Source organism: Malus sylvestris, chromosome 15, assembly GCF_916048215.2.
Source record: "Malus sylvestris chromosome 15, drMalSylv7.2, whole genome shotgun sequence".
Taxonomy (NCBI): Eukaryota; Viridiplantae; Streptophyta; class Magnoliopsida; order Rosales; family Rosaceae; genus Malus; species Malus sylvestris.
In genome coordinates this window covers 49,572,871-49,633,796 of record NC_062274.1, presented here as the reverse complement: position 1 = coordinate 49,633,796, position 60,926 = coordinate 49,572,871, and the positions used below count along the sequence as shown (strand labels likewise).

Sequence of the window (60,926 nt, the reverse complement as noted above, 5' to 3'; positions counted from 1 at the left end):
GGACCTTCATACCACTGTTTCTTTCCTTGCGATTTTGACACTTTGTATTCTTTCCTTGTTAAATAAAAATTTTGAGAATAATTAATAAAATTTAGTGGTTCAATGGTAAATGATGGATTATAAGGTTCCCTTCAAATTAAAAACTGAAGGTCTCGGGTTTGGGTTCGAAACCCGCTACTAGTGTGGAAGCCAGACTTGAGACTAGAATAAAGCTGAAATATCTCTGTGAGTCTTTTCGACTCCTAAAAAAAGACATCTTATGAAATAAGATGACAAACTAGAAATTTGACCAGCAGGTCCTCAATAATAAACTAATTAAGCAAGGAAAATGATTGTTCACACAAGCTAGAAAATTTCTACTTGTTCACATTAAGAAATATCTGTGCAGTTTGTATCCAACTTAAAAAGTGTTGTTCATTCACATTATGCATATACTAAAATTCAAAACAAAAAACACTATTTATTAACAGTGAAAGGGCGGAATTGCCCTTGGTTTTTTGTTTTTGTCCTCTTTGCACAGAAAAAGAACGACTTTGCCCTCGCTGGGCACGAGTTCTTCATCGCTGTCCTTTCCTGTTCGAGTATTGACTAAAGCAGAGTGAGAGGGACAGGCTTTGTCGGAGTGTCATTTTCCTATATATACTCTGTCTGGAGGCACCCACATCTTTCTCCTTGCCAATATCCCTTCCCCATTTTATTTTATTTTATTTTATTTTCTACTACTAATTATTATATATTTGGCAAAATACCAAACCCCTCTCTCTCTCTCTCTCTCTCTCTCTCTCTTCTGATGAGGATCTATTTCTTGAGCACGAGAGCAAAAGAATAGTCTTCCTTTTTTCATTCAGCCTTTCTGTCACTGTCAGTAAAATTTTCAACCAATGGCTTCAAAGGGATAGAGTTCAGATTTTTATTTTAATTTTTAATTTTTTTAACATCCATATGGACACATATTGATACGTGACGTCCAATCATTATTCATGTAGGTGTCACGTCACATGTTAACAGCTGAATTAGCCGCAATATGTATGAAAGTGTTCCAAAATTATGACTTTAAGTACCACTATGGGATGAAAAAAACTATATATACCAAATGTTGAAAACCAAAAAACTTCATAGTAGTGAGATTAACCCTTCTTTTTGGTTGAATTTTGAACTAGTTTATTTGTATACGACTTTGCTGAATATCAAAATACAGCACTACAAATAATTTGAATATATTTATCAGAGCTTTTATTTAAAGGGATCTTCGTTTTTTTTTTTTAAATAAGGATTAGTTGTGGGACTTACTTTACATCAAACTTCAATCATCCAAACTGTTTATTTTTAAGTCTTCATTTATAGATAATCCTTATAAAAAAATCAATTCAATCTGAAACCATTTACCCATTTGATTGTCATGATGAAATTTCAATTTTTCTTATAACATAGTGTTTGTCAATTTCTTTGACCTTAATTAGATGTTTTAAACATTTTCGATTTCGCTAACAATTTGTAAGAATGATCTATGAAATGCAACTTGAAAATTAAATGGTTTGTGTCGTTAAAGTTCAATGAGAAATAAGCTCCACAACTTATTCCGATTGAAAATATAATTAGATAAATAAAGGGCCTGTATATATCTTTTGTTGTATCAGAGCCCTCATCTTACTTCCGCACGAGTCATCATGAACTGATCATACCGAAACCTCTTTAGATCTTTATCAAGATGCATGAATTTTTCTCTCAATCATATGCCATATTTGTATACATTGCATGATTAAACTTGTTGCCTTTGATTCTTTGAATAAAAGCTTTGTGCCCACTAAATTTTGCACTGGTCTCACAAAAAATTTGCTGGTAAAAAAAAAATGTAACAATATATTGGCCAATGACATCCCACACCTTTTGTTATTTTATTTCTTTTAATTAAATTAATATATTTTTTTAATTTTTTATTATTTAAATATTTGTTTTGGGTATAATATATATATATATATATATGTGTGTTGGAATGTGTAATGGGGTAATTATTATATTATTAAAATAATTAAAGTGTGGCTGACAAAAGTTGATCAAGCACATGGGTGCTTGCTTTCTAAAGATAGAAGGCTGTCTCTCTTTCTTATTCTCTGTAATCTCTCTTTCTCTACAACCAAGTTATTAAATATCGATGATATCGGAAATATCGGTAGTCCAAAAACACGAAAATTTGGATGGAAATATCGGGATATTATCGATATCGATAAAAATTGAATAAAAACCACGGAAATTGTAAGAAAAACTTGGAAATTTTTATTGAAACTTTGCAGGATGTTTATTTAGTCAATTATCTTTTAGTTTATCACAAAAAATTGGAAGGAAATGCATTGCATGATAGATATAACTGATTTAAGTTAATTATATAGCGAGTTGGCAAACATAAAAAATAAATTGGTGAATGTAGAAAAAAAATTATCTATGAAGTGCAACGTAGAAAATAAATTGGGAGAAGGGAGTTGGAACCTACATACCTTTATTTTTTAGTGGGAGTTGGCACCTTCATACCCTTTTTTTTTGGTAGGAGTTGGGACCTTCATACCACTGTTTCTTTCCTTGCGATTTTGACACTTCGTATTCTTTCCTTGTTAAATAAAAATTTTGAGAATAATTAATAAAATTTAGTGATCCAATAGTAAATGATGGATTATAAGGTTCCCTTCAAATTAAAAACTGAAGGTCTCGGGTTCGAAACCCGCTACTAGTATGGAAGCCAGACTTGAGACTAGAATAAAGCTGAAATATCTCTGTGAGTCTTCTCGACTCCTAAAAAAAGACATCTTATGGAATAAGATGACAAACTAGAAATTTGACCAGCAGGTCCTCAATAATAAACTAATTAAGCAAGGAAAATGATTGTTCACACAAGCTAGAAAAATTCTACTTGTTCGCATTAAGAAATATCTGTGCAGTTTGTATCCAACTTAAAAAGTGTCGTTCATTCACATTATACAGTCAAAGGGCGGAATTGCTCTTGGTTTTCTGTTTTTGTCCTCCTTTGCACGGCAAAAGAACGACTTTGCCCTCGCTGGGCACGAGTCCTTCATTGCTGTCCTTTCCTGTTCGAGTATTGACTAAAGCAGAGTCTTTGTCGGAGTGTCATTTTCCTATATATACTCTCGAGGCAACCGTATCTTCTTTTTCCTTCCCAATATCCCTTATTCATTTTATTTTAAGGAAAATTAATTAAAAGAATTTGAAAACTTTGAGTTTTAAGAAAAAAAGATAAAATAAAGGATAAAGTGAATAACACCAAATTTAACTTTTTAATATAAAAATATGATTTTTTGTTAAAATTAACAATATCATGAGCTTTTCGTTAAAACTCGTTTTATTTTATTTTATTTTCTTCTACTAATTATTATATATTTGGCAAAATACCAAACCCCTCTCTCTCTCTCTGTCTCTTCTGATGAGGATCTGTTGAGCACGAGAAACTGTTTCTTGAGCAAAAGACTAGTCTTCCTTTTTTCATTCAGCCTGTCTGTCACTGTCAGTAAAATTTTCAACCAATGGCTTCGAAGATCATGAATGAATATATGATTGATTGTCATTAAAAAGAATATAATAATTTTCATCATCGTCGATCAGCAGAAGCGCCACAAGCGAATGTCACTTTCCTCATATAAGTCATACATCATAGCTGGATGTGGATCCAAGGTCAATCATCTGTTTTACTTTTTCTTCGGTGCCGTTTTCAATTTGGTTTGTTTTTTTGGAAACTAGGAATAACATCACCAGGGCAAAGATGCCACAACAGTACAAAAAGCCTACACTGAGGCAAGCAACAACTGACCAACAAAAAACCAAGCAGCGAAGGGGGTAAGGAGTGAAGATGCTAGAACCGAGTTCGAACATCACCCCCTCTACTACTATAAAAGTCTAAGGTGGACAAGGTAATCCATCCTTATTTAAAACAAAAACCAACCAAGATGGAGGTCTATTAACCCATATGACATTGCACATCTTCGTATTGCTGCGAGACGCCAACCTGTCCGCCACCAAATTGGCTGATCTTGGAACTAGGGCTGGGTTCAAAAAATCAAAAACCGAAAAAAATCGAGAACCGAACCGGATCGAGACTGAAAAAAACCAAACAAAAAAAAAATCGAACCAAAACTGTCAAAACCGAACCGAACTGAATTTGGTTGTTTCGGTTCAGTTTTTAAGGTTCGAAAACCAAACTGAATCGAACCGAACCAAATTAATTAAATTAATATATTTTTTAATTTTTTATTATTTAAATATTTGTTTTGGGTATAATATATATATATATATATATATATATATATATATATATGTGTGTGTGTGTGTTGGAATTAGGGGTGGTTCGGTATGGGATCCCATACCGAAACCCTTGTCCCGATTCCCAAACCGAAATTTTCGGGAATCCCGAAATAGTTTCGGGATGTCGGGACAAATCGGGAATCCCGAAATGATTTTGGGCTTTTAAACTAAAATTTGACATATTATGCTTTTAGGCCCAATCTGCCAATTTGTTTTTACTAATCTGCCAATCAAATGGCAATGCTTGTTTCTACTAATCTCTACTTAATACTAACACTTAGTTTTCATTTCCATACAGAGAGTGATGGATCAACTACAAAATAGTGAAAGAAAACTAAGAAGCTCAAAACTGTACACAAAAACCAAAATCAAGCAAAACGAAGAAGCTCAAAACTAAACATTGCAAAGTAACCTGTTAATCATGCCCGAAAAATTTGATCACAGAAACTGAGCAAGCATGCCAAGAATCAAAGCAAACCCCACAAGAGTCAAGAAATGATAATTGATCCATTCGAAAAGTACCCAGACAAGTTCTGTGCACAAATTTGACATAGTTTCATAGTATATATATAACCAATCTGCCCACTGCCCATATGTGCAGTGGTGAAAAACTTTATCAACTAAATAGAATGATGTGTTGAAAACTCTGTTAAAATCTCATGGCCATAATTTTTTTTCCCTTAAAGAACTTGACTTTTAAAATATCAAATTTTTTAGACTTTTATTTGGTCCAAAAACACTGGCAATGTGATAGCGAGGACCGCAATCACAAGCACTTTACGGCCGACTGCCGAGCGGCGTATTAAAAAACTAAGCAGTTCTTTAGTTAATGGCAAGGAGATTTAACAGTTGGTCTATCCACGCACAACAGAACAACATTAATTTCCAAACGCTACAACATCATTGATCTTCATCCAGCTAAAATCCCGATTACCCATGAGTTCAAAGTTCAACCAAACAGTCTTAAATCCCAAACATTAATTCAAACAGAACGACATCTACATCCAAACAATCTTAAATTTACGAGTAAGAAACACGAAAGTTACAAACTTTTTTACCTGAGATGGAGGAAGAAGAAGAAGGAAGAGGATGCCTGAGGCGGACCGTGGGTTGTGGAAGGAAAGGCCGAGGAAGAAATGAAGTAGTGAACTCTGCAATTCATCAGGTGTGGTGGTGGGCCGGTGGCTGGCCGGAATTAGTCACAGAGAGAGAGATGAGATAAAGGCTCGTCGGCTAGATGAGGGAGAGATCAGAGACGAGAGATTAGGGCTCGGCTGTTCGATTCGATAGAAACAATGGAACGAAAGTGAAGTTTGTGAAATGGTATTCTGACCTAAAAACATATGGACGGCAAAGATTAAATCCAAAAGAATGAACGGTTGAAATAATTCTCTTATAATTAAAATATATATTTATAATATTTATTTTCGGTTCGGTATGGGAATACCGAAAATTTGAGATGTAAAACCAAATCCCATACCGAAAATTTCGGTTTGGTTCGGGATTACATACCGAAAATTTCGGGATTTTTGGTTTGGGATCGGGATTTTTTCGGTTTGGTTTGGGATTTTTGGGATTTTTTTTCCAGCCCTAGTTGGAATGTGTAATGGGGTAATTATTATATTATTAAAATAATTAAAGTGTGGCTGACAAAAGTTGATCAAGCACATGGGTGCTTGCTTTCTAAAGATAGAAAGCCGTCTCTCTTTCTTATTCTCTGTAATCTCTCTTTCTCTACAACCAAGTTATTAAATATCGATGATATCGGAAATATCGGTAGTCCAAAAATACGAAAATTTCGATGGAAATATCGGGATATTATCGATATCGATAAAAATTGAATAAAAACCACGGAAATTGTAAGAAAAACTTGGAAATTTTTATTGAAACTTTGCAAGATGTTTATTTAGTCAATTATCTATTAGTTTATCACAAAAAATTGGAAGGAAATGCATTGCATGATAGATATAACTGATTTAAGTTGATTATATAGCGAGTTGGCAAACATAGAAAATAAATTGGTGAATGTAGAAAAAAAATTATCTATGAAGTGCAACGTAGAAAAAAAATTGGGAGAAGGGAGTTGGAACCTACATACCTTTATTTTTTAGTGGGAGTTGGCACCTTCATACCCTTTTTGTTTTTTGTAGGAGTTGGGACCTTCATACCACTGTTTCTTTCCTTGCCATTTTGACACTTTGTATTCTTTCCTTGTTAAATAAAAATTTTGAGAATAATTAAATGATGGATTGTAAGGTTCCCTTCAAATTAAAAACTGAAGATCTCGGGTTCGAAATCCGTTGCTAATGTGGAAGCCAGACTTGTGACTAGAATGAAGCTGAAGTATCTCTGTGAGTCTTCTCGACTCCCCAAAAAAGACATCTTACGGAACAAGATGACAAACTAGAGATTTGACTAGTAGGTCCTCAATAATAAACTAATTAAGCAAGGAAAATGATTGTTCACACAAGCTAGAAAATTTCTACTTGTTCACATTAAGAAATATCTGTGCAGTTTGTATCCAACTTAAAATACCAATATTAAATTAAACATGGTAAATACCAAAAATATATATGATAATATTTGGGAATTTCTTATATATTCATTACTCTCCAAAGTGGAGTATATATAGGAGTTACAATTGGTATTACATATGTACTTCACCAATGTGGGACAATAAACTACTATTGACACTTTAACTAATGTATAACTCGCAACACTCCCCCTCAAGTTGGTGCAAAGATGTCACGCATGCCCAACTTGTCAAGTGAGTTGGAAAACACACTATTAGACACAACCTTAGTAAGAGCATCAGCAAGTTGATCTTCAGATCTCACAAACGGAAACATGATAATTCCAACATCCAATTTCTCTTTAATGAAATGTCGATCAATCTCCACATGTTTTGTTCGATCATATTGCACTGGATTATGAGCAATCTCAATAGCAGCCTTGTTATCACAATGAAGTTTCATAGCACCCTTGTGTTTAAACCCAAGATCTCTCAACAATTTTTCCAACCACAACAACTCACATACACCATGAGACATACCACGAAACCCAGCTTCTGCACTTGACCTAGCACCATCTTGTACCAACCTGTTAGAAGAATCATCACTGGACGAACCATCATCAGGCAACTCGTTAGACATATCAGCAACAGGCAACCGCTCATCAGAAGGTAATTCATCAGACATACTATCAACAGCAAGCAACTGATCATCATCTGTAGCCGACTGATTAGTATCACGCAACATAATAGGTTCTATTCCCAACTCTGTCTGTAACACATCATCCATATTATCTCTTCGAATCTACACTTCACTCCTCGTCTCCCCCTGAAGTGGAGAGTCGGAAGAGGGCTTCACAAAATACGAAACTTCCTCATGGAAGGTGACATCCATGGTAATATAAGTTTTTTGAGTCGGATGATGATAACACTTATAGCCTTTTTGATTGTTAGCATACCCAATAGAGACACACCGGATAACACATGCATCAAGTTTACTCCACTGATGAGAGTAGACATGCACATACGCAATACACCCAAACACTTTCGGATGAAGCTTTGAGACAGAAACAAGAGAAACATGTTGTTTTAGCACATCAAACGGTGTTTGAAAATCAAGAACCCTACTTGGAACACGATTGATCAAATACACAGCAGCCAAAATAGCATGAGCCCACAAATGATTAGGAACACATTTATCCAACATCAAGGAGCGAGCAACCTTCATTATTTGACGATTCTTCCGTTCGGACACACCATTTTGTTGGGGTGTAAACGAAGTAGTCGTCTAGTGAATAATACCATGATCACGGAAGAAACATGCCAAAGTGTGATTCACATATTCTCCTCCGTTATCAAACCTGAAGACCTTAACTTTGGTTTGAAACTGAGTAGACACCATTGTACAAAATTCTTGAAGAAGTAACGGAGCATCACTCCTATTTTTCATCAAGAACACCCAAGTTACCCGAGTACAATCATCAATAAAAGCAACAAACCAACGGAATCCATTAGAAGTAACTTTCGCAGGACCCCACACATTAGAATGTATCAAATCAAATGGCAAAGTAGCTTTAGAATCACTTACAGGAAAGGAAGCACGATGACTCTTAGCCATGACACATGTTTCACACTTGAACTCTGAATCACTACAAGTGCGAAACAAAGAAGGAAATAGATGCTTCATATAACTGAATGATGGATGTCTCAATCGTCGATGCCACAACCAAATTTGATGTCTGTCATCGACTTTAGCACTTAAAACTTGATGATTATTTGAACCGGAAACAACAATATCCTCCATAGTCAAGATGTACAAACCCTCTATCCTTTTACCATAACCAATTATCTTCTGAGTTTGAATGTCTTGAAAATAACAATACTTAGGGTAGAAGTGAGCATAATAATATAAAGTATCAAGAAGTTTTCCTACCGATAAAAGATTGCACTTAACATCAGAAACAAGTAAAGCACGGACCAGTGATAAGGTTGGAGTCAGAGAGATAGTGCCTTCACCCTTCACATGGGAAAGTGCTCCATTTGCACTAGTAATATACGGATCACGAACATAGTCACATAACTCATCAAACACTCTAGGGTGGGTCACTAGTCACATGATCAGTGGCCCCAGTATCAATTATCCATTTATTTGTTCCACCAAGATGCATAACAACACTATGATTATATTGAGCCATTGAACAAAATCACGAACAATAAAGGCATAAAAGATACGCAGCGGAATGAAAACAATTTACCAGAATACTGTAGCAATCACTATTCACGACAATGTAGCAACAGACTATTTACGGTACTATAGCAATCACTGTTCACGGCACTGTAGAAGACACTGTTCACGCACTGCCCGACACTATTTTTATTTATTTTTTCACACCGAGGAAATCACGAAAAAATGTGGGCACAAAATTAAAGCACACAGGTCACCAAGAGCGAACTGCTCTGATACTATATTAAACTAAACATGGTAAATACCAATATTAAACTAAACATGGTAAATACCAAACATATATATGATAATATTTGGGAATTTCTTATATATTCATTACTATCCAAAATGGAGTATAAATAGGAGTTACAATTGGTATTACATATGTACTTCACCAATGTGGGACAATAAACTACTATTTACACTTTAACTAATGTATAACTCGCAACACGTTCACATTATACATATACTAAAATTCAAAACAAAAAACACTATTCATTAATAGTCAAAGGGCGGAATTGCTCTTGGTTTTCTATTTTTGTCGTCCTTTGCACGGCAAAAGAACGACTTTGCCCTCGCTGGGCACGAGTCTTTCATCACTGTCCTTTCCTGTTCGAGTATTGACTAAAGCAGAGTGAGAGGGACAGGCTTTGTTGGAGTGTCATTTTCCTATATATACTCTCGAGGCAACCGCATATTCTTTCTCCTTCCCAATATCCCTTCCCCATTTTATTTTTAAAAAAAATTAATGAAAAAGATTTAAAAACTTTGAATTTTAATAATAAGGACAAAATAAATGATAAAGTGAATAATATCAAGTTTAATTTTTTGATGTAAAAATATGATTTTTCGTGAAAGTGAACAGACTTTTATTTAAAACTCCCTTTATTTTATTTTATTTTCTTCTACTAATTATTATATATTTGGCAAAATACCAAACCCCTCTCTCTCTCTCTTCTTATGAGGATCTGTTGAGCACGAGAAACTGTTTCTTGAGCAAAAGAATAGTCTTCCTTTTTTCATTCAGCCTGTCTGTCACTGTCAGTAAAATTTTCAACCAATGGCTTCGAAGATCATGAATGAATATATGATTGATTGTCATTAAAAAGAATATAATAATTTTCATCATCGTCGATCAGCAGAAGCGCCACAAAGCGAATGTCACTTTCCTCATATAAGTCATACATCATAGCTGGATGTGGATCCAAGGTCAACCATCTGTTTTACTTTTTCTTCGGTGCCGTTTTCAATTTGGTTTGTTTTTTCGGGAGTTTTAACGAAAAGCTCACGGTACTGTTTACTTTAACGAAAAACCATATTTTTACACTAAAAGGTCAATCATGGTACTATTCACTTTACCATTTATTTTGTCATTATCGTTAAAACTAAAAGTTTTCAAGCAATTTTCATTAATTTTCCTTTGTTTTTTTGGAAATTAGGAATAACATCACCAGGGCAAAAATGCCATAACAGTACAGAAAGCCTACACTGAGGCAAGCAACAACTGACCAACAAAAAACCAAGCAGGGGGTAAGGAGTGCAGATGCTAGAACCAAGTTCGAGCATCACCCCCTCTACTACTATAAAAGTCTAAGGTGGACAAGGTAATCCATCCTTATTTAAAACAAAAACCAACCAAGATGGAGGTCTATTAACCCATATGACATTGCACATCTTCGTATTGTTGCGCGACACCAACTTGTCCACCACCAAATTGGCTAATCTTGGAACTAGGGCTGGGTTCAAAAAATCAAAAACCGAAAAAAATCGAGAACCGAACCGGATCGAGATAAAAAAAAACCAAACAAAAAAAAACTGAACTGAAACTGTCAAAACCGAATCGAACCGAAACTGTCAAAATCGAATCGAACCCAACCGAATTAATTAAAGTAATATATTTTTTTAATTTTTTATTATTTAAATATTTGTTTTGGATATAATATATATATGTGTGTAATTATTATATTATTAAAATAATTAAAGTGTGGCTGACAAAAGTTGATCAAACACATGGGTGCTTGCTTTCTAAAGACAAAAAGTTGTCTCTCTTTCTCTACAACCAAGAAGGCGTGTGCTGTGTTATCTCTCTTCCTCTACAAACGAGAAACCATATGCTGACAAAGGTTGTATCAAGCACATGGGTGCTTGCTTTACAGAATTTTGTCTCTCTCTCTCGTAGTATCTCACTATTTCTCTCTCTCCGCTTCTTATTTCTTAAATCTTGATTCTATTATTTTGAAGTCCAATTCTTCGAACTTTTGATCCTATTATTTTCAAGTTCGATTCTTTGAGCTTTTAATTCAACAATCTCCATCTTTGAGTTCTTTTTCATCCTCAAACCCACCATCAAATTCGAGTTTGTGATTCTATGATACAACTGCAGTTTTATTGGTGGCGGCAAATTGGATCAAATTATGTGTGGAGTTCGATGGAGGACGTCGACGTCTACTTCTTTTTTTGTTGTTGGGGCTTTGTTGGTCTTCACCTCTGGTGTTTGTTAGGTTGCTGATTCATGGTCATCGGAGCTGGCTTTGACGGCGGCAAGGGAACTATGCAGCTAGGGTTTTCAATTTTTTTTCTTTCTTTTTTCGGGCTCAATCCTTGGGTTGGGTTGTTGTGCTGGCCTTTTTTTTGTTTGAGTTTAGTTGTGGGCTTTTATGCATGTAAGTTTAAGGAACGTTTGACTTTTATCAAAAAATAAAACCGAAACTGAACCGAAAAAAACCAAAACCGAAAAAAACTGAACCGAAAAAAATAGACCGAACCAAACCAAACCAAAATTTCGGTTCAGTTTTGATTTTGGCAAAAAACCGAACCGTTTCGAACCGAACCCAGCCCTACTTGGAACTCAAGACCAGCGCCAGCCCTGGAAAGACTCTCGTAACCTCAGAACATTCGCCAAGGTAGGAAAGGCTTCCCATCTGCCATTGTCCAACGAACTTGATAAGGTAGAAACCGACTCCTTATAATCGGATTCCACGATCACCCATAGATGGCCTAAAGCAATATCTAGTTCACATCCTCGCAAAATAGCCATGGTTTTCGCCGATACAACATTAGGAGCCTGAATTGCATACCGAGCCACAGCCACAAACTGACCCTCCACATCACGTATCATAACCCCAACATAACCCTTCCTTGTCGACTTCTGCCAACTAGCATTTACATTCACATTCAGATAGGAAGAAAACGGGGAAGGGGGGACCAATGTGTCACATGAGCAACCTTGCATGATATATTCATCAATGGAAGAAGAGCCCGAGTAGCTTCAATGAAAACAACAAAATAATTTGAGATAGCAAGGAGAACCTGGGTTAGATTAAGTGCTTGTTGGTTGAACAGAAAGTTGCACCTCGCTTTCCAAATATACTAACAAGTAAATGCCATATGAGAAAGCACAAACCTTTGATCCTCCTTTGACCCAAACTGCTGCGATGCAATGGAATGAAGCCAAGCAGCCCAAGAAGTAACCCCATGTCTGTCCACTTTATAATTTAGCACCCCACCAAACCAGATAGTCTCCACCCAAGGGCATAATAACAGAAGGTGTTCAATAGACTCCTCAAGCCTGGAATGACAGGTTCTCGGGCTATCTACTTAAACTTAGGTTTAAAGCTTCATATGCAGATCCCTCTTTATTTGTCAAGTGTGATGAGTCTTCCATTATCGTTCTCCTCCTTTATGTTGATGATATTATCCTCACTGGAAGTGATGTTGTGAAAGTTCAAAATGTCATTACTCAGTTAATCCGTGAGTTTGAAATGACAGACATGGGTCTCTTGCACTTTTTCCTTGGTCTACAGATTGAGTATCAATCTCAGGGCATCTTTGTACATCAATCCAAATATGTCAAAAAATTGCTCCAAAAGATGAATATGCTGGATTGTAAGCCTTGTTCCACACCTTGTCATCCTAATCAGAAGCTTCTGAATCATGGTAGTGAACTTGTGTCGGATCCTAGTACCTACAGAAGCATTGTTGGGGCTCTATAGTACCTTACCTTTACACGACCCGATATCTCATTTTCTGTCAATCAGGTGTGTCAGTTTATGCATTCCCCATTAGCTACTCATTTTGCTGCTGTGAAACGTATTCTGAGATATCTTAAAGGTACTATGACAGCAGGCTTGAGTTTTAAGTCCAGATCCTCTCTGTTAAACGCTTACACATATGCCGATTGGGCAGGCGATCCCAATGATCGACGATCAACCACGGGGTTTGTTATTTTTCTGGGTGATACTCCCATTTCGTGGAGTTCTAAAAAGCAGTATACTGTGAGTCGATCGTCTATTGAAGCGAAATACAGAGCAATGGCCACAACCACTGCTGAAGTCATCTGGATCCAACAGTTTCTTCGAGATTTGCATGTTGTTTATTCCTCTGCTCCCGTCCTTCACTGTGATAATATTTCCACCATGGCTCTTGCCACTAATCCTGTTTTGAACTCCAAAGCCAAACATATTGAGATTGATTGTCACTTCGTTCGTGAATGTGTTCAACAAGGGACAATTGTTCTACAATTTGTTGCTTCTGCAGATCAATATGCAGATATGTTTACTAAAGGGTTGTGTTCACCTCAGTTCACTCGAAATTGCTCCAATCTCATGCTTGGCAGTATGCCACGTGAGCTTGAAGGGGGATGTTAGAGTTAATGATATGATGAGTGCTTAGGATTATGGCAAGTGTCTATGTATTATTGGTGGTGGTATTAGTAGAGAGATGTATAAATACCAAGAGTTGTAATTATTCTAAGTAGGTTGAATAAAAAGAATCATTCAGTTGTAAACAAATTTCCCTCTCTACTTTCTCTCTTTTGTTTCCTTAGCTTTTAAGGTTTTTCCATTGTTATCAGCTTGAGGGAGATGGGTTTGGTGATGCCGTGCTGCATAAAACTAGAAGAACCCGAAGGAAGTCGCGGGACGTGGCTTGAAGGAGATGCGTTTGGTGATGCGATGTTGCATAAAACCAGAAGAACCCGAAGGAAGTCATATGACGTAGCTTGAAGGAGATGGGTTTGGTGATGCCGTGTTGCATAAAACTAGAAGAACCCGAAGGAAGTCGCAGGACGTGGTTTGAAGGAGATGGGGTTTTGGTGATGTCGTGTTGCATAAAACCAGAAGAAACCCAAGGAAGTCGCGTCAATGAAGGAATGCGTGCCTAAAGAAATTTGGAAGTACGACTTGCATGAAGGAACAGTGCCAAACCACTGTGCCTAGTGATGGCTCCGAAGCTCTCTCATTTTTCGCGACAAACTGGAACCGGAGGACTGCCTTCTCACCTGGACTTTGACCATAGCCCGCTGCGACGTCGTCGATCATTAAACACTTCAACAACACCAATGAAGACATTTGCGAGCACCGCCGCCGTCTCCGCCAGCTACATCTTCGAGGACTCCCCTCGTATTCAGTTTCCCCAAGAGGCATTCGGTTCAACCCACTTCCAAGTTCTACACGTCTCCGACGTGAGGAGTTTTCATGGCTTGGCTACTTTTTATCGGAGATTTGTGCGGCAGCACCATCACCGCACCCATTACAGAATGTTTGAAGAAAGGCAAGTTCCGTTGGGGAGATAAACAAGAACAAAGCTTTGTTTTGATCAAAGAGAAGCTTTGTACTGCTTTGGTGTTAGCTCTTCCAAATTTTGAGAAAGTATTCGAAGTCTAATGTGATGCAAGTGGAGTGGGAGTGGGTGCTGTCCTTTCCCAAGAGAAGAGACCTATAGCTTTTTTCTCTGAAAAGCTAAGTGAAGCCCGTAAAAAATGGAGCACTTATGATCAGGAGTTTTATGCAATGATTCGAGCTTTAAAACAATGGGAACACTATCTCATTCAAAAAGAATTTGTGTTATTCACGGATCATTAAGCCTTGAAATTTATTAACAATCAGAAGCATGTTAATAAAATGCATATCAAATGGGTAACGTTCTTGCAAAAATTTCCATTCGTTATCAAGTACAAATCTGGAGCTCAAAACCGTGTTGCCGATGCCTTGAGTAGACGAGCATCATTGCTAATCACTCTTTCCCAAGAAGTTATGGGTTTCGAGTGCTTAAAGGAATTGTATGCAACCGATGATGATTTTCAGGAAATATAGAGGAAATCCATTAATCATGAACCTATGGTAGATTACTCTATCAACGAAGGTTTTCTGTTCAAAGGTAACCAATTATGTGTTCCTGTCTCTTCATTGCGGGAAAAGCTTATTCGAGATTTGCATGGAGGAGGATTAAGCAGTCATCTTGGTCGTGACAAGACGATAGCAAGTTTGGAAGAAAGGTACTTTTGGCCACAATTGAAATGGGATGTTGGAGCCATTGTGAGGAAGTGTTACACTTGTCAGGTTTCAAAGGGGCAAGTCCAAAATACGGGCCTTTACATGCCTTTACCCATTCCTAACAATATTTGGGAGGACATTGCTATGGATTTTGTACTCGGACTACCCCGAACGCAAAGATGAGTGGATTCAGTTTTTGTGGTGGTTGACAGGTTCTCCAAGATGGCTCATTTCATTGCTTGTAGAAAGACCGCTGATGCATCAAACATAGCCAAACTGTTTTTCAGGGAGGTTGTTCGATTGCATGGGGTACCTAAGTCCATCACTTCTGATCGAGACACCAAGTTCTTGAGTCATTTCTGGATTACATTATGGAGAATGTTTGGGACTACTTTGAATCGAAGTGCTACGGCACATCCCCAAACTGATGGACAAACAGAGGTCACAAATAGGACTCTTGGTAACATGGTTCGAAGCATTTGTGGAGAAAAAACAAAACAATGGGACTATGCCCTACCTCAGATGGAGTTTGTTTATGATAGTGATGTGCATCGTGCTACTGGTAAGTCACCATTTTCCATTGTTTACACTGCCACTCCTCATCACGTGGTGGATTTGGTGAAGCTACCTAGGGGACATGGACTTAGCATTGCTGCAGAAAATATGGCTAAAGATGTGGTGGCCATTCGTGATGAGGTCAAGCAACGGCTTGAACAAACCAATGTTAAGTATAAGGAAACAGTGGACAAACATCGGCAGGTTAAAGTGTTTAAGGAAGGAGATTCTGTCATGGTGTTCTTGAGAAGAGAACGATTCCCTGTTGGAACTTACAACAAGTTAAAGCCACGAAAGTATGGTCCATTCAAAGTTATCAAGCGAATTAATGACAATGCCTATGTTATTGATTTGCCGGAGTCTATGGGAATTTCCAATACTTTCAACGTTGCTGATTGGTATACCTTCAATGATAATGAAGTTCTTTATCTTGATCATAACTCGGGGTCAAGTTCTTCTGAAGTGGAGGAGACTGATGTAGAACAAATGGCGGAATGGATCGAGGAGGAGATGGAACGTCGGAAGACAAAAGGGCGCAATCATAAAAGGGGTGTTAATTTCCCATAAAAGTGGCTTGAGCCACTTTTTGCAAAAAACTTGTTAAAATAATTTTCCCACAAAAGTGGCTTGAGCCATCTTTTGCAGAAAGTTATCAAAACAGCAGCCTACTAATAAATTGAGTCTTTTGGGGTTTCAAGGGTTTTTTATTATATGTCAGTTATTTTCATTTTAATTCCCTAAGTCTTTTGAGTTTCCCAAAAGGTTGTAAAAGGCTTATTTAAGCCATGGCTTTGTAATCATTTAGAGACTTTTCAATCAATTAATCAAATTATCCTTTGGGATTTCTATCAACTGATGGACTCCATTAACTTTGTTCTAAAAGGGATTACGCTGGTAACCCTTTCATTGCTTCGTGCTACGTCAGAGAGAGAGAGAGAGAAAGAGAGAGAGAGAGTGGAAGAGAGAGAAGCTCCGAAACCGGGAGGAAGAAGCCGCGAGTAGGTTTTTTATTTTTAGTTGCTTCGGCGAACGAAGAGGTGGAAGAAGAGAAGAAGAAAGAGAGAAAGCATCTTACGGAACCCAAGGAGGTGAACCCCTTTGATTTTCTTTTGCTAAGCGGGAGGTGAATCGGTGTTGTAGTTGGTTGCGAGATAGTGACAGAGAAGTCGATGGAAAAGAAGAGTCCAGAAGAGGAAAAGAAGAGCAAGGAAGCAAGTGGAACACCCCAGATTTTTCAGCCTGCTTCCATTTCACCGATGACAAACACGTGTAAAACATGACGCAATTGAAATTAAACAGACCAAGTAGGGGCAATTTCATCAGATCACTGTTACTTTCACTGTTAATGAACATTGTTCCTCCCGTTTGAGTTTTAGTATATATGGAATATGAGATTATTATATTTTGGTTTATTTGTTTATTAAAAGATTAAATATTTTGTCAGACAAAATATGCCTTCTAGCATCAGTGTCCAAATTGCAATTTATGTTTTTAAAAGAGCCGGGCTCCCATTGACGAAGATGAGTTTTAACAAAACACTCTCGATACTATTCACTTTTAACAAAAAATCATATTTTTATCTTTAACTGTTACTATTTACTATATCTTTAAAAAGTGTTTTTCATTAAAAAAAAAGTTTTTTTGAACTTTTTGTTAGTTTTCCTTTGACAAAGTCCATGATAAATACCCCTTGCTTTGGATGAAAATTAATCATTTAATCCTAGGAGTTCCACAACAATTCTATAATGAACATTTATTTCCAGATTGACCTTCATAACAATACCACCAAAAGAGTCAACATTAAGTATACAAAAACAGAAAATAAAAAATAATAACTTTAACGAATAATAGAAAATACAAACAATGTTTCAACACTTATGTTCGTTGCTCACAAAATTTTGTCAGTGGGATTGTCATAGGTCTTCTCAAACAATCCCGAATATCTGAAAATGATTTAAAAAGAGAGATTAGAAATAGAACTTGATATACATACATTCCAACTATCTGAAAATGTATTAGAAAAAGAAACTGAGATAAAAAAAAAAAAAAAAGCCCAAATAAATACCTACCGGATTAGGTTTAGGCCACAGCATGATGTAAAGGAGGTGGGGAGGCAACAGGAAATCAGATCTCTACAGTCAACTTACATCCATCATTTTGACATCGAGCATCCATCTTCTTCCATGGAGGTGCGTCGGCTTAGCTCGAAAGGGAGAGAGAACGAGATCCAAGCAAAAATGGTTGCCAGTACCAGATCTGGTAGCCGGAGAAGTCGTTGAAATCAGATCATTAGATCTAGCCTTACTCGTGAGGACGAGAGGGAGAGAGCACTCTGAGATAGGAGGGGAACTGAGAATTATGGTTGGTTTCCAAAGATACAGATTCTCAATTGTTCTTGTTTTATACATAGACAGTGGCGAAACCAGAAATTATCAAATGGAGGGACGGAATTTAAAAGGATAAAAGATCCCAAAAAATTTAGACAACCAAATCCTTATAAAGAATGAACAATATTAATTTTGTTCAATACAAATTTAGAGAACCAAATCCTTTTTATATACTATTTACAAACCAATAGACATTATCGATGAACTTATAATTTGGAAACCCATTTGATAGAGAATTCAGTAGCAACAAAAAATAGCTAGGACATCAGCTTCCTCTTAAATATAACCTCTCTTACAAAAAACAAATGGACTATCAAAATATCAACAAGTTGTAGATGTCCCAATAACATAAGGCTCCAGTAAAAACCGAGTAAAGAAGTAAAAAATGACACCCAAGATGATAGATATAGGCAAAGCTGGCAAAGCTCGATGGTACACTGACCACAAAATAAGAGTGCACTCTGAGTCCCAAAATAATTGCAAGATAATAGGCACACATAGTCATAAGGTCATGCATTGCAGCTCTGCACACAAGAACATCGTAGAAAACGAAATCCCTTAGACCAAGTTTAATACCTTTGTACTGAACATTTTGCTACCTCCCCTTCATCTCTATTACCCTCACTTTCCTCGTTCGCCACCTCAACATCAACAATGGTATACTCAGAATTACCGTCATTTCATTCTCATTTTCATTCACATTGCCCCTGGGGACTAATTCGTCAGATAATTCTTTGAGGCATTAAAACAAACACATGGAGTGTGTATAAAGACAAACAAAAAGCAATACGAGAGGCAGATGGAGGAAGACTATCAAACACCTAGAGATAGGTGGAGGAAGACAATCAAACTCTGCCAACGGCCCACTCCTAGTTCCATTGTTCGAAAGCGAATCATCAGACGCCTAGGGTTTCAATATTAACCAATCAATCAGGAATTGGGAATCCCCAAGTGAACAAAAAAAAATCAAATCTTTCAACCCGAAATCGTACATGAAACACAAAATTCAAATACCCAAAAAACCCATTTGCTCAAAAACGAATTGAATTGGAAAAGAACGAACCTTTGAGTGTTTGGGGTTGGGAGGAGGGGAGGCGTATAGGGCACTGTTATGTGCTCTAATTTGTTCTAGAAATAGGAAAACGAGGTGAAGAGGTAACGGGCTAAAAGCTCAAACGATGTCGTCCCATTTACTTTTTTTAAAATCACCAAACGAGACGGTGTCGTTTTTGCTAAAGGATTTTAAAAAAAAATTTATAATACTTGCTGCGCAACAGTAGAAACCCAGAAAACCAGAGATTGGGCTGAGCAACCATCATTTTCGACGGGACTAGAGGGTTGGAACCACCGCTCCTAGGCTTGATTTCTGGCGATAGGAGGGGTGATCGCCCCTCCTTGCTCCTTTGTAGCTTCGCCACTGTGTAACATAGAGAAGCTACAACACACGTATTTCAAGACTACCAGAGCCCTTCATTTGATGTTTTTAGTATTATTTTTTAGAGAAAATGAGCCTTTTAAAAGAAAGTTTTAAACTTCAATCAAAAAATAAAAATTAGAAATTAAAAAAATAAAAACATATCCAAAAAAATGGACCAGGATCCTCTCCTGAGCTAAGAATGAGGATCATTCTGACCAAGGAGTGTGGGTCATTAGATGAAAATCCAACGACTATAATTATTATAACTTTAAAAAGATCTCCTATTTGTAACCGTTGGATTTTCATCCAATGGCTCACATTCATTAGTCAGGAGGATCCTCATCTTTAGCTCAGTCCTGATCCCAAAAAGAGAAAGCAAGAGAAGAGACAGAGAGAAGCAAGGAAACTTTTTACCAGGTTTAAGAGTGAATAAAACTCCCATCAAACAACTTACGAACCCAGTAAACAAATCTCTCGTGGACTCAGCCCTTCACATCCCAACAACTTTAAAACTCAGAGAGCGACAAAAACACAGAGGGCTACATGCATATTGTTGACGACATGCGGATGAGAGGCTGCTGATCTAGAGGACGACATGCTACCGCTTGAGGTGTTGGGAGAAAAACTGTAGAAGCTTTGAGGAGTAGAGGAATCCGGAAAGTGATATGAAAAGGAGTGGATGTGAAATATTGTTTATTACTTTACTTTTATGCTCCAGTCCATACTTTGATAATAAAAAAGAGTAAATTGTACAAATGGTCCCTCAACTTTAATCAAATTGGAGCAAAGGTCCCTCAACTAAAAATCCATTACCATTGGTCCCTCAACTTATCAAAATGTGTAGCTATAGTCCTTTTCATCAATTTTATCAAAATTTTGTCAAAATAAGCTATGTTGGAATGACCATTTATATAATTAGGGTCCCTTAACTCATCAAAGTGTATAATTATGGTTCTTTTCGTCAACTATGTCAAAAAATTTGTCAAAACGAGTTATATTGGAAGGACCATTGCTACAATTGGGTTAAAGTTAAAGGATCATTTCTCCACTTGAATTAAAGTTCAGGGACCAATGGTAATGGATTTTTAGTTGAGGGATCATAGCTGCACGTTTTGATAAGTTGAGGGACCAAAAGTAATGGATTTTTAGTTGAGGGACCATTGCTCCAATTTGATTAAAGTTGAGGGACCATTTGTACAATTTACTCAATAAAAAAAATTTGTGAAACACACGGCCACATGGGTCGGATTTAGAGAGAGCGTTTTACAAGGACTTGGTTTCATCAGTATGGAATCAATAATTATATAGACAGCATCTTTTGTATTCCAATTTTCTATGCAATATCAAATCGGTTTGACTATAAAAGTTGTCAGGGCAGCTCCATAATCCGGACCAGGATACTCTCCGGATCCATTTCATAAGGATCCTAGGGATCCTGTAATTCTATTCGTTTATCATATATCGTGCTGTCAGAAATGATCTAAAATTTAAAATTTAAAATTTAATTGTAAATAGTACCTAACGAAAAATAACCGCACGATATACGATGAACGGACAAGATTGCGGGAGCTCTAGGATTCCTAAAGAATGGATCCGGCGAGAATCCTGGTGCCCATAATCCATATATACACCAGTAAAAGTTAATAATTTCCATAAAAAAAGCTTTATTTTTTGTCAAATATCTGTTGGGCACCGTTAAAAAATGTAAAATGCACCAATGTTTTTTCACGGAGACAACTTTCTTCAAATACGCACGATTTGGGAATAGTGTCCGAAGAACGGTGTCCTATAGCCCTTTTTCTAGTAGTGATCCTAACTTCTTCCCACAATCCTCAATATCCCACCTGGACATTAGATCACAGTTCATATTGTCAAACCAAGCAACATGACCACCAACACAAGTCATTGTCCCATTGTGCAATTGTAAAATAAGTGATCAAAGTTTAAGCAATCGGTAAATTGACAAATCAAATAAACATTCCCTACTTAGATACAAAGTAACCATCAGCATAAAAGTGCATGTGTTGAAATGTCTCACATCGACTGTATCAATGAAAAAAGAAGAGTTTAAATAACATAATCTCACTCCAACTAAAATCGATGCATTTTGTGATAAAATTACACACTTGACGGATTGTGCGGGTGGTAATTACCAAGTTGGGAACAATATCAATGTTATTGAAGTTGGGCCCTCAGGCCGTCTCTCTGATAATTCAACATGGTATTAGAGCCAGGAAGCGGGCCCATACTGTACTGCCAAGTGATGTGTGGATCCCCTTCGCGCGATGATGGTGGGTCCATTGGCCCCACGTGTAGGGTGAGTCTTATTGGCTCCACGTGGTTGTCGATGTATGGATCTCCTACGTGTGACCCACTAATTGGGTCCCACATGAGGAGACGTGTTGAAATGTCTCACATCGATCGTATTAATGAGAAAAAAAGAGTTTAAATATCCTAACCTCATTCCAACTAAAACCGAGACATTTTGTGATAAAACTTTACACCTGACGGATTGTGCAGGTGATAATTACCAAGTTAGGGACAATATCAATTTTGTTGGAGTTGGGCCATCAGCCCATCTCTCTGATAATTCAACAGCATGGACATGAAAATAGGTTTCAATACTTTAAATTTTGAGATTTAGAGTGTTCAAGTCACACTTAAAGTCTGACTTGCCCCCACAATTACCAACTTTCAATGGACGCCATTTATATGTCTAGAAAAAAAAATAATAAAAAATAAAAAAATAAATATATATATATAATATATATATATATATAAACTCTCAATTTCTCGTCTCGATACATAAAATGTTAAACAAGAGACCTTGTCCCAATCCAATTCGCCCTCCGTAAACAAACCAAATCATATTGATTTATGTCATCTTATATTTGAGATATAGATGATAATACTTTGTATCCCTGTAGGACTTTTTGTAATCCAATATATTTATACGTTGTCAATGAATGAATATGAGATACGACTTCTACAATTAAATTTCTTTGTTATAGGTTTTCTACATAAAAGCATTAAACAAAACACATTAAGACATTACTATAAAACATGTAGTCGACATTCTACATAGATATTATCTATTCTAAAGTTGAGAAGGAATTTGATAGCTTAGCTACAGTCAAATCTTTGTCCCTCGATTTTGCTTTATTTACACCACTGCTATCTAATCTGAGACTGTGTTGGAGGGTAAATTTTAAAAGTTAGAAAGGTAATTTTGTCTCCCAACAGATTTCGAAATATTTACGGTTTTGCCAGTTTATTTATGTTTGTTTTGAAATGGTCCCTCGATTTTGTATTATTTACATTCCTGCCATTGCCAAAAAGCAAGGGCTGCAGAGACAAAGAGAGGGAGATAAGCGGGGCATGGCAGGGAGGGGAAGGGAGAGGAAGGAGTGAGGTTGCCATATAAGGGGTTAGGGTTGATTTTTCCTCCTCAAATCAAAGGTTGGTGTCAGGATTGAGGGATGGGTCGAAATTGCCACTAGAAGCCTAAATTAATGGGTTGCTGTCGATGATTGAGAGATTGAGAGGGAGAAAATTGAGGGAGGTTGTCACTGACCCATTGAGTGAGGGATTTTGTGAGGATTCCATTGACTTATTGACTAGCAACACAAGACAAGACATGCTTCCGGTAAACCGCCTCTGTCGTTTTCCTCCTCTCTCCTCCGTCTACTTCCTCTTCCCTTCGTCGTCTCCCTCCTCCTCTCTCTCTGGAATCGATCGATCTTCGAAGAGGATAAAAAGATCTGAAATGGTGTGCTTCTTCTACTGTGATTCTGTGTTTTTAATTTTTCTGGGTTTGGCTTTTTCTTTTATTCCACTGTCTATTTATTTACGAAAGTAATCATTTTTGTACATATTTTTTTATTTTACTTTTTGTTATATTTCATTGCAATATCAAATAAAGTTGGTATTTTAAAATCTCACTGCAATTTTTTTGTTATATTGTTGGTGGGTATCTTTAATTATGCCCCGAAGGAGGAAGGCAAAGAGAGGACAGACCTGGGTTTTGGGACATAAAAGGGTTCTTCAGATTTCTGTAAAGGTACTTTCCGTGCCTTTTTGCTGTTACAGGAGCAAGTTGTTTAGTTAAAATCCTACGAAGATTAGGCCATCTTCAACCAGAGGATCGAAAATAGCCTGAAAACCCTCTCCAACTGAGAACTAGGCCAGAGGGCTTGTGGATCTCACAGAATCTAAAAGGGACAGGCTGGTTGGAATTTTTTTTAATGTTGTCGGTTATAACCAACAGAAATAAAAGAAATAACGTCAGTTATAACCGACACAAATAACATAAATTTTTTTGAATATAACGGCTAGCTGACGTCAGCTAGCCGTTATTTTTATTTTTTATTTTTTACAGTTTTTATTTTTATAACTCCGCCTATGTCTTACATGGCCGGTCCCAAGCCCGGATAAAGGAGGAGGGGGAGGGCGTCAGGTAGTCGACAGCCGGCACTCCATGATCACGTCGAATCCTTATGAAAATGAATCCAGAACAAAATCACGCTAAAGCTAGGGCGTCACCCGTAAGTGGCGCGCTGTGTGGCCCGAGCACAGTGATAAGTGAGCAAGGGTCGCTGTATCTCCATCGGCACCCGGATGCAGTGTTAAATGAGCAAGGGGGCCATAGAAACTTCTTTTCGAACGACTCCACTCAAAGTTGTTTGGGAGCATATGCTCCTATCAACTTTACCCGGGACACACAAAAGAAGTACTTTGATCCTATTAGACGGGGGAGGGTGAAGAAGCTAGGACAGAAGGGTAGAGTTCAAGAGAGCAAAATGCGTTTAGGAACGTGGAATATAGGAACCTTAACGGGAAAATCTATGGAAGTAGTGGAAGTTATGGTGAGGAGAAGGATAAATATTATGTGCCTACAAGAAACTAAGTGGGTTGGTAGTAAGGCAAAGGATCTAGAAAACTCAGGGTTTAAACTTTGGTATTCGGGCACAAATAGAACGAGAAACGGTGTTGGCATCATCGTGGACAAGACCTTGGTACAAGATGTTGTAGATGTCAAGAGGGTAGGAGATAGAATCATGGCAATCAAGATTGTAATAGGACAAGAACTTATCAATGTGATTAGTGCGTACGCACCTCAAGTAGGGTTGGATACGAGTTCGAAGGAGAAATTTTGGGAAGATCTTGGAGACTTGGTGCAAGGAATTGCTCAAACAGAGAAGTTATTTATAGGAGGAGATTTAAATGGACACGTGGGCAGGGAGACAGGCAACTATGGAGGTTTTCATGGTGGCCATGGTTTTGGGGAGAGAAACGAGGATGGGGAAGCTATCTTGGATTTTGCAATGGCATATGATCTCTTCTTAGCCAACACCTTCTTTAAGAAGAGAGAAGAACATGTGATCACCTACAAGAGTGGGTCGTCAAAAACACAAATAGATTTTCTTCTAATGAGGAAAGGGGATCGTATAACTTGTAAGGATTGCAAAGTTATACCAGGAGAGAGCGTGGCTAATCAACATCGCTTGTTGGTGATGGATGTACATATCAAAAGAGTAAGACAAAAGAACAAGACTTGGAAGTGCCCAAGAATTAGATGGTGGAATCTAAAAGAAGAAAAACAAGTCATTTTCAAAGAGAAGGTAATCACCCAATGTGTGTGGGATAGAGAGGGGGAAGCTAGCCAAATGTGGGATTCCATGGCTAGTTGTATCCGAAAAGTAGCAAAAGAGGTATTAGGAGAGTCCAAGGGCTTTGCCCCACACCAAAAGGAATCTTGGTGGTGGAATGAGGAGGTACAAACAAAGGTGAAGGCTAAGAAGGAATGTTGTAAAGCCTTATACAAGGAGAGGACCGATGAAAATGGTGAAAGGTATAGAAAAGCGAAGCAAGAGGCGAAGAAAGCTGTCAGAGAAGCTAAGTTAGCGGCTTACGACGATATGTATAAACGACTAGATACCAAAGAAGGAGAGTTGGATATCTATAAACTATCTAGAGCAAGGGAAAAGAAGACAAGGGACCTAAACCAAGTGAGGTGCATCAAGGATGAGGATGGAAAGGTTCTTGCTACAGAGAACGCGGTTAAAGACAGATGGAGAGGTTATTTTCATAATCTTTTCAATGAAGGACATGAAATGAGTGCTTCTTTAGGGGAGTTGAGTAACTCAGAAGAGTGTAGAAACTACTCTTTTTATCGTCGAATCCGGAAGGAAGAAGTGGTTGTAGCTTTGAAGAAGATGAAGCATAAAAAAGCAATAGGCCCAGACGATATACCAATCGAAGTGTGGAAACTTTTGGGAGAGACAGGTATAACATGGCTCACTGACCTTTTCAATAGGATTTTGAAAACGAAGAAGATGCCAAATGAGTGGCGAACGAGCACTTTGGTGCCTATCTACAAGAATAAGGGCGACGTACAAAATTGCATGAACTATAGGGGTATTAAGCTAATGAGTCATACAATGAAGCTCTGGGAGAGAGTCATTGAGCATAGATTGAGGCAAGAGACACGGGTTTCGGACAACCAATTCGGGTTCATGCCAGGGCGCTCAACCATGGAGGCAATCTATCTCTTACGAAGATTGATGGAAAGATATAGAGATGGGAAAAAGGATTTACACATGGTCTTTATAGATTTGGAAAAAGCGTATGATAGGGTCCCAAGAGACATTCTTTGGAGGATTTTAGAGAAGGAAGGAGTACGAGTAGCATATATCCAAGCTATAAAGGATATGTATGAAGGAGCAAAGACTGCCGTAAGAACTCATGAAGGACAAACCGAAAGCTTTCCCATAACTGTAGGATTACATCAAGGCTCATCCTTAAGTCCTTACCTTTTTGCGTTGGTAATGGATGAGTTAACAAGACATATTCAAGATGATATTCCTTGGTGTATGCTTTTCGCAGACGATATAGTGTTGATAGATGAAACTCAGGAAGGGGTAAATGCAAAGCTTAACCTTTGGAGAGAAGTGTTGGAATCTAAAGGTCTTCGCCTAAGCCGATCAAAGACAGAATATATGGAGTGCAAGTTCAGTGCAAATGGAGGCCAAAACGAGTTAGGGGTGAGGATCGGAGATCAAGAAATACCAAAGAGCGACCGTTTTCGTTACCTAGTATCTATCTTGCAAAAGAACAGAGAATTAGATGGAGATCTCAACCATAGAATACAAGCTGGATGGATGAAGTGGAAGAGTGCATCCGGCGTGTTATGTGACCGCCGTATGCCACTGAAGCTCAAGGGAAAATTTTATAGGACGGCAATAAGGCCGGCGATGCTGTATGGCACAGAATGTTGGGCGGTGAAACATCAACACGTACACAAAATGGGTGTAGCGGAGATGAGGATGCTTCGTTGGATGTGTGGGCACACAAGAAAGGATAAGATTAGGAATGAGGATATCCGGGGTAAAGTAGGAGTAGCTGAAATTGAAGGAAAGATGAGAGAAAATCGGTTACGGTGGTTTGGACATGTGCAAAGAAGGCCTACTGACGCTCCGATTAGAAGATGCGACGATGGGACAGAGGTTCAGGGCCGAAGGGGTAGAGGAAGACCTAGGAAAACTTTGGAAGAGACTCTAAGAAAAGACTTAGAGTACTTGGATCTAACGAAGGACATGACACAGGATCGAGCACAATGGCGTTCTAAGATTCATATAGCCGATCCCACTCAGTGACTTGGATTTTCCAAGTCTCCAACCGAGAAGTTTTCCTCACTCGGAAAATTAAGGGAACACTACCCCAACCTACATGCTCCACTCAGAAAGCTTCAACATACAAGCTTCAACAAAAGAAAATTCAAAGAACTTAGCGAAGAAGGCTTTGGTGTATTTAACACAATACGTTGAAATGAAGGAAAGCTTATTTATTGATATCCCCGATAAGCTACAAATATGTACATATACATGAGTCAAAATAAACACACAAGAGGGAGCCTTCACAAAGGTTGCTTAGGAGAAGTCTCAGCAGTCGGTAGAGCCCCAGAAAGAGAAGGCACCGGAGGGGGATCATTTGGAGCCTCAGTACTGGACAGAACCCTAGAAGGAGGAGGCATCAGAGGTTGATCATTTGGAGCTTCATTACGCGGTACAGCCCCAGAAGACGAAGGCAATAAATGCCTTTGGAACAAACCTACAAATCTCTGATGATCAAGTAAAACCTGACCATCAGTTTCCTTCATCTGGTCAAGCTTCCTCTTCATGTTTGTAGCATAGTCATGTGCGAGCCGGTGCAACTGTTTATTCTCATGCTTGAGCCCTCTAATCTCCTGTTTGAGACTCATCACTTCAGCCGCCAATGATTCAACTTGGCGGGTTCGAGCAAATAGGCGTTGGGCCATATTAGACACAGAACCTGCACACTGAACACTGAGAGCCAGCGAATCCTTAACAGCTAACTCATCAGACCGTTTGGAAAGTAGTCTGTTATCTTTGGGAGTGAGAAGGTTCCTGGCCACCACCGCAGCGGTCATATCATTCTTCATCACGGAATCCCCAACGGTAAGAGGACCAGTAGGGGAGACGAAGGATGGGCGCCATATGTTGTCTGGAGAAGGCGGGGCTGCCTCTTCAACAAGGTTCAAGTCAAAACGACGGTCGGAGGGGCCAGACATTTTCAAAGGTGTTGAAGAGAGAAGAGGTCGGACAAATCAAGATCTTAGAAGTGCAAGAATGAAGCTTCTACTGGTGGAGATTCAAGTGTGCTTTGGAACTTAATGCCAGCCCTTATAAAAATCTGCACTCGACGGAGCTTCAGAAATCGAAGAGGCGCCTGCTCAGAAATCGAAGAGGCGTTTGCTTTCTCAAAAGCTGGGCTGCTTAGAGATCACGAGGGTTGATCTCAGAAATCTAAGAGGCGTTTGCTTTCTCAAAAGTTGGGCTGCTCAAAGACCACGAAGGCTGGTCTCAGAAATTGAAGAGGCGCTCGCTTTCTCAAAAGCTGGGCTCCCCAGAGACCACGAGGGCCGATCTCAGAAATCGAAGAGGCACCTACTTTTCCAGCCTTGTCAGCACCTGTCACACGCACACTCAGCTTTGCGGAAATTATGGGCATTCTGTCGAAGACTTCTGGGGAAGTAGAAAACACATGAATCTTACTGTTCAATCACCCACTTCCCACACGCAACAATAGCTCATGGGTACCACAGAAAACTTTGCCAAAGTTCTCTGCCAAAGTTGAGCACGTGAAGCTTGCAGCTCCCACTACATCGCTCTGACCAAGAAGGGTAAAAGAATAGCAAAGAAACAGCACTAACAAAGTTTAGACCCATAAATTTTGAAGGTCTAGCTACCATATTATTACCCACAAGGGTAAAGGAACAGTACCACTGCTGGATAATTGGACAGTCCCTGTGTGTCAACCTCTGTGCTTCGTGGCAAGGTAGACTAGCAAACATGCCCAACCTTTACTCACATTCGAGAAAACACTCCCAATAAGATTGCTTGCTCCAAAATCGAAGAGGCACTGTCCTCCGAATCTCGAGAGCCAGACTCCCAACATGACTACTTTCTTAAAAATCGAAGAGAGGGTAAAGGAACAGTACCATTGCTGGATAATTGGAAAGTCCCTGTGTGTCAACCTCTGTGCTTCGTGGCAAGGTAGACTAGCAAACATGCCCAACCTTTACTCACATTCGAGAAAACACTCCCAACAAGATTGCTTGCTCCAAAATCGAAGAGGCACCGCCCTCCGAATCTCGAGAGCCAGACTCCCAACATGATTACTTTCTCAAAAATCGAAGAGACACTGCTCCCCGAATCTTCGAGAGCCAGACCCCCAGCGTGACTGCTTTCTCAAAAATCGATGAGGCATCGTTCTTCGAATCAATCGAAGAGGCGCTCGCTTTCTCAAAAGCTGGGCTGCTCAGAGACCACGAGGGCCGATCTCAGAAATCGAAGAGGCACCTACTTTTCTAGCCTTGTCAGCACCTGTCACACGCACACTCAGCTTTGCAGAAATTATGGGCATTCTGTCGAAGACTTCTGGTGAAGTAGAAAGCACATGAATCTTACTGTTCAATCACCCACTTCCCACACGCAACAATAGCTCATGGGTACCACAGATAACTTTGCCAAAGTTCTCTGCCAAAGTTGAGCACGTGAAGCTTACAGCTCACACTACATCGCTCTGACCAAGAAAGGTAAAAGAATAGCAAAGAAACAACACTAACAAAGTTTAGACACATAAATTTTGAAGGTCTAGCTACCATATTATTACCCACAAGGGTAAAGGAACAGTACCACTGCTGGATAATTGGAAACTCCCTGTGTGTCAACCTCTGTGCTTCGTGGCAAGGTAGACTAGCAAACATGCCCAACCTTTACTCACATTCGAGAAAACACTCCCAACAAGATTGCTTGCTCCAAAATCGAAGAGGCACCGTCCTCCGAATCTCGAGAGCCAGACTCCCAACATGACTACTTTCTCAAAATCGAAGAGAGGGTAAAGGAACAGTACCATTACTGGATAATTGGAAAGTCCCTGTGTATCAACCGAAGAGACACTGCTCTCCGAATCTCGAGAGCCAGACCCCCAGCATGATTGCTTTCTCAAAAATCGAAGAGGCATCGTTCTCCGAATCTCGAGAGCCAGATACCACAGACCACTTTTTCAAAGTGCTCTGACAGAGTTAAAACATGTGAAACTGACAGCTCCCACTACCGTGCTATGACCAAGCAGGGTAAAGGAATAGCATTACTACTTGTTAGGGAGACTCCTATATATGTCAACCTCCATCCCCAACGGACAGGCAGACCTGCAAAAATGCTCAACCCTTCATCATATCTGAGAGGGCACTCCCAACGAAGCCTTTCGAAATATTCAGCTTTCTTTCCCCCCGATAATACCTCTGCAAACAAGCTATACTAGAGCAAGAATATCTCATATCATCAGGGTTAAAAGCAAGAGTATCCCATATCATGCTTTTTCCCTGTCTTTTTCTTTGGCCTTGTTTTTACCTGCAAGACAAGGAGAAAGAGAGCAATCAGTCAGCACTTGGAATCAAGCTTCCAGCCAAGAACTGACTGCCTGGAACCCCTTACCTGATTACTTACCTGGCATTGCTCTCGAGTACTCATCTTCAACATCTTATGTTTCCAGGGAAGATTCCGCATCTGCTTGAGGAACAGATAGGGCAAGTGCGAAGGATACAAGGAAGCATGTGGAGACAAGCGTAACAGCACACGTGCCGATACATCCATTACTCTGTCAAAAGCAAAAGTATCCCATATCAGCAGGGTGGAACGTACTCTAGATTTGATGGACTTGTTTTGACCCTCAAATTCTTCAGTCGGCCTTATACTCTGGAGGAAACCAGAAAACCCTCCAGCTCAGTTCAAGAATAAGCCTGTGGAAAGTTACTTCTTCAAAAGCAAAAGTATCTTATATCATCTCTTCTCATTTTTCATCTCTTTATCCTTCATGCTGCTGCAAGATGGGGAGAAGGTGAACAATCAATCGGAGCTCTGATTGCTTACCTTGTCTGTCACCTCTTTCAGCAGACCCCCTAGCTCGGCGACTTGGGGGACTCCTACTACATGGTTTGTATCGCGCTTGACCAAGCCTGAAACTACAAGTAAGCTTCAAGTGAAATTGATACATTACCTTGTGCATCTCCACCAGTTAAAGATACCACCCATGGATGGAGGAAGAGTACTTCCAGAGAAGATGCCACATCTACCTATGAGACAGATAAGGCAAGTCAAGACGACTCCACACTCCGATACTTAGAAGTTTCGTGATTACGAGATCATTCTCCCACAATATTTCTTAATGTCATTTGTACTAAATCATTCACTTGTACTCACTAAAGGAGAGCTTGAACCTATGTACTTGTGTAAACCCTTCACAATTAATGAGAACTCTTCTATTCCGTGGACGTAGCCAATATGGGTGAACCACGTACATCTTGTGTTTGCTTTCCTATCTCTATCCATTTATATACTTATCCACACTAATGACCGGAGCAATCTAGCGAAGATCACAAAAAGCGACCGTTTTCGCTACCTAGGATCTATCTTGCAAGAGAACGGAGAATTAGATGGAGATCTCAACCATAGAATACGAGCTGGATGGATGAAGTGTTAGAATGCATCCGGCGTGTTGTGTGACCGTCGTAGGCCACTGAAGCTCAAGGGAAAATTTTATAGGACGGCAATAAGGCCAGCGATGTTGTATGGCACAGAATGTTGGGCAGTGAAGCATCAACACGTACACAAAATGGGTGTAGCGGAGATGAGGATGCTTCGTGGGATGTGTGGGCACACGAGAAAGGATAAGATTGGGAATGAGGATATCCGAGGTAAAGTAGGAGTAGCCGAAATTGTAGGAAAGATGAGAGAAAATCGGCTCCGGTGATTTGGACATGTGCAAAGAAGGCCGAATGACGCTCCGGTTCGAAGATGTGACTACGGGACAGAGGTTCAGGGCCGAAGGGGTAGAGGAAGACCTAGGAAAACTTTGGAAGAGACTCTAAGAAAAGACTTAGAGTACTTGGATCTAACGGAGGACATGACACAAAACCGAGCGCAATGGCGTTCTAGGATTCATATAGCCGACCCCACTTAGTGGGAAAAGGCTTTGTTGTTGTTGTTGTTGTTGTACAGTTTTTATTTTTATATTTTTACAATTTTTTTTTAAATTGTATTCTTTTCCTATAACTTCCTAAGTCATTATACAATATTAAATTAAATTAAATAACATGAAACAACATTAAATAACATTAAATTTAAGTTGGATTTGAATTTAAGTTGTAATTTTTTAATAATAAATTATGTTTAGTCCTATAGCCCTTTGAGAAGACGGTTTTTTGTGACAGGTTAAAACAAGCCTTATGATCATTTGGCATTCGGTTGGAGATGGAAGCAAATATGATCTTTTACTATTTATTAAAATATTAATTTCTTGGAGGGTTAGATGGTTAAAACGAGTCATTTGACTACCCCTCGGTTGGAGATGGCCTTAGGTACAACATTCCAGCTGTCTCATTATTGATAGTCTGAATTTCTGCGATCTCTAAGATATATTTGGGATAATTTTAGCTGCACTGCACTATAGAAGTATATGGGTTAAAGATTTTTTTTCTGATTTAAGCATTTAGCTCCTGGATTGCATTAAATCAGTATTTAAAGAAATTTTTTGTATGAGAATGCATTGATAGAAAATTTTTTGCCCAAAAATTAACTCACGGAGCTTCTTGTGAGTTAGTCTTAGCTTTTGATTTAATTTTTTTTTTAGAATTATTATCATTTTTTTATCTTTGCCGCTGTTTTGGATTTTTTTTTTATGATTTTTATGCGATGTTCATCTATGTAGGCACTCAAATTAGTGTTTTGGAGTGCATCTTGATTAGACCACCACAAAAGAGAAAACGGAAACCAAAATCAGAGCCATCAAAACAAACAAATGCTGGTATGTCCTAAAAAAGGTTGGTTTGTGTACTTTTGAAGATTATATGGAAGAAGAGAATATTGATCATGGTGTAGAATGTGATGGTAATGTGCTTGAAAAAGATAAAATGTTGCACGACAAGATCTCAGAACTCATTGACGAAAATATGCAGCACCAGGCTTAGTTGATAAGGAGAAACAAGGAGAATAGTGAAACAATTGAGCGGCTTTTGTCCCAGGTGCATAAGCTAACAGATGAGAACAAAATTTTGAGGATTAATCTGGGAATCCATAAGGATACTACTGATCATACAATTGCAATCCATAAGGATGCTATTGATCATACAATTACAAGGCAAAACAAGCCTCAGTTTTCAAGGTCTAAGTCCATGGGGCCATCTTTCCCTGGAAGGCTCACTGGATGCATTGGAACTTGATCTTAATTAGCTACTTTTCAACTTTATTAGGTACTGTTATAAGTTTTCAAATGTATATGTTTATATGCTTTCATAATACATATGAAGATTCCGAGTAAATTATAACATATTTCAATTTTTAATTTTATGAGTATTGTTTGTTCCATACTTGACTAATCCTGAAACTACTAAGCACCGGTCAACGTTATACCGTCAATGACTCAAAAGAGTTTCCCTCCAACCATGAGGCCAATCACAGTGCGACATGTGTTGACATCAGAAGCCAATCACAACATGACACGTGTCAATGTCAGAACAAAGATAGAAACTCTCTTCTATAAAAGGAGATCATTCTCCTACAATATTTCCTAATGTCATTTGTACTAAATCATTCACTAGTACTCACAAAAGGAGAGCTTGAACCTATGTACTTGTGTAAACCCTTCACAATTAATGAAAACTCCTCTACTCCGTGGACGTAGCCAATCTGGGTGAACCACGTACATCTTGTGTTTGCTTCCCTGTCTCTATCCATTTCCATACTTATCCACACTAGTGACCGGAACAATCTAGCGAAGGTCACAAACTTAACACTTTATGTTGTACCAAAGTCCTCACTGATTTTGTGCATTAACAAGTATAGAAATGGAACTGAATGCCTTATTATTTTGATCTTGCAACTGAAGCCAAGTCTGGATAAAGAGAAAGATCTCATGGCAGGAATCATGGACTTGATGAAGGTGAGGTTAACAAAGTGTGCTTTAGCACCAAGATTGAAATCTGGGTGTTCTGAGTTTTGTTTTGTTGTGATTTTTCTATAATCTAGATGCTGAAATACTTGGAGTTGGAATTAATAAGAATCAATTGAACATGGATTTTTTATTAGATTGGTATAGCTGACATAGTTAAGAAGTAGTTTAAGATGCAGTGATTAGGGAATTTCTTTAACTGAACATATTTGTTTTCATGAGGTGGATAGAATCCTTTGTAATTTAATTAATTGGATTGAAATTTGGGGTTTGGATTCTTAAACTATGATGGTTAATGTGGCTTTTTGGTGAATATTTCAAGTGGGGAAAAATGGGTGGGTGTGGGATTTATATTGTTATTCTCAGTTGGTGTATAATTATTTGAGTGTGCAAGAAATGGATACCATACAAGAAATGCAACAATTGAAATTAGAAGGGATGAGGGCAGTTTGCAAAGGGTGGGTTCGGGGATGGTAAAATTTGCGTAGGTGGCGAGATTAATGGTGGTGGTTTTGTGGTGGCGTAGTTCTCCGTGAAAAATGGTGACGGTGGTCGCCTTGATATTTCTGTGCAGTGAGCATAGTATCGAGAGAGAGAGGTGAGGGAAATAGGGAGAGTGGTAGAGAGGGAGTGAGACATCAAGGTGGTGGCAAGGTTGTGCCTCGAGGGAGTGGACAAGTGAAATAAACTGAATGAAAATTTGGAGACGAAGTTCTGATCTGATATCTTCAGTTGGGGATTATTGTGATGTCTTTTGACAATTGAAATGTAAATGCATTATGTTGCTTATGATTGTTCATGTGCCCCTACTGAGAAATGTGTTAGGTATGATGGATGCTATAGATAGAAAAATGTTGGCTTAAAGTTGGATTTCAGGTAAATATGTGCTATCCCGGATGATGGAATTGCATAGCATCATAAGTTTCTATAGTTTCCTGAACAGATTTACTAAAAATGTTTTTCAAGGATATTCAACAAGAACTTTAATCTTCAGACTTTCTCATTGTTGCAGTCTCTAATGGTTTAGTTAATCCTATTAGCCTATTGTTAGATCAATTAAAAGAGTGTTTTAGCCTTCTGTTAGTGTTTTGTCTTATATACTTTCTCATTGTTAGATCAGTTGTGATTTTGTGTAGTTCATATTTCCGGATGTAAAATTGTTCATACAATCTCACTTCTGCATCTAATTAGTGAACCAAAAAGAATTTTTTTAACATTTTAAATCCTAATTATCTTTATTTTAGCCAATGCTTATTTTTTCCACCTAAAAGTCTTTGATGCATGGCTTTTTTTTTTAAGTATTGAAACATACATTGTTCGAAACTTGTTGAGCATTTGAAACTTTACAAGTTAAGACTTAGGAATTTTATGATATATGATAACTGTTTTCTATGTTCGTTGTTGATTAAGCTCGTGGGATACAACTCGGTCTTAGACACGTAATAAAAATGTATTGTTTGAAATTAATGGGGCATAGGTTATTCTCATGATGTTGGCTGCAAATGCTGCAGTAGGAGTGATTACAGAAACCAACGCAGAAAAAGCTCTTGAGGTAACTTTTACATTTATAGCATTTCAGAATTCGCATAAATACCAGAAAACATCTTGAAAGACTACCATTTCAAGCGGATCTTTTCTTTCATGCGGAAACCAAGCTTCCTTTTTCTTAACTCATTCTACTAAAACCTCAAATTATGTTCAATTTTGATTGGCTGTTAGCACTTAAGTTGATCTATTTATTTCCAATGTACCCTTTTTTATGCATGAGTGCTTTTCTGTTGCATGTATAGAAGATGAATGCATGAATTCTTAGGTAACCTTTTTGTTTTGTGATGTAGGATAGAGTAGGACAGGGGAAATTAGATTGTATAACGGAAGTGAAAAGACATAAAACTTAAATTGAAACAAAGGGAACCATCCTTTCCATTTATGCTTCTGTTTTATAAGACTAGGGTATAAAAATAGTATATTTTGTTGTTGCATGTTTCATTAATTCAAACTTTCAAATATATGCTCTCTTCATTATGCACACTATGTTGATGTGAAGTGAACTGAATCTAAATAATTTGTGTCTTTTTTTGTCGAAAATATTCGTAGTATGTTCTGCATTATGGTTTCAAAACCCACAGCAACGCGTAGGCAATTTTTCTAGTTCAAACTAAACAAAGAACCAAATAAAAAACCATTCAATCTCATGGTAAAACGCCATTCCATCAAATAAGAAAGCAAATAAACATAGAAAACGGGACTAGCTACAACTAGAAGAATCAAATTTCTCATTGTCATAGACAGCCATAATATCTGTCCAAACATCAAATGCCCCTTTCTTTCTTTTTCTTCTGCAAAATGGCCAAAGTACTCAGATTCTTCTTTTTTCTATAAGAAGCTTGCTAAAGACCAACTACCACACCAATTAACTTAACTACTTATATAATTGGGGCGATTTTTAGTCAACACCCTCAAGTGATGGTAATGCTTACCACCCTATTTATTATCGTTGGATGAGTTTAAATTTTGATATTTGTGTCTATCCAAGGTATTAAACTCATATAACGATGATAAATAAGGTAATGAGTATCACCATCATTTGAGTGTGAAGAACAAAAATATTCCTATAATATTGTACGCTCATAATTGCAAAAGAAAAATAGAGAGGTAATAATTAAAGAGTTTTTAAGCTTTTAATTAATGGTATTTAATTTGCTTGGTAACGAGAATTATTTGGGAGTCGGTCACGAAAAATTTAAAACTCAATCAAGTTTATTTGCTTTGATAATTAATATTTTGGGTAACAATTTATGATGAGATTCATTAAATACTAATATTAGTGGACAATATTAATTGGAGTGCGTTAAAGATAAGGCAATATGTTAAAAGGCCAATGACACAGCTATAAGTCACATTATCGTGACATATCTTTGTTCTAAAAACAAATTTGTTAGTATCCTATTGATTGCCCAAAAAAAATCTCTATCAATTGTAATAAATCTAAATTCAAATCCATTAATGAATGGTTGAGAATTTTCATTTTACTGGTTTAATAGAAACTCTTTTATGTCACTTAGTACTACGGTCTAGTGGTATTTTCTTCACTTGTAAGTGAGAGGTTTTATGTTTGATTATTACCAAAGACGAATTTGAACCACATCATTGTGAGGCTAAGCCTATCCCCTTCCCCTTAGTACAAATAACACCATTTGTTTGAAAAAATAAAATAAAAACCCTTTTATTGTTAAGATTGATAGAATGACTGCTAAAACTATTGGATTTGAATTCAGAATGCACATGGGCGAATATTGATAGCAACAATGCTAGACAACCTTGATTTGACATAGCCCATGGGCTTTAAAAATGGGGTTAAAATTCTACAAAAAATGGTCAATTGCAAACCCTAGTAACAATACCAACCAACTTGAACCCAATCCTCTTCACTTATATGGAGGAGTTCATATAAGTAACAGTCTGAGATTAGTCCACTTTCAATAAACATGTCCAGTCCCCTCGGTGTTTAAAAGAACATTGCTTGGCTTTAGATCACAATGAACTATCAGTGTTTCGCTATGGTTATGAAAATAATCCAATGCACAATAGCAACACCAATAATAATATCTAGCCTTTGAAGAAGATATTAATTCTTGGGTGTATTGATCTCTTACCTTTTCAATTACAGGAGGTGGATGCAAATCATGCAACCACTCCTCTAAACTCCTTTGGTGCATCAACTCATAAACTAAAGCCTTGAAATCATCATCGAGAAAACATGCAGATATGACCTTGACGAGATTTTGATGCTTGATATTTCTCGAAGCCTCATATTCGGCTATGAAACTCTTTGATGCTCCATGATGTAACATGTTAAACACCTTCATAGCTACAAGTACAAGCCGAGCTCTATTGTCAAATTAGCTGAAGAAAACCGATCAGTGGCCTTTAAGAAAGGGATTATTAATTTCAAGCAATAAGCTAATCTTCTTTTCTTGGAGCTCTTTAGACTTGCAATTGGGCAGCTTGAGATTAGGAATTGCCGTGCAGAATCTAGTATTGTCAACAATTGAAATAGCACTTTGATTTTCGAAAACACCTTACATTGATTGTGGTCAAGTCTGATAGGAAACTCAACTCACCATCTTTACAGCTTCCAAGATGATTTTGTTGAATGTTGAGGCTCTTCAGGTTATGAATCTTTCAAAAATTTGGAATCTGTCAATGTGAATATTCAACAATTTCGTGGCACAAACTAGACTTTAATTGATGAGAATATTACACAAAAATACCAAGTACAAGAAGTAGTAATACAATCTTCACACAATGAACCTCATTAGTGATTATTTACGTTGCAAACTTCCACATCTACTGTGGTAACGTAAAAGCTAAACTTCACAGGCAGTACATGAAATTTCTCTTATCACAAAAGCACATAAAAAAGAGTTTCTATCCAAGAAAAATATTCCTAATTGAATGAAGTTAGATGCAGCATCATTGATATTCTTTAGTCGATCTGTTGGGGATTCAGCAGAACAAGCAATTCCAATTCTAAATATTGAACTCAAGCACACCTTAACTTTATGAATTCTTGCACTGCATTGATTGGGATTGTCGTTCGTGCCTCCTTCAAGAAGTGGTGCGTCTGCAATCTTAGTAACTCGCTCGGGGAGAGCCATCTTGACAAAGTTATGAAGGTTCAAGCTATCACCAAACATGTTGTCAGTGGGTCTCTTCCCTGTAAACATCTCCAACAAGAGAATGCCAAAGCTGTAGACATCACATTTCGTTGACACCTCACTCCCCATGCCATACTCTACAATTCAAACATCACATTTGTGTATAAAAAGTTCGATTTGAATTTTGTAAATTAAATACTGCAAAATAAAAAAGGAAATATAATGAAGTATATATCTAACATATGTATACCTGAAGCTGCATAACCAACCGTTCCTCTTATTCCAACGGAACTTGTCTGACTCTGAATTGCTGAAACATTACTCGTTACTTGTGAGAGAAACCTTGCTAATCCAAAGTCAGAAACATGGCCAGTCAATTCGTTGTCCAAGAGAACGTTGCTTGGCTTGAGATCACAATGAACTATTGGCGTTTCACAATAATTATGAAGATAATCCAATGCACAAGCAACACCAATGGCAATTTTTAGCCTTTGAAGAAGACTTAACTTCTTGGGTACATGATCTCTTAACTCTTCAGTTCTAGTTGGTGGATGCAGCCACTCCTCTAAGCTCCCTTTGTCCATGAACTCATAAACTAGAGCCTTGAAATCATTACCATGAAAATCAACACTTGAACACACGGTTATAATCTTGACAAGATTTCGGTGCCTAATATTCTCAAAGCTTCACATTCGGCTATGAAACTCCTCGAAGCTCCATGGCGTAACAAGTTAAACACCTTCACGGCAACAAGTTGAGCTTTATCATCCTCATCAAGAACTCCTTTGTACACAGACCCAAAACTACCAGCACCAATTAAATTAGCCTCTGAAAACCCGTCAGTAGCTTTGAGTAGAGTAGCATATGACACTTGCAAAATAGTGTTCCCCAAAGTGCTTAATGAAATTTCTTTCTTTTTCTTCCTTGACGAACAAAGAAAGAAATAGAAGAACACCATGGCTATTCCTAGAAGAGTAAGTCCAAATACTAAAGGGAGTATTAGTTTCAAGCTACGAGACAATCTTCGTTTCTTGGTCTCTTTAGACTTGCACTTGGGAAGCTTTAAATTAGCAACAGGGCTGCACAGATTAGTGTTGCCAACAACTGAAATAGCACTCGCATTTTTGAAAACACCTCCAGTTGGTACCACTCCCCAAAATTGATTGAATGATAAGTTCAAATTATTCAGGAATCTAAAACCTTCTAAAAATGTGGAATTTCCCCTGAAAAATTATTGCGAGAAAGGTCTAGATCTCGAATCCCTCTCACTGAACTCATAGACAAAGGAATGGAGCCGTTGAAGAAGTTTCCTTGCAAATGCAGGACTTCTAAACTCTCACAACCACCAAGGCTACTGGGGAGTTCTCCAGATAACATGTTATCAGAAAGATAAAGTTCACTTAGACTCTGGAAATTCCCAACCTCCGGGGGAAGGGAACCTGTGAAGAGGTTATTAGACAAGTCCAAAGAAATCGATAAGGAGGAGAGTCTAAAAACTTGTTTGGGTATTGTGCCATTTAGGAGGTTATAAGAAAGATGCAACAATTGCAACCCATGGCATTCCCCCAGACCTGAAGGAATGCTGCCCTCAAGATGATTTCTATCCAACGCAAGATAGTATAACTTGGTTAAATTTCTTAAGGAAGACGGAATATGTCCAGATAATTTGTTCATGGAAATTTCTAATGCTTCAAGGTTTGAAAGCTTACCCATGTCAGAGGGGATGTTACCTGCGAAGCTATTATTCCCCAAAGCCAACGAATCCAAGCTCACCAGGTTCCCTATCCCAGATGGGATACTTCCATATATTTGGTTAGCGTGAGCCCAAAACATTTCAAGTTTGGTTGAGAAATTGGATATTGACAAGGGCAATGTCCCTCCAAAATTGTTGTCGCTAATAATCAACCTTTGTAACTGGGTGGCATTGGTCAGGTCCGAGAGAAAACTTAAGTCACCATCTTTACCGCTTCCAATATTAGTAAGTTGAACGTTGAAAAAAAGGAGGTTGTGAAGCTTTTGGAGATTCGGTACCTGTCCGATTAGGTTGTTATCCGCAACGTTAAATGACCAAATACTTGTGACGTTGAATATTGAGGGAGGTATGGACCCAGTGAGTTGGTTTACGCCGACGCTGAAGAATCCGAGATTAGGAAGACTTTTGCCAATATCTGATGCAATACTCCCTTGAATTTGGTTATATAGTAGCGAAAATGCAACAAGAGAAGGGAGGTTATAAATGGAGGAAGGGATGCTACCAGACAACTGATTTAACCCCAATCCCAAGAAGGTTAATTTTTTCAATTGGCCAAGAGAACTGGGGATGTTTCCCATCAAGTTATTACTTACAAGACTTAGCAACCGGAGAGACGAAAGGTTACCCACGGAAGGAGGGACCTGTCCCGTTACATTATTATAATTCAATGAAAAAAGTTGAAGTTTCGACAGCAATCTAATTTCTAAAGGAATTTTACCCACCAACTTGTTGTAAGTGAAATTCACAACGATAATGTTTAAGCAATGTGATATATTGTGTGGAATACTGCCACTAAACGAGTTAACGTCTAATCGCAATACCTGCAATCTACGCAAATTCCCAATTTGTGGAGGAATTTCATGACTGAAGCTGTTGTTTTGCAGCAACAGCTCCCTTAGAAAACTTAGATTTCCAATGTTTGGGGATAGTTTCCCTACCAGATTTTGAGATTGCAGGTCTAGGTTAGTGACCCTTTGGCGATGTCGTCGACTGCACGTCACACCATGCCACATGCAAAAGTGCGTGGATTTGTTCCAGGAGCTCATCACGTTGTAATTATGGAGATCTTGCTTTATTTGAGCTTTGATGGCTTGCAGCGCCAGCCTGTCCGTCGCATTCCCTCCAAAGTCTCGATTGTAGGGAGTTCAAACAGCCAACGAACACTGCACTGAAAAGCAAGTATATTAAGATCAATTTCACAACCAAAACCCCCATTCTTGATCTGGTTAACTATATAAGTAGAGAGAGAAGCAGAAGAAATAGAGAGATGGGTGTTGAGTTGTGAATTTGGTGAGTTCCATTTGTTGCTTGACAGGCAATTTATAGAAGGATAGGATCATAGGAGGAACTTACACCACAGTTTCTGGTTCTTGAAATTCAAATATGAAAAGGAACAAGTCCAAGTAAATGATAACAACTTTGGCTTGTTCTTTTAGACGACTTGACAAGCTTACTTCCACTACTTGGACCTTTTGTCTGGCACTTTCGGTACGCCAAGTACCAAGACAATTAAAGCACCTTGACTCCAGAAGCTGACTGGAAACATTTGAGAAGGAATAAGTCCAAGGAATAAGACCAAGACCTTTTGTCTACCATTGCTTACCCACGTTAAGTTCAGTTGATTCCCTATCTGGCTCGACTGCAAGATTGGTGCATTTATGCATATAAAGAACAATATGTCAGTACAAAACCAATTTATACTACTAACAAAGTACGTTGCAGAAGCAGTTTCCTGACACAGAATTTCACGAGTCATTTTTTCTTTAAATTACGTTTCTTTAAGGCATTAGACTAAATGGCATACCAAACTAGAACGACTGAATGCAACCATGATCATATTAATAAGCAGGGCTGGTCCAAAGATTTTTGAGGCCCGGGGCGACGTAAAAAAAAGTGCCCTAACTTTATGTAAGAAAATTATTTATTTTCACACATAAGACATCGAAAAAATTATACTTAGAAAAACACTTCAAACTCAATAATTTAGAAACACAGAAAGACTAATTTATTTTGTATTGAGAGAGGGAAACAAAAAACTTCGGGCTTACAATTAGATAGATGATGAGTTTTGTTTTCCATTTGAACTTTGAATGTGTTTTTGAATAAATCGTGAGGTGCTTTTTTCTTATTTACTAACCTTGTCAATATGGGACTAAAAAATAATGATGTTTTCGAGTCTTTAATTGATATGTATTATTAATGAATGGGCACTAAATTAAACATTTTGATGACACGTCATATAATTTGCAAATTTGATGTACATATTATTCTTTGTTGAAGATTAGACTTAAATTAAAACGAATATTTAAAAATAACAACCCACATAGCTACTAGATAGTAACTAAAAATAAATTACCAACCAAACAAAAATTTGTAAAAATTGAAAAGAATAAACATGCACATAGCATTTCGAACTTAGGACCTCTTGTTAATTTGAAACAACAAAAATCAATGTTTCTAATTAAACTTCTTGATCCTTTAACCAAATTTTCTAAATTTATACTCTTATAAAAAGAAATTTGTTAAAAAAAAGGAAAGTAAATAAGCACACATGGTGTTTTGAACCCAAGACCTTCTTATTATTTTCAAATGACAAACCACCACTTCTAGTTAAATTTCTGTGTCTTTGAATCAAATTTTATAAATTTATACTCTTATAAAAACATATATAAATATACCGTCCTAATAATTTTGGTGCCCCTAATTTTTTTGGGCCCTAGACGGTCGCCCCTCCTGCACTGGGCCTGGGCCGGCCCTGTTAATAAGCAAGCACTTCTGTCTATCAAATATTAAAGCGGAAGTTAATATGCGCAGAAAAGTACAGCATATTATCAGACAATAAATATTTTGTGACTTGCAATTCCATTTTGATGTAGGGACACAGCTCAAATAATGACACCAGGAACAGTGGTTGTTTAGATTGACCCCTCGAAAAAGAGTAACCAAGCCAAGAGTATACCTGTCAAAAGCATGACTTCTGTCAGAAAATGCCTGCATATACTGATACTACGCAAATATGAGGAAAATGAACCTTTATTTCCAATAACAAAACAACAAAGTACTGCCAACACATGCAATTCAAAACAGCAAAGTAGAAGCCGCTATCAACAAAGTGATCAATTAGTATTACACAGAGAATAGTGATAACACAATGCCTTCTCCAAACCATTCTGATGAGAAACAAGCAGATACAGAGCCTATTCGCAATGAAAATATTACAGGACACATGATATCTACATATCTACACAAAATCCAATTCTCTAAAAAAAGGTCGTACCCAGTGCACAAGGCTCCCTCTTTACGCAGGGTCTGGGAGAGGTGAATGTCGGCTAACCAGATTCTCTGATTTGATAAAAATAAATGTGCACACATCAACTGTGGCTACCAGATTCTCAAGCAGGGAGTCGATTAGGTTCATGAAGTCAAACAGTTAAATCAGAGATTGAGAAGGAGCTTACCCAACAATCAATAGTATGAAAGAGAGGACCCACAATACTAGTTTTTTTTTATTTTTTTATTTTTGGGGTGAAATTAGATACTTAGTTTTTTAAATAATGCCATACAATATGATTAAAGAGAGAAGATTCTTTTATGATCCACCTTTGTTCCTTATTTTTTTTTTAATATTTTGTTGTTTTCTAATTTCGCTTTGCATCCTTTTTATGTCCATGAGTTGGCACTCCATGGTTTAAATTAACTCTAAATCTTTGTTGCCAACTGTTTTTTGTGTTTTTTGAATTACAGAAAATTTGCTAGGTTTAATTGTTTTTTAATTGTACGGTTTAATTGTTTTCCGTTATTATGATCGAGTGGTAAATTAGTTGAATTCCACAGAACGAATAGCTAAATGCATTTTCTTAAATATCTTGTAGTGGCACACTCTGGGGATTTGTTGTTTTCATGCTGTTTAATGTGAAACGTATGCATAAAACTCGAGAGGATTTATCTGTAGTCACCTTCAGTAATATTAGTAGCTTGCATATTTCATTACTCTGATACTCTTCTAGCTGCTAGTTGGAAGATCATAAATTCAAAATACTATTATCGGTTTTGAAAACTCTAAAATGTGACTGTTTTCTGTGAACTATGACAGGGTTTAATCTTTATTTCTGGATTGCAATCATTCCAATTGTGGTTAGTACATATAATACTCATCTCCTTTTCAGTTTTAGTTTGTCACATGTTCATAAAAACTAACTAAACTAACTGCAGCTGCAACAGAATTATGCTTAACGAATCCACCATAATTAAAAATCTAAGCAAAGGATTATTCAACTATTTTGCTTAAGAATTTTCAGTTCACTGTCCCAATAAATGAATATTAAATTGGCTTTAATTTGAAAAAAAAAAAAAATCCATTGCAAGAGTAGAGCAAAGCAAAGAACCACAATCTTTTTACTTACTTTTTCTGCTTTAGAGTATGGGTCCCTTTCCTTCTCTAAATCCTCATTTTTAACTTCATTTCAAAGGCCATTACATTGCAAATGCCTCTTATTTTTTCATTGAAGTATACATCTTAAGTTGGAATAGGGGAAATCCATTCTGGTCAATCATCCAGCCAACAAAGATTTACTCCAACTCCTTTCAAAGTCTTAATCACATTTCGCAAAAGTTCATTACTTTCTTCTCGAGCGATTGGATTGCCGATCACTAAATCTTATCTCATTTTCGAGAATGTACCTTTTTCTAGAAAGCACTTGATTTCAATTCTTCTTGACAAAAATTAATTGTTTCAATTAACACTGTCTAATTGGATTAGTATTGTTCCAACATTAGATTTCAAAAATTTCTGTGGAAAAGAAACTTATCTTCTGGGGATATTCTTTTGGGTATGCAAGGTTTGAAATAATTTGGGTTTTATTTGTTGGAAGGTGAATCACTGAAGGCTGAAGCTAATTTGATTAGAAAAAATTGAGAATTAAGAAAGTTTTGAAAGAACAAGAAGAATAAGACTGTCACGCGATAGAATCTGAATCAGGAGGAGGAAGAAAGCCGGTAGCTCAACGTAAAAACTAAAATCAATCCCTCCTCAACAATGGCAGCAGAGACAACGACGACCACCAGGTTCACCTTTTTAATTTAATTTTAATTTTTGCTTCTTTGGATTTAAGAAAATGAAACAAATTCTCATTTTAAAAGGTGAACATTTGTTGATTGGATTCTGTAAAAGGGTTTTACTTTGATTTTTTTTTGTAGCGTAAGCCTTTACACTTTAGAGCAAACACTTCAACTCGAAACCTTAAGATAAAACCCAATTTAATTGGAAATGGGAGAGATGGGAGAGTATGAATTAATTAGACAAGTAGATAGATATGGGGCTTTTTTTTTAATTTTATTTTTTCAATTGAACTCTTGAAGAGTTTTTGTAAAGAACTTTAGTTGTCAGGATGTGTGGAGGATATATTGCAATGCAGGGCATGTGTTAATCGTGCCGCACCACCAGTAGGTAAGCAATTTATCTTACTCTAGATTAAAAAAAAGAAAAGAAAAAGGTCTGTGTATTAGGGGTTTTTTTTGGGGCCGTCTTTCTGGTTTTAGGGTTTTAAATTTGGTATTATGTGTTATGTTTGGATGCTCATAAAGTATGAGAGCAGCAGGTATACTGAATTTGGTGTTCTGGGTTTGTTGTGTTTGTTAGTGAAATCAAAGTTTCCATAACTTTTGAGGTATTTAAAGCTTTTGGTTGCAGAACGTTTAATATTTGAACTATGAGTAATTATTCTTAGGACATAAATTGAATAATGAAAACAACTGAATTGAAGTGTTTCTAATTTGTATTAGTTGAAGCTTTGAAAATTAGTGTTTGTTTTCCACCATTTCACTTAGAAGCGTAGAAGTCTCTCATTTTTTGTTTGGTGGAGTATTTTCTTTTCTTTTCTATTTTTATTGTTGTTGATTTTATTATAAATATAGCGAAAATATGTGGAATGAGATCTTCCAAGTAATGAATCATCAATGTCATCTAGACTGAGGTTGGATAAAGCAAAATCAATAACCCAAAGTACAATCAAACAAAGAAACGCAGTACAAAACCCAAATAGAAAAAACCCATTTGAAATTCAAGTGTCCACTGTCCAAATTTCGAGGAGAAAAAAGCTAATAAACAATAGTATTATTTTCACATGTTTCAACACCCGTAGTAAAGTGCAGACATTTTTGTTAGATATTACTTTATTCTAAAGAAAGTAGGGATGGTTCGGTATGGGATCCCATACCGAAACCCTTGTCCCGATTCCCATACCGAAATTTTCGGGAATCCCAATTTCAATACCGATCCCAAACCAAATTTTCGGGAATCCCGAAATAGTTTCGGAATTTCGGGACAAATCGGGAATCCCAAAAATAATTTTGGGCTTTTGGGCTTTTGGACAAAAAAAGCTAATATTGGTCCAATTGGACAAAAACCTAATATTGGGCCTGCCCACTGAATGTAACAGCCCCCACATATGGGCTTAACTTTTATTCAACCAAATAAAAAAAATATTGGGCAAACCTGCAATGTTTATAAGAGAAGAACGAACATTAGCAGTTCAGCTGCATTTTCCACTTGTATTGTAGCCAAGGTTTTAAAATAAATAAAGTAACAAACCCAAAAGCAAAAAAATTAGTTACAATCCAAAGTTTTAATAATTAAGTTACAAACCAAAAGCAAAAAAATTAGTTACAATCCAAAGTTTTAATAATTAAGTTACAAACCAAAAGCAAAAAAACAAAGTTTCAAGTTTATGAAGATTGTTGACCTCTTCGGCCCCTTCTTGTTGGCACTTGTAATTTTCCCCTTGATGTTGATGGTTGAGCGCTTCCCCTTACAATGGGTGGTCGTGGTCGTGGAGGTAGTGATTGATTTTGACGTTGTTGAACTTTTACTTGAGGTGGTCGAGGAGGTGGAGGTGGCATTTCATTTTCTTGTGTTGTATTCTCCTCACCTCCCAAATTAGCCATGTCTAAAACAATAAACCACAAATCATTTACATTGAATTATAGTCTAATAGATAATAAATACTAAGAAAATAAAAGATGAAATTAAATTGTTTACTTACTTCTTTCTAAGTGTTCAAGCTCCTCGTAGAAACATAATTCGTCAAGGGTAGGCTCCTTGTAGAAACAAAATTCTTTTCCTCTAAGCCAATCACTAGTACACACTAAAGCCTCAACCGTTTTAGGTGTTAAGGAAGCTCTAAAAGGATCAACAACTCTCCCACCAAGACTAAAGGCATTCTCACTAGCAACGGTGCTACTAAGTTGGGTTTGTTTTCGTTTTCCTAATACCGAGACCATATGTGTACTAGATTGGCTACTAGATCCGTCCATCCTAACAAATAAAATAACAATGTACATTAATATATCACAACCACAGTTCAGCATAGTGTGTACATTAATATATCACAACCACAGTTCAGCATAGTGTGTACATTAATATATAACAATGTACATTAATAACAATGTACATTCAAAGTAAAATCTGACCCAATATATACATCCTATGATAACATTAACTTGTTACTTGTTTAATAATGCTCAAGCAACATGAGTATTACAATACTAATGATATTACTAACACTAACAGAGCAACAATCTATGCAATGACATGGACATGAAAGAATAAATGAGATGGTGGAACCTGCCAAAGCTAACAGAAAGGAGCATATTTCATGTCAAAAGAGTCTTGTACAGAGACATCGCCCATATTATCAGTTACTAGTCTTAGATCTATGCAAAATTTTTAAGTTATATCATCAGAAAGAATCAAAGACTACTCATAAAAAGTAGATCACTTTTCGTTTCTTGATAAATTATGTAATGGGATTTTAAAATGGTTAATGGCATGCGATTCATCACAAATGAAGTAAGGAAAATAATGTGCACATATTCAGCAAGCTGATCACAAGTAAAACAGATATAAATAAAAGACATCACCATAAACCTACCTCTTCATGAATTTTTGTAATTTCACGAGCTAGGACGCATTTTCTGAAACACAATTACAAACTCACCAAATCAGTTTTTTGTAAAACCACTAAGTCAGTAAAAGCGCATAAATCCATACATGGAAGTTTAATTTGTAACTCACCATAACAAAAACTAATATATAATCATTTTTTTTCTTAAGTCAGTAAAGCTTTTATTGAAGTTGGTATTTTTTCTTAATACCTTTATTAAAATTGATTTTTAATCTGAAGCCTTCAAAGTATTTACCTTGAAACACCAAAAACTGAAGAAGTCTCTTCAAGAAACTGCTGAAGTTTGTGGGGAGGCACATAGAATATTTGGGTCGTCCCCTCATTTGCTGAAACCGTCAACCTCTCTCTTCTAGATCCAGCATGTTTAGAGAGAAATCCAACTGCAGAAGTATACTCAGTTTCAGAGTTCTATATACATCTTATCCACCAAGAAGAATATCTGCAGCATCATTTCCATGGAAAACTTACCAAACGTAAACTCATCCGTGGAGAGGCCAGATGCAGAGAGAGCAGCCACAAAAGCAGACGGCCCAGGTATAGGAATAACAGGGATGTTTTCATCCACGCACAACTTTGCCTGCAGCAAAACTTGAGAGAGATCCAACTGCAGAAGTATACTCGAGAGAGATCCCTAGTTCTGTGACCTGTCCTGTCCGTGAAAGACAATCACCCTAGAGAGAGAGAGAGCGGTGGTTGTGTGGTGAAGGAAGGCTGGAGAGTCAGAGACGAGAGTATGGTGTGGTGGTGGGTCGGTGGCTGGTCGGAATTCGACAGTATGGTGAGGGACGACGTTGGTGAGGGTCGGAGGCTCACGGCTGCGCTTCGAAACAAATGAACGGAGGAATACAAAAGTGAAATGTTATCATCTGACCTAAAAACAAATCGACGGCACAGATTAAATCCAAAACAATCAACGGTTGAAATAATTCTCTTATAATTAAAAAATTATATATATATATATATATTTGGTTCGGTATGGGAATACCGAAAAAATGAAATGCAATACCGAATCCCATACCGAAAATTTCGGTTTGGTTTGGGATTACATCCCGAAACTTTCGGGAATTTTGGTTTGGGATCGGGATTTTTTTGGTTTGGTTTGGGATTTTTGGGATTTTTTTCCAGCCCTAAAAGAAAGCATAGCATTGCAATTGGCACTGTTCAAATGAACAGTGTTTTGGACTGAATTTTACTTTATTTACAAATCTGTCATTGGGTTATTTACGGGCTTGCCATTCTGAAATAAGCACACTTCTCTATCGTCCGGGGGCGCCTTTTTCTTCGATCCTCTCCGGATCAACACAATCTCTCACGGCTTTTAAAATTTCTCGGTACAGGAAGCTGTCTAAAAATTATAATAATTGTAGAATAAAATTTCAGTGATCCGATGCATTGATCCCTGGCTCGGGTTGTGTTGACCTGGAGAGAATCTGTATCGGATCTGTATACCCTCTCTCTAACTTCAGACTCAACCTCTCTCTAACCCTTTCCCTTTCACTCTCTTTCAGACTCCATCTCTCTCGACCCTCACCATCTTCACCTTCTGAAAGAGAGGAGGAAGAAGAAGACGGAGCGAAATGACGGTGTTTCACTTCTTCAACTGCGCCATTCTGACGTTGTACTACTCCGCCACGCCGTAGTACACCCCTCCTACTCTTCTTTTTTTCGTTCGGATCTTTTACGATCTCACAATTCACACCCAATTCACTTCGTCTTCTTCCCCAAATCAAAACCCTAACTCGATCGTGCGATTTAATTGTGCATATCGGAGTACGATACGCTCGGTACTTCCGTCAAGGCAGCTCTGGTTTATCTCGGGACAGCGTTGGTGAAGGTTCGTTAGTATTAATTCGTAGTTAAATCCACTGACATGATTAGAAAAATCGCATTTTTATGTTAAATCATATTAATTTGATGTAATTTCAACAGAAATGGCGCTGATGGTTTTTGTTTATTAAATCTGTGTTCTGCAGCTGGTTTGTTTGGCAACTTTTCTGAAGGTATCTGACAATGAGAGCTTCGATCCGTATCAGGTATTTTCTATATTTGTTCAGTTGAAATGTATCTTTCCGAATAGAAATGTCAATTTTCGAAAAGTTCATGCTGGTTCCCATGTTTGTAGATGAACTCCGGCGAGCCTCAACTCCATCAAACAACTACTAACTCCCTGGAGCTTCCTCTTTCTCTTCTCTGTAAACACCGAGCGCACCAACACCCCCATTTTCCGGCGAAGCATCACCACAAAACCACCACCACTCACTCCGTTCTGCTCAGGACACACAGGGAAGGCCTTTCACTGTGTAGTCAGTTCTAAAATGTCCGGTCTTGCCGTGACGGGTTATCTGATTCTTGCGTCGGGTCGTTCAAACGGGCCATTCAGGTATTGTATTTATTTGATTAATTCGTTCAAAAGGACCATTCAGGCATTGAATTTATTTGATTAATTAATTAACTATTTATTGATTACATTTATGTTTTGATTTCTTTTGGATTTTTTTATTTTTGTATATTTCTGTTTTTTTAATTATTGTCAGGAAACAAGGTCATTGTTTGGTTTTAAACCAAGATAAGGGTTGTCTACTCTCCATTTTCGGTGCCTTCTTCGTGCCTTTCTGTTTTGTGTGGTCACGGTTAAATCACGTCAATATTTTATATTATTATTCAGTTAAGCCACGTCAATATTTTATATTATTTTTTTATAGATATAATAAAACAAAAATAAATAGTAATATAAAATGTTGATGTGGTTTAACCATGATCAACTCTCAAAAGATTCTTTAAGCTTTCCAAGTCCTTTTCTAGCCGTTGCATGTCATGCTTTTATATAACGATCATCCAAATTCAAGGCCTCTGTGCAGTCATCCTCAGCTTCCTGAAATCTAAAGAACAAGATGAAAATACACATGCTTCAGGTCATTCGTGAGAAAGTACCCTGTAAGAGCTTTTACACAAGCACATGGCTTGCCTACATATGAAAATTGTGAACATTTGCTGAAATCAAAGGTTTAAAACTTGCATTTTGTATTAATTTGAATGTTCTTTTTGTAAACTCATGTTACAATTAGTCGTTTATATGTACAGTTGGTCAACAGTTATAAAGAATGGATAACCACGATTATTTCAGGAATGTGTCCGGTGAATGGGATGGCCATGGAGCAGACTTCACAAGGGAAGGGTGCCCAATAGAACTTCCCAAGACAAGGGAAGGTTGCCCAATAGAACTTCCCGAGAATGTTGTACCTGCAGCTTATAGGGAGTGGGAGGTTAAGGTTTTCGATTAGCTGACTCAATGCTCTACTCTTGCTAACCCAGATGAGCACACTCTTTTATACAAGAATATAGAGCTACTTCCTACTGTTGGATGTGAAGCTGATGCTGCCACTCGATGACTCCAGAGATTATTGATGATCCATTACAAACTATGTGAGTTTTCAAGGTAAATAATCGCTCACCATATCTTTTTCCACTGACTAGGATTTTCTTAATTTGAACATTTTTCTTCAATTTGATTCAAATTTTTTTTTTCCTTTAAATAATTTAAATAATTTGGAATTAGGCCTTTTATTTTGTGTGTTTTCTCTGTTATTTCATCCTCAGTTAAAAAGTGGAAGTCCGAACTTTTAGCTCAGAGAAAAACCCTTGGTTGAATCAAATACTGGTATGGTTCCTCACATGAGAAAAAAACTTCAATTTTATTTTTCCTTAATTTTTTTGTTTTTATTAATTTTTTTCTTTCCGCAAATTGTAGTTTTTCTTTGTTGCATTTGTCTGCTACCCTCCACAATGAACGATCTGCTAAAGCTAATGTATTTGGTTTGAAAAGAACAAGAATAATTTTGTCATTAGTATCTGCATTTTCACATCAATGTAAAATGACTGATGCAGAAGAGCTAGCCAATTTAACATGAGCGGATATGAGGGAATCTGATTTCAATGGTGCACACGTGGTTAAACGGTTGACGGGTTGGAGGGAGAGGTTCGCCGGGATTTAGGGGAGAGGATTTTCAGCAGGGACGTGCAGGTGGGTGTACCATCGGTTAGAGGGTTGTTGGGTTTTGGTGGGGGAGGGGGACAGATGGATTGATAGATTGAGGGCTGGTTTGGTATTGCTGTGCTTTGAAAAAAAGCTATTGTGAGAATAAGTGGCTGTGCTGTGAGAATAAGCGGCTGTGAAATAAATCAGTAGAGTGTTTGGTAAACTTTTTTGTAAAAGTGTTTTTGAAAAAAAAAGCAGTCTGATAGTGTTTGGTAAATTTTTATGTAAAACAGTTGTGACTGTGTGAAATGACAAAAAACGATATAAAATGAGTTTCTTTTTTAGTTTTTTTTTTTTTTAAACCTGAAAACCCACAAAAGTCTCTCTCTGCTTTGAAACTTGCTGATATCGGGATTGCAATGGGCATTTCTGGAACTGAGGTGATTTCTTTAGTTTGTTTCTCTTGTTCTTTTGTTTTCCGCATGTCTATTAATTTTAGATTAAATTACTAACTCACCTTTCCTTATCATAAACTTTTCATTTCCTTCTCCATTGCAGGTTGCAAAGGAAGCTTCTGACATGGTTTTGGCTGATGATAATTTTAGCACAATTGTTGCAGCTGTTGGTGAAGGCAGATCTCTCTACAATAACATGAAAGCCTTTATCAGGTTAGTATTTTATCTCTATTTTTTTAGCTTTTGCTTGAGACGTGCTAAAAGAACGAGTTCTTTCTTCCATGATGATACCCACAACCCAAATTCGACGTCCGCTCCGTCCTCCTCGACCCCACCACCGGCGCACTCTCTGGACTCCGCCCCGGAGGCATCCTCGTTGACATGAGGGTCTTTTCATTAAAGGAGCACTGTAGCTCCATGTGCTTTGAAAAAAAGCCAGTTTTCCAAAGCAGCAAATAGTTGCTTCAGCTTTTCCTTTGATTTCAGCTTATTCTTACAGCAGCTTCCAAAATAAACCTTTTTTTTTAGTTTACCAAACATCTAAAACCCTCACAACTTTTTTTCATAGGTGTTTTTTTTAAGCACCTCACTTCTAAACCACCCCTGACAATGCCTTCTCAAACCCTACTTTCCTCCGTCTCGCAAACCCCCTCGTGAGAACGACATAGACAATCTCACCTCCATCTATCCCTTATCGTCTCACAAACCCCCATGGGCTTTAAAGTTGAAATGACCATTTGCAAACCCTATTAACCATACCAACCAACTTGAACCCAATTCCCTTCACTTATATGGAGGGGTTCATATAAGTAACAGTCTGAGATTAGTCTACTTTCAATAAACATGTCCGGTCAACTTGATGTTTAGAAGAACATTGCTTGGCTTTAGATCACAATGAACTATCGGTGTTTCACTATGGTTATGAAAACAATCCAGTGCATAATAGCAACACCAATAACAATATCTAGCCCTTGAAGAAGATTTTAAATTCTTGGATGTATTGATCTCTTACCTCTTCAATTACAGGAGGGGGATGCAACCACTCCTATAAGCTCATTTGGTGCATCATCCCATAAACTAGAGCCTTGAAATGATCATCGAGAAAACATGCAGATATGACCTTAGACAAGATTTTGATACTTGATAGTTCTCAAAGCCTTATATTCGGCTCTGAAACTCTTTGATGCTCCGTGACGTAACAAGTTAAAACACCTTCATAGCTACAAGTACAAGCCGAGCTCTATTGTTAGTATAAAGAACCTTTAGTATACAAACTCGAAATTACCAACACCAGTCAAATTACCTAAAGAAAACTCATCAGTGGCTTTTGAGAAAGTAGCATATGACACTTGCAAAGCAGAGCAAGTCCGAATACTACAGGGATTATCAATTTCAAGCTATGAGCTAATCTTCTTTTCTTGGAACTCTTTAGACTTGCAATTGGGCAGCTTGAGATTAGGAATTCCCTTGCAGAATCTAGTGTTGTCAACAATTGAAATAGCACTTCGATTTTTGAAAACACCTTACACTGATCGTGGTCAAGTCTGATAGGAAACTCAACCCATCATCTTTACAGCTTCCGAGATGATTTTATTGAATGTATGTAGAGGGATGTGAGGTTATGAATCTTTCGAAAATTTAGAATCTGTCAATGTGATTATTCAACAATTGTGTGGCACGAACTAGACTTTAATCGATGTGAATATTACACAAAAATACCAAGTACAAGAAGTAATACACTCTTCACACAATGAACCTCATTGGTGATTATTTACATTGCAAACTTCCACATCAACTGTGGTAACAAAAAAGCTAGACTTCACAGGCAGTACACGAAATTTCTCTATCACAAAAGCACATAAAAAAAGTTTCTATCCAAGAAAAGTATTCCTAATGGAATGAAGTTCAGATGCAGCATCATTGATATTTTTTAGTTGATCTATTGCAGATTCAGCAGAACAAGCAATTCCAATTCTAAATATTGAACTCAAGCACACCTTAACTTTTTGAATTCTCACATTGCATTGATTTGGATTCTCGTTCGTGCCTCCTTGAAGAAGTGTTGCGTCTGCAATCTCAGTAACTCGCCTGGTGAGAGCCATCTTGACAAAATTATGAAGGTTCAAGCTGTCACCAAACATGTTGTCAGTGGGTCTCTTCCCTGTAAACATCTCCAACAAGAGAATGCCAAAGCTGTAAACATCACCATTCGTTGACACCTCACTCCCCATGCCATACTCTACAATTCAAACATCACATTTGTGTATAAATAGTTCAGTTTGATTTTTGTAAATTAAATACTTCAAAATAAAAAAGGAAATATAATGAAGTATATATCTAACATATATATACCTGGAGTTGCATAACCAACCGTTCCTCTTATTCCAACGGAACTTATCCGACTCTGAATTGCTGAAACATTATTATTTACTTGTGAGAGAAATCTTGCTAATCCAAAGTCAGAAACATGGCCAGTCAATTCGTTGTCCAAGAGAATGTTGCTTGGTTTGAGATCACAATGAATAATTGGCGTTTCACAATGATTATGAAGATAATCCAATGCACAAGCAACACCAATGACAATTTCTACCCTCTGAAGAAGACTTAACTTCTTGGGTACATGATCTCTTAACTCTTCAGTTCTACTAGGTGGATGCAACCACTCCTCTAAGCTCCCGTTGTCCATGTACTCATAAACTAGAGCCTTGAAATCATTACCATAAAAATCAACACTTGAACACACGGTTACAATCTTGATGAGATTTCGATGCCTAATATTTCTCAAAGCTTCACATTCGGCTATGGAACTCTTCGAAGCTCCACGGCGTAACAAGTTAAACACCTGCACTGCAACAAGTTGAGCTTTATCATCCTTATCAAGAACTCCTTTGTACACAGACCCAAAACTACCAGCACCAATTAAATTAACCTCTGAGAACCCGTCAGTAGTTTTAAGTAGAGTAGCATATGACACTTGCAAAACAGTGTTCCCCAAAGTGCTCAATGAAATTTCATTCCTATTCTTCCTTGACGAACAAAGAAAGAAATAGGAGATCACCATGGCTATTCCTAGAAGAGTAAGTCCAAATACGAAGGGGAATAATAGTTTCAAGCGACGAGACAATCTTCGTTTCTTGGTCTCTTTAGATTTGCACTTGGGAAGCTTTAAATTATCAATAGGGCTGCACAGATTAGTGTTGCCAACAACTGAAATAGCACTCACATTTTTGAAAACACCTCCAGTTGGTACCACTCCCCAAAATTGATTGAAGGATAAGTTCAGATTATTCAGGAGTCTAAAGCCTTCTGAAAAATGTGGAATTTCACCTGAAAAATTATTGCGAGAAAGGTCTAGATCTTGAATCGCTCTCACTGAACTCATAGACAAAGGAAGGGACCCATTGAAGAAGTTTCCTTGCAAATGCAGGACTTCTAAACTCTCACAACCACCAAGGCTATTGGGGAGTTCTCCTGATAACATGTTATCAGAAATATAAAGTTCACTTAGACTATGGAAATTCCCACCTCCGGAGGAAGGGAACCTGTGAAGAGGTTATTGGACAAGTCCAAAGAAATCGATAAGGAGGAGAGTCTAAAACCTTGTTTGGGTATTGTGCCATTAAGACGATTATAGAAAGAGACAAAAATTGCAACCCATGGCATTCCCCCAGACCTGAAGGAATGCTGTCCTCAAGATAATTTACATTCAACGCAATATCGTATAACTTGGTTAAATTTCTTAAGGAAGATAGAATATTTCTTGATAATTTGTTCATGAAAATTTCTAATGCTCCAAGGTTTGAAAGCTTACCCATGTCAGAGGGGATGTTACCTGTGAAGCTATTATTCCCCAAAAGCAAATATCCCAAGGCCACCAGATTCCCTATCCTAGATAGGATGCTTCCATATAATTGGTTATTATGAACCCAAAACATTTCAAGTTTGGTTGAGAGATTGGATATTGACATGGGCAATGTCCCTCCAAAATTGTTTTTGCTAATAATCAACCATTGTTACTGCGTGGCATTGATCAAGTCCGAGAGAAAACTTACGTCACCATCTTTACCGCTTCCAATATTATTATGTGGAACGCTGAACTTCGGGAGGTTGTGAAGCTTTTGGAGATTCGGTACCTGTCCGATTAGGTTGTTACCCCTAGCTTCAAAATCCCAAACACTTGTGATATTGGATTGAGGGAGGTATGGACCCAGTAAGTTGGTTTGAGTCGATGTTGAAGACTCCGAGATTGGGAAGACTTTTGCCAATATCTGATGGAATACTCACTTCAATTTGGTTAAATGGCATGGAAAATGTAACAAGAGAAGAGAGGTTATAAATGGAGGAAGGGATGTTACCAGACAACTGATTTAACCCCAATCCCAAGAAGGTTAATTTTTTCAATTGGCCAAGAGAACTGGGGATGTCTCCCATCAAGTTATTACCGGAAAGACCTAGTCCCTGGAGAGACGAAAGGTTCCCCAAGGAAGGAGGCACCTGTCCTATTACATTATTAACTTCTAATGCAAATTTTTGCAATTTCGAGAGCAATCCAATTTCTGAAGGAATTTTACCCACCAACTTGTTGCGAGTGAAACTCATAAGGATAAGGTTGAAGCAATGTGATATATTTTGTGGAATACTGCCACTAAATGAGTTAGCGTCTAATCGCAACACCTGCAATCTATGCAAATTCCCGATTTGTGGAGGAATTTCATGACTGAAGTTGTTTTGCAGCCATAACTCCCTTAAAAAACTTAGATTTCCTATGTTTGGGGATAGTTTTCCTACCAGATTTTTAGATTGCAGGTCCAGGGTAGTGACCCTTTGGCGATGTCGTCGACTGCACGTCACACCATGCCACATGCAAAAGTGCATGGATTTGTTCCAAGAGCTCATCACGTTGTAATTATGGAGATCTTGCTTTATTTGAGCTTTGATGGCAAGCAACGCCAGCCTATCCGTCGTATTCCCTCCGAGTCCTGATTGCAGGGAGCTCCAACAGCAAACAAACACTGCACTGAAAAGCAAGTATATTAAGATCAATTTTACAACCAAAACCCCCGTTTCTGATCTGATTAACTGTTTAACTAGAGAGAGAAGCAGAAAGAAATAGAGAGATGGGTGTTGAGTTGCGAATTTGGTGAGTTCCATTTGTTACATGACAAGGAAATTTATAGAAGGAACCACAGTTTCTTTTTCCTGAAAATTCAAATATGAAAAGGAATAAATCCAAGCAAATGACAAGGAAATTTATAGAAGGACCTAGACCATTAAAGCACCTTGACTTCACAAGCTGACTGGAAACATTTGGCAACCATCCAAAATGAAAAAAAATATATATGGAACCATATATTTTGGTCACATCAGACGTCAAACTGGTGTCACTTAATACGAAAGTTAACTTGCTAGGAGACCCTAGCTATGAATGGAAAATTTGAAGTCTACGTTTTTCGACGGGCTGGACTGTGAGATTGCTGATTTTCTCATAGTTCCCCTAAAGTATCATTGCAAGAAAGCTTGTTGCGGATGCAACCTTTCTAAAAATTGTAACAGTTACTAGTGAGATCAAGCTTTCTTAATTTTGGCTTTTTATTCAAAATGGTCCATGAGATTTGCATTATCCATAAGTTTGGTCCTTGAGATTCAAAATCGATAGAAGTAGTCCTTGAGATTGTCCACCATCTATGATTTTGGTCCTTCCGTTGAAGCTTTTGGCTGGAAGTTTGGGCAATTTTCAAAGCTTCGTAACTCAATCGTTTCTTAACCAAATTCGACCTGTAATATATCAAAATGAAGATAGGAAAGTATAGAATAAGATTATATGTATTTGGAAGCCCAATGATTGCCGGAGATGGTCGGAAAATAGCCTCAAAATTGACTGGTCCGAGGGAAAACTGGAAAACTCGCCGGAAACTGGGTAAACTTTAAACATTCATAACTTCTTCAATACTCAACGAAATTAAGTGATTCAAAAACAAAAATCATACTTCTCGACAAGAAGAAGAGAATGGTACCTTTTTCAACGGCTAAATCTCCGTGGTTTGGCCGGAAAATGGCTCGAAAGTTGCTGACTCGTTTTTCAACAGCCACTTTCGAGCCGTTTTTCGGCCAAACCACGACGAGTTAGCCATTGAAAAATGTACCATTCTCTTCTTCTCGTTGAGAAGTATGATTTTTGTTTTTGAATCACTTGATTTTGTTGAGTATTGAAGAAGTTATGAACGTTTAAAGTTTACCCAGTTTTCGGCGAGTTTCCGGCAAGTTTTCCAGTTTTTCCTCGGACCAGTCAACTTTGAGGCTATTTTTTGACCATCTCCGGCAATCATTGGGCTTCCAAATAGATATAATTTTATTCTACACTTTCCTATCTTCATTTTGATATATTATGGGTCGAATTTGGTTAATAAACGATTGAGTTACGAAACTTTGAAGATTGCCCAAACTTCCGGCCAAAAGCTTCAACGGAAGGACTAAAATCATGGATGGTGGACAATCTCAGGGACTACTTCTATCGATTTTAAATCTCAGGGACCAAACTTATGGATAATGCAAATCTCAGGGACCATTTTGAATAAAAAGCCCTTAATTTTTAAACTTCATAGAGGATCAAGACCAAGGAAGAAAATATCGGTAATATCGGAAATATCAGTAGTCCGAAAACACGGAAATATCGATGGAAATATCGGGATAATATCGATATCGATAAAAATTACATGGAAACCATGGAAATTGTAAGAAAAACTTGGAAATTTTTATTGAAACTTTGCAGGATGTTTATTTAGTCAATTATCTATTAGTTTATCACAAAAAATTGAAAGGAAATGCATTGCATGATGAATTTAATTGATTTAAGTTGATAATATAGCGAGCTGGCAAACATTGTGAATGTAGAAAATATGTAGTAATTAATGAAAAAAATTTAAACACACCAAAATCATTTATATATAATGAAATTAACAAATGTGGAACAAACAATTTGAAAAGTAAGAGAAAAACTGACAATAATATATACATGTGCAATATGGAAACTTTCACACGGCAATTCTAGCCACATGTCAGATCTCACAATTTCCTCATATTTAATTATCTTTTAGAAACGTAGAGGGATTCGTGCAGGGCTCTCTCGATCCTTTTCCCACAGTCTCCTTGTTTCTTCTTCTGCCCCCCATCTCTTCTCTGCAACACACGCAGACCGCACACACCACACACCACACACAACACACGCAGTCTCTCCTTCTCGCCCTCAGTCTCTCCGTCGTCCGTCCATCCTTCTCCCTCAGCCTCGATCTCGATCCTTCTTCCTCAAGTTCTCCATCCATCCTTCTCCCTCAGTCTCTCCATCCTTCTTCTTCTCCCTCAGTGTCTCGATCCTTCTCCGGTTCTCCCCCCCATCAAATCCGAGCGGATTTTGGGATCTGGAGAAAGGGATTGCTCATTTTCAGGGTCTGAGCGTGGATTGCAGAGAGAGGATTGCTCATTTTCAGGGTCTGAGCATGGATTGCTCATTTCTGGCTGCCGTTGCGACAACGACGGAGGATCCTCGGCGATATTATGGTTAATATCGCGATATTATTACGATAATTAACTGTAAACGTTGAAAATATCGCTATGTGAAAATAACGATATTATCGACGATATTTCGCCGATAATATCGATATTTAATTCCTTGATCAAGACTCAAGAGCATTGATTGAAAATTGTAACATGAAGGTTTAAGTCCCCATTAAACACGTTGTCAATGGGTCTTTTCCTTGTAAACATATCCAGCAAGAGCATTCCAAAACTATAGACATATCCAGTTATTAACGCACCACTTCCCATACCATACTCTGCCATTCAAACATCACAAAATATTGTTAGCAAACTGAGAACAAAAAGTTGAATTATGCAAAATTAAAAAAAAAAAAAGGATATTGTGGAGA

General features: G+C 37.7%; 1 protein-coding gene, 4 long non-coding RNA genes and 1 pseudogene across 6 annotated transcripts; 1 reads left to right on the top strand and 5 right to left on the bottom strand.

Annotated features, from left to right (window-relative positions):
- Nucleotides 1-3,546: 3,546 nt before the first annotated feature.
- On the bottom strand, nucleotides 3,547-5,596 carry LOC126603947 (uncharacterized). Its single transcript, XR_007616436.1, has 2 exons — nucleotides 5,364-5,596; nucleotides 3,547-4,100 (listed from the first exon to the last, which is right to left on the bottom strand). It is a non-coding gene; the product is annotated as an uncharacterized LOC126603947 (long non-coding RNA).
- Nucleotides 5,597-17,617: 12,021 nt separating this feature from the next.
- Nucleotides 17,618-18,270, bottom strand: LOC126604985 (uncharacterized). Its single transcript, XR_007616810.1, has 2 exons — nucleotides 17,935-18,270; nucleotides 17,618-17,808 (listed from the first exon to the last, which is right to left on the bottom strand). It is a non-coding gene; the product is annotated as an uncharacterized LOC126604985 (long non-coding RNA).
- A 404-nt stretch (nucleotides 18,271-18,674) lies between these two features.
- LOC126606016 (uncharacterized) lies at nucleotides 18,675-19,353 on the bottom strand. The gene is made up of 2 exons (XR_007617093.1): nucleotides 19,316-19,353; nucleotides 18,675-19,156 (listed from the first exon to the last, which is right to left on the bottom strand). It is a non-coding gene; the product is annotated as an uncharacterized LOC126606016 (long non-coding RNA).
- Nucleotides 19,354-38,421: 19,068 nt separating this feature from the next.
- On the bottom strand, nucleotides 38,422-56,531 carry LOC126604015 (probable LRR receptor-like serine/threonine-protein kinase At3g47570; annotated as a pseudogene).
- On the top strand, nucleotides 50,249-51,748 carry LOC126604018 (uncharacterized). 2 transcript variants are annotated; one of them, XR_007616457.1, is made up of 4 exons: nucleotides 50,249-50,407; nucleotides 50,547-50,606; nucleotides 50,696-50,953; nucleotides 50,997-51,095. It is a non-coding gene; the product is annotated as an uncharacterized LOC126604018 (long non-coding RNA). The 2 variants fall into 2 exon arrangements; XR_007616458.1 differs by lacking the exons at nucleotides 50,696-50,953; nucleotides 50,997-51,095 and adding an exon at nucleotides 51,666-51,748.
- A 634-nt stretch (nucleotides 56,532-57,165) lies between the features above and the next one.
- LOC126604017 (receptor kinase-like protein Xa21) lies at nucleotides 57,166-58,194 on the bottom strand. The gene has a single exon (XM_050271067.1). It carries the CDS (start codon nucleotides 58,153-58,155, stop codon nucleotides 57,166-57,168), a length of 990 nt encoding a protein of 329 aa, XP_050127024.1. The 5' UTR covers nucleotides 58,156-58,194.
- Nucleotides 58,195-60,926: the final 2,732 nt, after the last annotated feature.

Bases quoted from the DNA above. Each gene is read 5' to 3' on its own strand.
- LOC126604017 (XM_050271067.1), bottom strand. From the start codon at position 58,155: ATGGAACTCACCAAATTCGCAACTCAACACCCATCTCTCTATTTCTTT.